Below are 72089 nucleotides of genomic sequence, written 5' to 3' on the forward strand. Positions count from 1 at the left end.
GATCAATCCTGTTGCCTACCGATTGGAGCTCCCGCCAACACTCCGGACCCACCCCGTGTTCCATCGCTCCCTGCTCACCCCGGTAGCACCTCCACACCCCCTCCGTGAACCTGTACCACCGCCTCCCCCGGTCCTGGTGGACGGATAGGAAGAGTACGAGGTAGAACGGCTCGTAGACTCTCGCTGGCACCGGGGCCGTCTGCAGTACCTGGTGGAATGGAAGGGCTATGGACCCGAGGATAGATCATGGGAACCAGCCGAGAACCTCCACGCACCCCGCTTCATCCGCCAATTCCATCGGACCTACCCTAGCAAACCCGGACCTTCGGGTGGAGGGGGCCTTGGGAGGGGGGATGGTGTCATGAGTCAGCCCCAGCCCCGGCTGGCCACCTTACCTATTGCTTCAGAGTCCTCCTCAGAAGATGAGCAGGAAGGGCCAGAAGGGTATTCTCTAGAGCCAGAAGCCCCTGCAGAAGCTATTGGAGAGGAAGAGCAGTCAGAAACCACTGCTGCTGCTCCAGGAGGAATTCAGCAAGAACAGCCTGGAGCTTCTGCAGAGACTGTCAGGGATGAGGAACAGCCAGAAACCTCCACAGAGGCTGTAAGAGACAAAGACTCCCACAGGGCAAAAGCGAAACCTGAGCACCTGGGGCCAGCTGAAAGGAGGAAACATAGAGATAAGTCAGCTCTGTTGGATAGGCGAAGGAGCGCCCGTTTACAGGCGCAACACCGAACTGAATTGTTAGAGAGAGAGGCAACAGCTGTTCCTCATTAGGACAGCATAAAAGGAAGACGCCGAGGAAACCAAGCGTGGAAGCAACTCAGCTCGCCACTCCCTGCTACCAGAGCTCTACGCCTGGACGCTCTTGCCCTGCCTTGTGCCCTGCCCTGCTGTTGGATTGGATTTTGACCCCGGCCTGCTTTCTGACTACTCTTCTGCCTGCTCCTCTCTCTGACTGACATATTGGCTCTGACACCTGACCTGACTCCTGGACTACTGACTTCCTGCCTGTTGTGTTCTGCCCTGCAGTACCAGTGGGCCTCCTGCCTGCTGTGCCCAGCCCTGTGCGCGACATTCCCTATCCTCCTTTGCAAGAGGGGTGGGGGGTGACAGAAGGAGTGAGTGATTCACTCCTTCTCCCCCCTCCCCTCTTCTAAGAGCCTGCAGGAAGCCTTTGCTTCCAGCAGGATTTTGCTAGCCGCTTGCTAAGGCAAACGGCTAGCAAAAACAAAATGGCGATTCTCGAATGCCGAAAGAAAGCCGAAAGAAGCCGAAACGTTTCGGCTTTTTTTCTTTCGGCTAAGCCGAAACGTTTCGGCTTTCTCCGAAACGTTTCGGCTTATCCGAAAGAAGCCGAAACACTTTTGTTTCGGCTTTCTTTCGGCATTCGGAAAGCTGAAACGCACATCCCTACTTAGGACCCTTCAAAGTGTCCATATTAATCAACGATGTAACTGTGGAACTCGACCTGCCTAAGAACTTGAGACATGTGCATCTGGTGTTCCATTTCAGCCTTCTGAAGAAGGACCCTGGATTGGACAAGTGGCATCCAGAACCAGTGACTCTACCACCTATCATGGTTGGGGGGCAACTTCATCATGAGGTCAAACAGATATTGGACTCTAAGTAAAAGAGACACACATTGTTTTTACTGACAGTGGAAACATTTTGACAGAAGTCAAGCTGAATGGGTCAAAGCTACTGATTTTAATGCTTATAGACTAGTGGAAGCATTCCACAAGAAATATCCAAACAAGCTGGGGGGAGGTTGACTTTTGGGGAGGCAGGATGTCAGGGTGGCCCCTGTCATACTTTGGAGGGTTTGGGGGGTTCACTGCCAAGCTGCAGGCCTGATCGCCTGTGCCCTGCTTTAAGAGTGCTTGTCAGGCTCTGGGTGACAGATTACAGCAGACAGATCCCTGGTTAATTGTAACAAGACACTGGTTCTTGGTTAAATGACTTTTATTCAGAAATCAGTTCTTTCCATAATCAGACCCAAAGGTCTACTTATGAGCAAGGTAAGCACCTAAGCAGTTCTAGTAGAAAGTTTTTTTTAAAAAAAAATTTATTGGATGGGTTTACAAACATAAACATAATAATCATTATCATTTTCCACCCCATTGCATTTTCCCCATCCTTCCCCCCCTTTTCTAATGACTCCCAACAGTTTTCCATACCCAACTTAACCTAAAGAATATATAATATAAATTCTTAAAGTCTATAATGATATATAATATATACTAATCCAGTCTATTTAATTGTATTAACTATCTTAATATAATACTTATCTAAATTAAGAGTATAAAAATTATATAAGTATATAATTCCGGGGTTTTAATTATATTTCTTTGTAAAATATCCGACATAACCATTACTATAGCCCCTCAGAACTGTTTTGCCTTATCACAAGACCACCACATATGATAAAATGAACCTTCATGCTGTTTACATTTCCAACATTTATCAGACATCTGACTATTACCATTGACCAACTTCTTCGGTGTTAAATACCATCTATACATCATTTTATAAACGTTTTCACGCACCGTGGTACATGCTGAAATTTTAACTACATTTTTCCATACCTTTTCCCAAGCTTCCATTGAAATTTCCCTATTACATTTTATTGCCCATTTAACCATCTACACTTTAACAACCTCCTACTCTGTGAACCATTTCAATAATATCTTATATATTTTAGAAATCATTTTCTTCCCCCCCTGAAGCAAGCAGTTCTCAATCTCAGAGTTTTGTAGTCTAAAACCATTTTTCCTTTTGTCCTTCTCATACAAATCTTTTATCTGCATGTATTGAAACCATCCATATTGGAATGGCAATTCATCATTGTCTTTAAGCAAATAATTGTTCTGTTTTATCTCAAGAATTTCTTTATATGTCAACCACTCTTCCCCTGCATATTCTGTTCTTGGATTTACTACTTCCGCGGGGATAATGCATATTGGTATAGCCGCTTCCATATATTTCTTGTATTTGGTCCATACAACAAACAAGCTTCTTCTTACATAATGATGTAAAAATATAGAGTCTGCTTTTACTTTGTCATACCATAGATATGCATGCCATCCAAATAGTTTATTATATCCTTCCAATGCTAACAGCTTCAAATGATTGAATGTCAACCATTCCTTTAGCCAGTCCAAACATACCGCTTCATGATATAATTTAAAGTTTGGTAATTGTAAACCTCCTCTTTCTTTTGCATCATACAGTACCTTCATTTTAACTCTGGGTTTCTTTCCAGAGTGCTCTCTGCCACTTTTCAAATTGTTTACTATCTTTAACAATAGGTATTGTCTGTAGTAGAAACATCATTCTTGGAAGAACATTCATCTTAATCACTGCAATACGACTTACCCATGACAAGTTAATTTTATTCCATTTAATCATATCTTTATCTATTTGTTGCCATAGCTTGTCATAATTATTCTTATATAGATCAATATTTTTCGCTGTCACTTCCACTCCTAGATATTTAATTTTGTTCACTACTTCACATTCTACCTTGTCTGTCAACTCCTTTTGTTCTTGTTTAGTCATATTTTTGCACAATATTTTGGACTTCACCTTATTTATAACAAATCCAGCTAAATCTCCAAAGTCTTTCATTTTCTTCATCAATTTTGGCATACACTCTACTGGATCCTCCACTATCACCATTATATCATCGGCAAAAGCTCTAACTTTATATACAAATCCTTTTGTCCTCAGTCCTCTTATTGAATTGTCTTCTCTTATTTGCCTAAGTAAAATCTCCAATACCATTACAAACAGAAGTGGGGAAAGCGGACACCCTTGTCTTGTTCCTTTTCTTATTTCCAGCTTTTTTGTTACATCCAAATTAACAATTATATTTGCAGATTGGTTTTTATATATTGCCTTTATTGCTTGTATAAATTTCTCTCCCAACTGCATCTTCTCCATTGTTGCAAACATAAAATCCCAGTTCAAATTGTCGAAAGCTTTCTCCGCATCCATGAAAAAAACCCCAACCTGCTTCTCTGGGTTTTTATCATAGTACTCAATGGCATTCAGCAATACTCGTAGGTTATTTTTTATTTGCCTTTCCGGTAAAAAACCAGCTTGATCTTCTTCTATAAATTCCACTAACCACACCTTAAGTCTTTCTGCTAATATCTTAGCAAATATTTTATAGTCATTATTAGTTATGTCAGACAGTGGCTTGCTAAAAGTTGTAATCCAGACTACCTCTTGCAATGAGACAAAGATCCATTGATTTCAAAAGATTTACTGAATATAAACAACCATTATAGTCCACTATCCAAGATACTAGGATCTTGGCTGATACACGAAGGTTGTTACAAATGACAGGCAAAGGCTAAGGTACAGAATAGCAAACCCCTGTAGGCCTCATCCTCCCCCACAGTTCTCAAAACAAATGGCCCGAGGCTGAGAAAATGAAAGCTTCCCAAGACTGGAAAGGTTGTAGTCATAACATCCCTCTTCTCTAAGATATCTTCTACTGAACTGCTTGTCACCTGCAAAAGAAGCGCTTAAAACACTGACAGGATTAAAATGGAGTCTCTGTGTTTTGCACATACATGAAACACAGTCAGAACATGACATCCTGCCACCTCTAAAATGTCCCTCCCCCGGGTTTGAGAGGGTACAGGGTGTGAAATGCTTTTAACAATCTAGGAGCATAAACATGAATAGATTCCACCCACTCATCATACCCAGAGTCAAAGTCTTTCCATCTGATAAGGTAAAACAACTTATTGCGTTTGACTTTAGAGTCCAAAATTTGTTGTACTTCGTAATGAACTTGATCATCAATTAAGGTAGATATGGGAGGAGCCATTGCCATTGCCATTGATTTGTTGGGGGGGCTCTTTTCAATAAGCTGACGTGGAAAGTAGGATGAATGTGATGTAGATTCTTTGGTAAATCAAGTGCTACAGTCACTTTGTTGATTACTTTATGGACAGGAAAAGGTCCTAAAAATTTTAACGCCAATTTACGGCTTGTCTGTGCAATTTTCAAATTTTTAGTGGACAAATAGACAAGATCTCCAGGATGTAATTCCCATTCAGCCACATGATGGCGATCAGCGTATTTCTTATAATCCTGCTTAGCTTTGTCAAGATGTTTTTGAATAAGAGTCCATTGCTGCGCTGCCTCCCCCCACCATTCTGAAACATCTCTAGAAGCTGTAGTGGGGGGAAGAGCTTCAAAAGGAAATGGTTTAAAGTCATAGCCATAAACTACTTTGAAAGGTGTTTCTCTGGTAGAAGTATGCACACTGTTGTTGTAGGAAAATTCTGCTAAAGGCAATAAGTCAATCCAATTGTCTTGTTGAAAATTGATGTAGCAGCGGAGAAATTGTTCTAATATTTGATTAGTTTTTTCCAATTGCCCGTCGGTTTGCGGATGGTGAACGGAGCTTAAACCTTGTTCAATGCCCATAAGTTGAAGAAGCTCATGCCAGAAGTTGGCAACAAACTGTCCGCCGCGGTCGGATATCACCTTCGATGGAAAAGAATGGAGTTTTACAATATATTTCAGAAAATGTCTGCTAACTTTTTTGCTGAAGGCATAGTGGTACAAGGAATGAAATGGGCTTGCTTTGAAAATAGATCCACTACAACCAAAATGCAGGTGTGATTTTTGGAGGTGGGGGAGATCTGTGATGAAATCCATAGAAATGATTTCCCACAGTCTATGTGGGGTTTCAAGGGGTTGTAAAAGTCCAGGAGGCTTGCCTTTTTGTGTTTTGGCGCTGAGGCAAATGGGGCAAGAAGCCATGTATTGTGAAACGTCTTTGCAAAAGCCCGGCCACCAAAATTGCCTTTGTACTAAATGGAGCGTTTTTAAATATCCGTAATGGCCAGCGGTTGGGGCATCATGGCAGCGTTGTAACACTTCTTTTCTTAAACTGGCTGGTACATAGAATCGATCACCCCAAAGTCATTCCCCTTCCACAGATTGGATTAGTTTCTCTTTGGGCACATTCTCCCCCTCCTTTTCCACTTCGCTTTTCAGTTTTTGTCTCCACCCCTGATCTGATTGAGGAGGTCGCGTTGCGCGGCTGCGCGTTGTGACCACTCCTCCTAATTGCGTAGGTGAGAAGACCGTGTCCACTGTCTCCTCCCTCCTGCTTTTGAGTTGGGGCATGCGCGATAGGGCGTCTGCAAGGAAATTCGTTTTACCGGGCAGGAATTTGAGGGTGAAATTGAATTTTGAAAAGTATTCCGCCCACCTCAACTGTTTGGCATTTAATCTTCTAGGACTACGTAAAGCTTCTAAATTTTTGCGATCAGTCCAAACTTCAAAAGGATGGCGGGCCCCTTCTAGCCAATGTCTCCAAGTGGAGAACACCGCCTTTACAGCAAAAGCTTCTTTTCCCCAAACATTCCAATTTCTCTCTGATTCAGAAAATTTTCGAGAAAGATAAGCACAAGGTCTAAGAATATTGTCCTCCCCCTGCTGTAGGAGGACACCCCCAATTGCCGCATCACTGGCGTCCACCTGTACTATGAATGGGCGATTTTCATTGGGGTGTTGCAGCACTGGTTCGGATATGAATTGCTGCTTTAAGAGATCAAAAGCTAATTAGCATTGTGGTGTCCACAGTAGTTTGGCGTGTGGCTTTTTTGTTTGTTCCCCTTTGTTTTTTGTTTTTAATAGTTCTGTGAGGGGAAGAGTTATTTGGGCAAAGTTCTGTATAAATTCTCTGTAGAAATTGGCAAACCCCAGAAAGGATTGCAGTTCTTTACGGTTTGTGGGGGTTTGCCATTCTTGGACTGCTTTCACTTTGCCCGGATCCATTTTTAGCCCATCTTTCGAAATGCAGTATCCTAAATAACTGAGTTCAGTTTTGTGGAATTCACACTTAGACAACTTGATGGGCAATTTGTTGCACATTAGAGTAGTTAAGACTTGTACTAAATGTACGTGCTCTTCTGTTTCAGAGTAAATTAAGACATCATCTAGGTAAACAACTACTCCTTTATATAAAAAGTCGTGTAATACTTCATTGATCATGGACATGAAAACCAAAGGGGCCCCAGCCAGGCCAAAAGGCATAACTAAATATTCGTACTGCCCTAAGGGCATATTGAATGCGGTTTTCCATTCATCCCCCTCCCTTATACGAACGTGGAAGTAGGCATCTTTTTGTAAAGATCTTACCTTGTGCCACGATGTTGAGTAGATCTCTGATGAGAGGTATGGGATAGGCGTTTGTGGAGGAGACTGCATTAAGTCCTCTGAAATCGGTGCATAGTCTTAATCCTCCATCTTTCTTTTTTACAAACAGTACTGGAGCGGCATGAGGGCTATTTGCTGATCGGATGAATCCTCTTTGTAGATTAGTGTCAATGAATTTGCGGAGCTCCTCTCTTTCTATTGGGCTCATTGGATATAGTCTGCCTTTGGGCAAGGTGGCTCCAGGAATGATTTCTACTGCACAATCTGTCCTCCTATGTGGAGGTAAAGTGTTAGCCTCCTCTTCTGTGAAAGCTTGCAAATAAGCTTTGTATTTCTTAGGTATTTGATTAATTTCTTCTTGGGTTAAGAGTGCTTGTTCCATAAGGGTAGGATTGTTACCCCAATTTTGGTTCCAACGATGATTTTTGCAGCTATCGTGTTTAAAAATAATGCTTCCAGCTGTCCAGTCTATGTCTGGGTTGTGGTCCCACAATCATCTGCTCCCCAAAATCAAAGGGTAATTGGCTGTAGAGCTAATTACAAATGATCTTGTTTCGCAATGCTGACCCATGCCTGTGATTAAAGGTATTGTTTCAGTGGTGACTGGGTTCATATTAGTACCATCCATTTGTTCAAATATAACTGGAGTTTCGAGTTCTTTCATTGGGAGTACTAATCCATTTACTAAAGCAGGTGCAATAATGTCTCTGGAGCATCCAGAATCAATGAGAGCTTGTACACAAATATGAGTTTTTCTTTCAGGATTAACCAAAGTAATAGGCATGAATAATATGGACCCTCGAGGTCTTTCCACTGTGGGAACCGACTGGGGGTTGATCTGCCGTTTGGGTCCGTCTACGACAGATCCATCTCATTTCTCGAACTGGGGCTCTCGGGTCCTTCTTCGCTGATTAGAGTGGTTGGATCAAGATCCATAATTTCTTCCAGTTCTAATCCTTTCTCGGGAGGATTCCGTCGGGAAGTACCTCACCCTCTGGAAGTCCGTGGAGTTGGCGTTGGGCGGTATGGTGGGGGAGGGGCGGTAGAGGCTGTTCGCCGTGGTGGGAACGGAGTTCTTTGCACAGGCCTGAGTGGACATTGTGCCGCGAAGTGACCCCCTTGGCCACAATGTAGGCACAGTCCTTGTTGCCATCTAGCATCTCTCGCTCCTCTAGCTGCGTATCCTGCTCCCCTTCCCCCTCTTACAATTATTGGAGTCCGCCGGTGCCCTGTCGCTTGCTGTTGCTCTACGAGCCGTACTTCCTGCATACGGTTTTCTACTTCACATGCCAATTGAATCCAACCCAAGAGTGTAGGGGGATTATCTTGCATCAGGGCTCAGTCCAGCAATTTAGGATTCATGCCTTGTTTGAACAAAATTATTTTGGTAGACTCTTCACACCTTGGACATTTGGCAGCTAGTTGTCGGAATTTAGTAACATAGTCTCTGGCCGACATACTGCCTTGTCTAATGGTTTGTAATTCCGTTCGGGCTCTGCTCTCCTCTAAAGAATCCTCATATTGGGCTCAGAGTGCGGCTACCAATCCCTGTAGGGAATCTAATTCTGGGGCCCCCAATTCATACAAAGCTACATACCATTCCGCCGCCTTTCCTTGCAGCCGGGACCCCAGGTGTTCAATTTGACTAGCTTCGTCCTCAAACAGGTGTCCCCAAAGATTGAAGAATTGTAGCGCTTGTACGAGGAAAAATCCCAACTTCGTAGGGTCCCCATCGAACGTAGCTTCTAGCTTTACCCATCCCATCGGTAACTCTTGAGGTCGGTGACTGGTGACGGGAGTGGGTAGTACAGTAAAGGCGCTGGCCCCGGCCTCGGCTGTAGATCAGGTCTGTGCGGGATGGGTTGCATTGGAAGTGGTTGGGGTCTTGGCTGTGGGGGTCTCTGTGGTCTCAGAGGCGGAGGACCCTTTGGCCTTGGCAATGGTCCTTGCGGTCTCGGAGCCGGAGGACATCGTGGAAGTGGAGGAGGGCCTTGCGGACGCAAAGGTGGAGGACCTTGCGGTACTTGCCCTGGTGCTGGACCTTGTGGAAGAGGTTGAAGAGGCGGCTGTTCTTGTGGTTGAAGAGGTTGAAGAGGCTGTGGGAGTCCTGGAGGGAGCTCCCCTGGCTGCAGAGGTTGTTCTCCTGGGAGGATTGGCTGTTCCTGCGGCTGGAGAGGAGTTTGATCTGGCGGACCTCCTCCTCCTTCATCGCCCGGTGGGCCTTCTGGTACCTCTTCTTGGAGATCCTGGGGTTGTTCAGGTGGTGGTATCACTGGTTCTTGCTGATCATCAGCTGGCAAGACCGGTTGCTCTTCCTGAGGGGGAATCGGGTCTGGTGCTGGATGCATTCCGGGTAAAAGTCTTTGAAGAGCTGCCACCCCTCGACTGATCGAAACTCTGGTGTGCTCTTCTTGCGCGGGCTCTTCTCCCGAGCCTTTTACGACCAGCACTGACAACAAATGCACTGCATGTGCTAAACTCTCTTCCATGCTACTGATTCTTTCTTCCAATCTTTGCACGTGTCTTGGAACAGACGTATCCACATCCTCCTCTGGTGAATCCCGGGGCTGTTTGGTTGGAAATTGTGTAGTCTCTATATATTCCGCACAGGAAGCGGCAGCTCGGGGCCACGGCCGAACCTCTCCCATTCCGGTGGCCCCTTCTCCTTCCTCCGATATGCCTGCCAGGATTCCTTTCGCTAGTCCCGTAATTGCTGAAATTCCAGCATCCACAGCTAAAGTTCAGCTTTGTAACTGTTGCCAACTTTGCTCACTCGAGTCGCATTGCCCCGTCACAGGGTGACTTCTGCATAGTCCCAACTCATCAGATCGCGATGGGAGGTTTCCCATACTTGGGTACTTTCAGAACCTCTTAGGTCCCACTGTATTTGGTCGGATTCTCTATTCCAGTAATACCACGGTTGACTACTGGAGACTTCCACTGATGAACCGACCACTTGATTCCCATCCATTTGCGATCTGGAAAACACCGTACTCGCTCTCCTCTCCCTCGTCTCTCTTGGCCTTGAACCCCACTGCCTCGGTGTAGGTAGCGATATCAGGGGTTCCGCCGCCGCCCTTGGTCAGGGCGCGAGGGTATACACCGTTGTACAGCTTGACTCCGTTCCCCCCCGAACGGGTTGATTAGTGGGTTCCAGTCCTTCCGAGTTGGAGGCATAAGGATCAAACAAAGGGTCCCTGTTGGATGCGGCCTTGGTATCCGTCTCCCCCGGTTTAGGCATTGGAACAGATGTGATTCGTAACAAAAGGTCAGACAGTGGCTTGCTAAAAGTTGTAATCCAGACTACCTCTTGCAATGAGACAAAGATCCATTGATTTAAAAAGATTTACTGAATATAAAAACCATTATAGTCCACTATCCAAGATACTAGGATCTTGGCTGATACACGAGTATTGTTACGAATGACAGGCAAAGGCTAAGGTACAGAATAGCAAACCCCTGTAGGCCTCATCCTCCCCCACAGTTCTCAAAACATTACATTGAATAAAAAACTTTTTTTCTTTTTTAAGCACCTCCACACATTCTGGGTCTCCCAAAAAATCCTCATTAATTCTTCATCTCCATTTCTTATTTCTCATTCCAAATCTCCACATCACAGGATTATGATCTGAGCTAATTTTCGGTAAAATATCAATCTCTTTAGTAAATACTACCAGCTCTTTAGACACCCAGATCATATCTATTCTAGAAAAGGATTGATGACTAATTGAGAAGAAAGTATATTGCTTCGATCTAGGGTTGTATTTTCTCCAAATATCCTCTAAATTTTCTTGTTCCTGAATTTCAAAAAATGACTTTGGTAATTTCCCTGCCCTTACTTTACTCGATGATGAGCTTTTATCCAACTGTACATCCACCACTCCATTCATATCTCCAGCTATAATTATATGATCATAAGTCCATTGTTCCATTTGCTCTCTTAAGTCTTTAAAAAATAAATCCTTAGAGCCATTCGGTGCATATACTCCAAGTATCAACATTTTTTTAGCATTACCTAAAAATTCCACAGCCAGGTATCTTCCATTTTTATCAGAGACTATTAATTTGGGTTGCAATTCTTCCTTAATATATATAACAATTCCCCTCTTCTTTTGTTTTGTTGCCGAAACAAATTGTTTCCCTAACTTCATATTAGATAGATATTTAACATCTTGATCTCCAATATGAGTCTCTTGTAGGCAAATCATATTACTTCTTTGTTTGGATAGCCAATGTAACACAGCTTTTCATTTAGAGGGTGAATTGAGTCCATTAATGTTCCATGAAATTAATTTGTACTCCATAACTATAATATACTTGAACTAGGAAAGTCTTTTCCATCCTCCATCAGAAAGACATCCATTGCATATTTTGACTTAATCACTTGTCTCCCTGATTGGAATTCAAAAGTCACTCCTTCCGGCAACTCCCATCTATATCTAATTTCAGCAGCCTTCAGCTTTTGTATCAAATCTCTATATTTTTTCTGATCTTGGAGCACTTTTCGTGGTACTTCTTTCATAATTCGGACCCTTGCCCCAGCAATTTCCAGTGGAGTCTCAAAATGCCTTCTAATAATTTCCTCCTTCGTTCTCCTCATGGTCAATTGGACAATAATATCTCTTGGTAAATTCTTTTGTTCTGCATACTTTGAGTTGACTCTGTAGACAATATCCAAATGTGTCATCATTTCCTCCTCTGTTTGTCCTAAAAATTTTGCCAATATTTCAGCTACTTGTTTCAGAGCAGATCCGCCTATTTTGTCCGGCACCGCCCTCATACGAATTTGTCTATCCATTGCTTTACATTCCATCATCACAATTCTTTCACCCATACTCACAGTCTCTATCTTTATAGCCTCTGTTTTTTTCTCCCCGTCCTGCACCATCTGTTGTGTTTCTTGCACTTTTTGTTGGGTATTCTGTAAATCTGTTTTTATTGCCTCCATCTCCTTTTTAACCTCCGTTATTTCCGTCTTAATCACTTCTTTAATTTCAATCATTAAATTTTGCTGCAGTTGCTGTACCATCTCCCGAATCTCTTTATTTCCCTCCATTATTTTTTTATCCAAATTCTCCATAGCAGCTTGCCAGTCCTTTTCTTTTTTTGAAGCCATCAGGCTTGCTTTGGGCCCCCACGAATCTGCTCTCTTTCTTAACTCTGTCTTCTTTTTAATTCAAGTCTCTGTTCTTGTATACCAAAGTTTTAAATGTCTGCCCTCAGTTAAAATGGCGGTTAAGGCTTCTCTTACCCTTAAAATGTCGAGCAATGTTTTTCTATGGTATAAAATGTCAGGTGATCTTTCTCTATGGTAATGATGTCAATGCAATGATCTTCCCTTACTTTCAATGGAGAGCACTTTACTTCCTCTTCCTCTTCCCTTACATCCAATGGTGGGTGCTCCGCTTCCTCTTCCAACATTGTTTTCCTTCTGGCTCTTCCTGCTCTTCCTGACCTCTTCCTCGCCGCTCTCTCTCCTCTCCATCTATTATAGTCTTCTGTAGCCACTTCCTGCCTCACATCGCTTCTTCCGCTTCCCATGATCCTCCCTCTGCATCGCTATCTCCCCAACCGCAAGTATGCAAAACAATATTCTTTCTTTGCTCTTTTAAGCTCTTCCTCAGTCTCAAACTTTAAATTAAACAACTCAGTTCTTTGGTATGCCTTTTCCGCTTAATATCTCAGTTTTTCATTTTTATAAAATCTTTGTTCAGTAAAACAGTTCGTTGGGGGAGATAGTAATCTTTACTTAACACAAACTTCTTGGGTTGTACTCACTGCTCCAAACATCCAATTCTGTCAAATTCTGTTCCTGAGGCTTGGGGAACAATGAGCCTATGTCAAATTAATGACTCCAGAAGCTGCTGCAGAGATTTTAGCCGCCCTTGTCTGAAGAGGATCTCAAGGCTTGGGAGGAAAGCCCTTAATTTAGAGCCTCCCACCCGCCGAGACTCTTCACTCTTGGGGCTTTGAGCGTTCCAGCCTGATTTCTGACTGAAATCAGGGGGCTGTGGGTGATCGATGCACCCCACCAGCCAAAAACAGCACTTCAGGTGGTCCGGAGCTCCGGATCACAACGGTCTCTCCATAACCCCAAACCGGAAGTCCAGCAGTTCTAGTAGAAAGTTGACCAGAATGACCACATAGGAAAATTACATCCCTCTTCTACCCTCTGTTCCATTCCCCCCTCCCAATCTCCAAACAAGTTTGAACTGTGAGAACAACATGCATGTTTGGGTTATCAAGCTGCACAGAGAATAGACATATCACAAGCAAGGAGAAAGCTTGAAACTGGTAAATACCCAGCCAACTGGGAATGGGTGAGAACTTCTTGGAATGTTAGCAACAAGGATATCTCCAGGCATACAAAATGGAGCTACCCCAACAGAATAAAGTATACACATGATAGCAAAATCATTGGCATGACAGAATGGGTGTCAGGACCTGTTTAACCTGAGTAACGCCATGTTTAATTCTGTAGTGTTTAGTCTGCTTTCCCTCCAGGCAACACCACCTGCACAGAGCTGATTCCATGGGAAAGAGATACTGTCTTATCTATTGTCTCGACCTTGGCCAGCTCAGCACTCCTCTGAGAAGTTTTGCTGTATGAACTCGGGGGGGAGGCTGGGCTCCGGGAGTGTGAAAAGTAACAACCTTCGATCTATGACTCATTCCTAACAATGCTTTGTTCGGCCAGGATCTCTAATCCTGGAATATGTACATTTGGACTTGAATGCTGTCTTTCACAATAAACCTTTTGAAATCAAAAGACCTTCTCTTCTTGCAGAAGGGAGGGAGGCAGACTATCAGGTCTGGAATGCCAGTCAGTCATGACAGTGCTGTTGAGTACTACATGTCAGAGAAGCTGAATGTTATCAGTGGGAATGTTATCAATGTTACCAGGGAGATGTAGACAGTTACTAGGGAGACATGGCCAGTTGGCCAAAGACGACCGGGAGGCCTAGTCAAAACAACAACTTTGTTTACTTTCTCTTTACCTTCTTCAGCTAATTAGAACTTATCTTAGAGAGTAACTTAAGGGGGAGTAGAATGCATTGGGCTTGAAGAGTTTAATGCTTAGCGGGGGGGGACGGTTATTCCTGTCAATGAAATGTCTACTGTACTGAGCTTAATTTTAACTCATACATACTTGGATTTTGGCAGTGAAGTTACATGAGATCTAAGCTGGCAGTCTCTGACAGGGATGTCTAAAAAAAAGGTCTGTGTTGAGTGGCAACAGCTCTCCAGGGTTCTAGAGATCTTTTGCACTCACTACTACCGGATCCTCCTAATTAGAGATGCTGTGGATTAAATTTTGAAAGTTCTACATGCAAAGCATATGCTTGGCCACTGAGCTATGGCCAGTCCTCTACAAAGACCAAGCTACTGCATACACTTGGTCTATCTAGTTTGTAAGAATAAGGGAGGGGGATGAATGGAAAACTGCATTCAATATGCCCTTAGAACAATATGAATACCTAGTGATGTCTTTTGGGCTGAAAGGCACCCCATCTGTTTACATGACAGTCATAAATGAAGTTCTTCATGAATATTTATATAAAGGGGTCATGGTTTATCTTGATGATGTTTTTTTTAACTATTTATTTTTCATTTTACAATTTACAATATTCATAAATACATATAACAATAACACAAGAAACAAACCTTGGAACGGTCAATAACAATAACAAAGCCAATGTAATAGACTACAAAAACAGTGCAAGGGGGAACAGTGAGGAGATATTCTCATAATATAGCTAAGAAGCTAAAAGTATTGATGTCAGCATTAGGCAGTTGATTAGTATTGTGTAAGTAATTCAAAAAGGGCAACCATTGCGTAAAGAATGATGACTGATACTGTGGCTTATTGATAGAATGAAGGTGGTCTGCTATTTTTTCCATAGTAAAAATATCCCATACTTTCCGAACCCATTGTTGTAGCTTCGGAAGCTTGTCTGATTTCCAGTGTGCTGCTAGAAGCATTTTTGCAGCAGCAAGTAACATAAATATTAAATTTTTCCGCATCTTTGGTATGACAGGGTCTTCCCAAAGACCCAGCAAAATTGATTCTGGAGTCATGAGCAGTTCATAATCTGTAATCTCCTTAATTTTCCTTGAAATTAAGTCCCAGAATGATTGGATCTTGGGGCAAGACCACCACAAATGGATATAGTCACCAATTTGACCACACTTTTTCCAACAGAGCGGTGTTAAATTGGGATTAATTTGGTGTAGTAATTGAGGAGTCATGTACCATCTCGACAACAATTTAAAAGAAGACATTTTGATATTGATTGCATTCGAATTTAGGGGCTTGCCAGACCATATTGTGGACCATTGCTCCTCTGTTAAGGGGGTACTGCAGTCCGTATTCCATTTCAATTGGTACCTTAATGAGGATTGATCATTCTGTGAGTTTAAATTAGAATAGATCCTAGCTATGAGGCCTTTACGATGAGGTTCTATTTTTTTTAATAAACGTTCAAAATCTGTTAACTCCCGTTTCCAGGAGTCGACAAATAATTGGCTGCCTATAAGGTGAGATAATTGTAAGTATTGATACCAAGGGACCACAACCTCTGTATCCCCTTCTATTTGCTCCTTAGTTAGGATGGCCCCATGTTTGGTGATGTCAATGATCCTAGATTTCTTAATTACCTTCCATTGCTGAAATGAAATTAAATCCTGACCTGGTGGAAACCACGATTGGTCCAGGAAGGATGATAGTGGTGACGGTGTAGGAGCTAGATAGTTTCTTACCCTGTCCCATACAGATATAGTAGATTTCAAAAATGGATTGGCAAGAGTTTGGGTAGGCCTGTGTTTAGGGCCTGTCCAAATTATATCCTTTATATCATGGGGAAGAAGATGTGCAGTTTCAGCATATGTCCAGTCTGAACTATCTGAGGAATGCAAAAGAAGCACTATGTTTGCTAGCTGTGCTGCCATATAATAACATTTTAGGTCTGGAATAGCCAAGCCACCCTTTTTGGTTGAACGTTTCATGGTTGAAAAATTAAGTCTAGGACGTTTATTAGCCCAAATAAATTTATTTATAAGAGTTTGCCACTTTCGGATATCTTGATCAGTGAGATTAATAGGCAGCATACGAAAATTAAATAAGAAAAGTGGTAAAATCATGGTTTTGACCAGTTGTATTCTTTCAGCCCAGGATAAAGTCAACTTGCTCCATTCTTTAAATTCACCTATAACTTTGAGTTCTAGGGTTTTAAAATTAGATTCCTTTAAATTTGCTAGGTTGACAGGGATCGTGATTCCTAAATAGACCCAGTTCTTGCTGATCCATTGGTATTCATAATTGGAGGCTATCTGAGCTTGTGTGTCTGGGGATAAATTAATAGGATAAATTTCAGATTTAGATTTATTAATTTTAAGACCTGATAGTTGACCAAAGGTATGTAACTTGTCTTCCAAGGGAGGTAATGAAGCAGAAGGGTGAGAGATATACAGAACCATATCATCAGCAAAGAGAGAAACTTTATATTCATGACTTTTTATTCTAATGCCTTTGATCTCAGCTGATTGTCTTATGGATTCCGCCAGAGGTTCTATAGCAAGGGCGAACAGTAGTGGTGACAAGGGGCAGCCCTGCCTGGTCCCTCTTGTAAGTTTAATATCCTTTGAATTTATACCATTTATTTTTAACCGGGCCGTAGGGTTGGCATAAAGTAAGCTGATTGAGCGTATAAAAGTTTGGCCAAAACCCATTTTTGACAGGAGTCTCAGAAGGTAATTAGTTTCCAAGCTGTCAAACGCTTTTTCTGCATCAAATGACAACAAGAGAGCCTCCATTTGATAGGTAATGCAATGATTGATTATATTAATAGATTTACGCACATTGTCTGCCATGTTTCTGTGTGGAATGAAGCCGGTTTGGTCAGGGTGAACGTAATGATTAATGATTTTGTTTAATCTGTTGGCCAATATAGCTGTAAAGATTTTAGCATCCTGATTCAGCAAAGAAATCGGATGATAGGATGATGGGAGGGTAATATCTTTACCTTTTTTGGGGATCACAATGACCGAGGCTTCATTCCATGACTGAGGGAAGATGCCCTGGGTAAGAATTGCATTGCAAGTCAGCCTGAGTGGTTCTGCTAAGCTATGTGTGAAGCTTTTATAAAATTCAGCAGGAAAACCGTCCCTGCCGGGAGTTTTGTTAAGTTTAAGCTTCTTGATAATCTCTGTGATTTCTTGGAGAGAAATGGGCGACTCCAAGAATTCCCTATGCGCTGGCGTAAGACTTTTTAGGGAGGTGCAGGATGCTAAGAAGTTGTCAATATCAGATATAAATGGGTTTGTGGTTCTATAGAGCTTAGAGTAGAAGTTGTAAAATACTTCCAACATTTCCCTGTTATTGGAAGTATAATCCTTATTGCCTTTTTTAATCAGATTAATTTGGTGGGCTGAGATCTTTTTTTTCACTTTCCAAGCAAGCAAGCGAAGTGTTCCAGGACCTCTGTGCCAAAATTTCTGTTTTAAGAAAAGTAAGTTCTTGATTTTAGAGGACTCTAGAGATTCCAACTTCTTTCTTTCAAGCAGAAGTTGTTTGTAAACTTTTTTATTATTAAATTTTTATGCTTAATTTCTAGTGCTTGGATTTTGCTTAAAATGTCCAATCTGAATTTCTCTCTTTCTTTCTTGTAGAAGGAGGCTACTGAGATGATTTTCCCTCTGACCACTGCCTTCATAGCATCCCAAATTGTTGCCTGGGAGACCTCCCCTGCAACGTTCTCTTTAAAATAATTTTCAAGTACTTTCTCTATTTCTTTATGTATAGATGGGTTTAATAAAAGAGATTTATTTAATAGCCAATGAGTTTCTTGTTTTATTTTATCATCTAAATTCAAGTGACTTTCCACCCAGGCATGATCTGATCAGATTTTACTCCCAATATTAGAAGAAATTAAATTTTGATAAAGTTTACTGGAGGCCAGAATAAAATCGATTCTGGTATGAACTTGATGCCAGGCTGAAAAATAAGTGAAATCTTTCTCTACTCCATGGTGAGCTCGCCAGACATCCTTAAAAGCAAATTTATCGAACAACATTTGTAGTTTCAGTTGACGTGGTATTTTCTTGCAACGTCTCCCAGCCCTCTGGGACCGATCCAGATTTAAATCAGCTATACAATTAAAGTCCCCCCCCCAATCAGAATCTCACCTTCAGCAAACATACATAGGTTGGAAAAGGTTTCATGCAAAAAATCAAGTTGCTTATCATTAGGCGCATAAATCGAAGCTAGGGTTACCCTTGTCCCCTCCAGGTTCCCTTTGATAAATATGAACCTTCCTCTAGGGTCCACTTCAGAGTCTACCCATTGAAATTTGATATTTTTCGAAAATACAATTGCAACCCCCCTTGCGTTTGAGGAGCCAGGAGCTTGGAACTGCAAATTAAAATGATGTTTTGATTTATTCAGAAGATAAAGCTTCTCATGTGGAACTAGTCTGGAAAGTGTTGAAAGCATTAATGCAGAACAAATTGCCAATCAAATTGTCCAAATGTGAATTTCACAAGCAAGAATTGGACTACTTAGGCTATCATATATCTGGCCAGGGATTAAAAATGGACCCAGCTAAAATCCAAGCGGTCAATGACTGGAGGGCTCCTTCAACCCGAAAACAGTTACAATCCTTCTTAGGGTACACTAACTTCTACCGGCCCTTCATAGAAAACTTTGCTCAAATAGCCCTGCCCTTAATGGACTTGCTAAAAACCAAAGGGAAGGGATACCAGGCAATGAAGCCGCAGGCAAAGTTAAATTGGACCCCGGATTGTCAGCAAGCCTTTGATGGCTTAAAAAGCAAATTCACCTCTGAGCCAGTGTTAGAACACCCTGATGAAAGCAAGGAATTTGTTGTGCAGGTGGATGCCAGTGACACGGCCATAGGAGGGGTGCTAATGCAACAAGGCGAGGGTAAAAAACTGTGTCCGTGTGCCTATCTATCACGAAAATTCACAAACGCAGAGAGAAATTGGAATGTGTGGGGAAAGGAAGCCTTTGCTATAAAGTTAGCTCTTTCCACTTGTGGGGAGAAAGCAACCAAAAATGAACTCACCAAAACGGAGGCGGGAGAATGGTTCAAAGGCTCTAAACTGTATATCCCCTGTAGCTTAAGAAAAGAAGTGCTACAGCATTGCCACGAAGCAAAACTTGCAGACCATTTCAGCTATCTAAAAACCCTCCACTTAGTGCAAAGACAATTCTGGTGGCCAAATATGAGGAGAGACATCTCCCAATATGTATCCTCATGTCCTACTTGTATAATGGCCAAAATGAGAAGGGGAAAGCCCCCAGGTTTACTACAACCACTAGAAACCCCATCCAGACTGTGGGAGGTGATTTCTATGGACTTTATAACAGATTTACCCCCCTCCAAAGGATGCACGTGTCCTAGTTGTGGTAGATCTATTTTCCACACAAGCTCACTTCATCCCATGTGCCGCCATCCCCTCAGCAAAGAAGTTGGCCAGCTCGTTCATGAAAAACATAGTAAGATTTCATTCTTTTCCCACCAAGATGATATCTGACAGGGGTGTGCAATTCGTTGCCAACTTCTAGCGGGAGCTTCTGCAAGTAGCAGGCATCGAACAAGGAATAGGCTCTGTGCATCATCCAGAGACCAACGGACAAACAGAAAGGGTAAATCAAGTACTAGAACAATTCCTCAGGTGTTATATCAATTACCAACAGGACAATTGGACAAATTATCTTCCTTATGCCGAATATGCGTACAATAATTCGATCCACAGTTCTACAGAGTCCCCTTTTAAAATTGTACACGGATATGAAGGGCAAGCCATCCCCTTCGAAATCAGCATAGAATCTAAAAAACCAGGAGACTTGGGAGAATGGTGGACCTCTCTAGCACATCAATGGACTGTTATACAACAAACTTTGAACAAAGCCAAAGAGGATTACAAAAAATATGCTGATCACCATCATGTGGAGCAATGGAAATTGCAACCAGGAGATAGAGTGTACGTTTCCACCATACATTTTAGAAATGAACAACCGAGCAAAAAACTGGGACTAAAATACGTGGGACCTTTTCCAGTCAAACAAGTAATAAATGATGTGACGGTAGAATTGGAATTACCAAAGAATCTACACCAAATGCACTCCACGTTCCACTTCAGCCTCCTCAAAAAGGCACCCCCACCAGATGAGTAGCATCCTGAAAAAGCGGTGCACCACCCTACCTTTATAGATGGACAAATACATTATGAGGTAGAGGAGATATTGGACTCCAAGAAGAGACACAACAAAATATTTTATCTTGTCAAGTGGAAGGATTTTGATGATAGCTTTAGAGAGTGGATAGAGGCGTCCCATGTAAATGCTCCCAAGCTTTTAGCCAAATTTCACCGTAAATACCCAGAAAAGGTAGGGGCAGAAGGGTGAGGGGGGCCTTAAGGGAGGCAGAATGTCAGGCCTGCTATCCACAGTAATGCCATATTGTTTTCTGGTGCTTTCTCATTCTGTAGTTTTCCAGTGTTATTTGCCTACAGGTTCACAGAGAGCCAGCTGTGTTCCCAGGAAGGCCTTATCTACCAGGACTAGACATCAACCTTGGAGGAGCATCCCTCGCCTTCTCAGGCATATACTGTAGCCGGGCAATGGGTGGGGGGAGAATAGAAGGAGGTTTGATATATTGTACTTTGTAACTAACACATCATTCTCAACAAAGCTGCATGGTCAGCCAGAAGCTTTCATGCCTTTGGATTAATTATGGACACCTGTACCTTGAATATAATTTCTCAATAAAGAACCTTTTGACTCAAGAGACCTTGGATTTCTTGCAGCAAGGGGTGGGCCCAGTGATTTTCAATATTTTTATAAATGATCTGGATGAGGGTTTGAGGGGATTTCTCATTAAATTTGCAGATGACACCAAACTGGGAGTAGCAGCAAAAAACCTAGAAAACAGATAGAATTCAACAAGAGCTGAACACACAGGGAAAGTGGGCAAATTTGAATAAGATATGATTTAACAAGGATAAGTGACACGTTCTGCACTTGAGTAATAAACATGCATACTTGATGAGGGATACATTTCTGGGTAGCAGTATGTATGAACAAAATCTTGGGATACGGGTGGATGGGAAGCTAAATATGAACAGTCAACGTGATGCAGCAGCAAAAAAGATGAATGCAATCTTGGGGTGTATTAACAAAGGCACAACATCCACATCACAGGAAGTTATTGTCCCACTGTGTTGGTCAGGCCCAACCTGGAATATTGTAGGCAGTTCTAGAGGCCTCACTTCAAAAAGGATGTGGACAAACTGGAACGGGTATAGAGGAGAGCAACAAGGATGATCAGGGGCCCACAGACCAAGCCCTACGGAGAAAGACTAAGTGACCTGGGAATGTTCAGTTCATAAAAGAGGAGGTTGAGGGGAGACATGATTGCTCTCTTTAACTATTTAAAAGGCTGTCACTTAAAGGAGGGAAGGGAGCTGTTTCTGTTGGCAACAGAGGTTAAGACTCGAAGCAATGGGTTTCACAATGGATTTGGGGAGGCGTGTGTTCGAATCCTAAGGCACACGTACACAGAGCATGTGATGGGGAAGCCAAGTTATAGGGCAAAATATTCCCTGAGGCAATGCTGACGTCTTGCTCCCAAAGACAATAACTTAATGGCTTGTCTGGAGGTAGGACAATAAATTGGGAGAAGTTTGATATGACTATCTGGGATAGACTACCCTGTGGAACAGCCTGCCAAGGAGGTCAGGAGAACCCCCCCCCCCACTCTCCTGGGTTTCCACAAACAATGCAAAACCAAATTATTCAAAAAGGCTTTTGTATTATAAAGAGGGGCTCTCAGATGCTTCACTAATGAGTTAAAGACTATAGAATTCACCACTGTGTTGCCTTACGTACTATCTGTTGTCTTAAATACGTGCTCCTATGAGCTCCTTGTGCTTCTAATGTCAGCCCTAGAATTGCTTATATTCTGTTTCAGCATTTCTTCAACTCTGTATTGCTATATCTTTGTAAAATCGTGTTTATTTACCTTTTGACATTAGTTTTGGAAATGTCTTCGAAATTGACTGTACTAATCTCATACTGTGTAATCTGCCTTGTGTCTCAGAGAGAAAGGCAGACTATAAATGACATAAATAAATAAATGAACAAACAAACCAGCTAATCTTGCAACCAGTTCTTGCAATAAAGTGGCTGTGATGTGGCCCTGTGTCAGACTGTGGCTTACTAAAAGTTGCAATCCAGCCTATCTCTTGCAATTAGACATGAGTCCATTAGTTCCAAAAGACTTTACTGAATATAAACAACCATTGTAGTCCACTGACCAAGATGCAATATCTTGGCTGGTACACGAGTATTGTTACGAATGACAGGCAACGGTTAAGATACAGAATAGCATAGCTTAGCAAGTCCCATCCTCCCCCCATAGTTCTCAAAACAAACGGCTTGAAGCTGAGAGAGTGAAACTTTCCCAAGGCTGGAAAGGTTGTAGTCATAACATTCCTCTTCTTGAAGATAACTGTTACTGGACTGCTTGTCACCTGCAAAAGAAGAGCTTAAAACACTGACAGGATTAAAATGGAGTCTCTTTGGTTAGATCACATGAGAAACATAGTCAGACCTGACATTTCTGCCCCCTCTAAAATGTCCTTCCCCCTGGTTTGAGAGGGTAGAGATTGTGAAAAGATTTTACCAATCTAGGGGCATGAACATGAATAGCCTCCACCCACTCATCAAACCCAGAATCAAATTCCTTCCATCTTATGTGGTAAAACAGCTTATTACATTTGATTTTAGAGTCTAATATTTGCTGTACTTCATAATGAATTTGGTCATCAATCAAGGTTGGTATGGGAGGAGCACGGGTATGCCATTGATCTGCTGGGGGAACTCTTTTCAACAAGCTGATGTGGAAAGTCGGATGGACGTGACGGAGGTTCTTTGGTAAATCAAGTGCTACAGTCACTTTGTTGATGATCTTACGGACTGGAAAAGGTCCTAAATATTTTAGTGCTAATTTACAGCTGGTTTGAGCAACTTTCAAATTTTTTGTAGACAAATAAACAAGGTCTCCTGGCTGCAATTCCCAGTCGGCCGCATGATGGCGATTAGCGTATTTCTTATAGTCCTGTTTAGCTTTGTTAAGATGTTGTTGAATGAGAGTCCATTGTTGCGCTGCCTCCCCCCACCATTCTGAAATGTCATGGGAGGCTGTTGTGGGGGGAAGAGCATCAAAAGGAAATGGTTTAAAGTGATAGCCATACACTACTTTGAATGGTGTTTCTCCAGTAGAGGCATGCACACTGTTGTTGTAAGAAAACTCTGCTAAAGGCAATAAATCAATCCAGTTGTCCTGCTGGAAATTGATGTAGCAATGGAGAAACTGTTCTAATAATTGATTAGTTTTTTCTGACGGTCTGTCAGTTTGCGGATGGTGGGCGGAGCTTAAACCTTGTTCAATTCCCATAAGTTGCATAAGCTCCCGCCAGAAGTTGGCAACGAATTGTCCGCCTCGGTCGGATATTACCTTTGATGGAAAAGAATGGAGTTTTACAATACATTTCAGAAAAATATCCGCCAACCTGTTTGCCGAGGGCATGGTAGTGCAGGGAATGAAGTGGGCTTGTTTTGAAAATAAATCCACTACAACCCAAATGCAGGTGTGATTTTTGGAGGGGGGAAGATCTGTGATGAAATCCATAGAAATAATTTCCCACGGTGTACTTGGAGTTTCAAGGGGCTGTAAAAGTCCAGGAGGTTTGCCTTTTCGTGTTTTGGCGCTGAGGCAAATGGGACACGAAGCCACATATTGTGAAATGTCTTTGCGCATGCCTGGCCACCAAAATTGTCTTTGGACTAGATGAAGGGTTTTTAAATATCTGTAATGGCCAGCTGTTGGGGCATCATGACAGCGTTGCAGTACCTCCTTTGTTAAACTATTTGGTACATAAAATCGATCACCCCAAAGCCATTCCCCTTGTTCAGATTGGATCAATTTCTCTTTGGGCACATTCTCCCCCTCCTTTTCGACTTCGCTTTTCAGTTTCAGTCTCCACCCCTGGTCTGATTGAGGAGGTTGTGTTGTGCGGCTGTGCGTAGTAACCACACCTCCCAGTTGGGTGGGCGAAAATACTGTGTCTATTGTCTCCTCCCTCTTTCTTTTGAGTTGGGGCATGCGCAAGAGGGCATCCGCTAAGAAATTAGTTTTGCCAGGCAAGAATTTGAGGGTGAAATTGAATTTCGAAAAGTATTCCGCCCATCTTAATTGTTTGGCGTTGAGTCGCCGAGGACTGCGTAACGCTTCTAAATTTTTGTGATCTGTCCAAACCTCAAAAGGATGGCGGGCCCCTTCCAGCCAATGTCTCCAAGAGGAGAGCGCTGCTTTTACAGCAAAAGCTTCCTTTTCCCAAACATTCCAATTTCTTTCCGCTTCAGAAAATTTACGTGAAAGGTAGGCACAAGGTCTGAGAATATTGTCTGTTCCCCGTTGCAGGAGGATGCCCCCAATCGCGGTATTGCTGGCGTCCACCTGTACTATGAATGGGCGATTTTCATCGGGGTGTTGCAACACCGGTTCGGTTATGAATTGCTGCATTAACCGATCAAAGGCTAATTGGCATTGCGGTGTCCATAATAATTTCGCTTTTGGCTTTTTAGCTTGCTCCCCTTTGTCTTTGGTTTTTAAAAGTTCTCTGAGGGGAAGGGTTATTTGGGCAAAGTTTTGTATAAATTCTCTATAGAAATTGGCAAACCCCAGAAAGGATTGCAGTTCTTTACGATTTGTGGGAGTTTGCCAGTCTTGAACTGCTTTTACTTTGCCTGGATCCATTTTTAACCCATCTTTTGAGATGCAATATCCCAAGTAACTAACTTCAGTTTTGTGAAATTCACATTTGGACAATTTGATGGGCAATTTATTGCACATGAGAGTAGTTAAGACTTGTTGTACTAAGTGTACATGTTCTTCTTCAGTTTCTGAGTAAATTAACACATCATCCAGGTAAACAACTACTCCTTTATATAAAAATTCATGCAATACTTCATTGATCATGGACATGAAAACCGAAGGTGCCCCAGCCAGGCCAAAAGGCATAACTAAATATTCATACTGCCCTAAGGGCATATTGAACGCGGTTTTCCACTCATCCCCCTCTCGTATACGAACGTGGAAATAAGCATCTTTTAAATCCAATTTTGTGAAAATCTTACCTTGGGCCACGATGTTGAGTAGATCTCTGATGAGAGGTATGGGATAGGCGTTTGTGGAGGAGACTGCATTAAGTCCTCTAAAGTCAGTGCACAGTCTTAACCCTCCATCTTTCTTTTTAACAAATAATACTGGTGCAGCATGAGGGCTGTTCGCTGGTCGGATGAATCCCCTTTGGAGATTAGTGTCAATGAATTTTCGGAGCTCCTGTCTTTCGTTTGGGCTCATTGGATAAAGTCTACCTTTGGGCAATGTGGCTCCAGGGATGATTTCCACTGCACAATCTGTCCTCCTATGGCGAGGTAAGGCTTTGGCCTCTTCTTCAGTGAAGGCTTGCAAATAGGCTCTATACTGTTTAGGTATTTGATTAATTTCCTCCTGGGTTAGGAGTGCTTGTTCTATGAGGGTAGGATTGTTACCCCAATTCTGGTTCCAATGATGATTTCTACAGCTATCGTTTTTGAAAGTGATGCTTCCGGCTGTCCAATTTATGTCTGGGTTGTGGTCCCACAACCATCTGCTCCCCAAAATCAAAGGGTACTTCGCTGTCGAGCTAATTACAAACAATCTTGTCTCCCAATGTTGTCCCATGCCTGTGATGACAGGCACTGTTTCAGTGGTGACTGGATTCATATTAGTGCCATCCATTTGTTCAAAAATGACTGGAATTTCAAGTTCTTTTACTGGTAGTACTAATCCGTTTACTAGAGCTGGTGCAATAATATCTCTGGAGCATCCAGAATCAATGAGCACTTGCACCCGAATATGAGTCTTCCTTTCAGGAACGTAACAGGCATAAACAGTATGGACCCTTGAGGTCTATCCACTATGGGAACGGACTGAGTTTTGATCTGCCATTTGGGTCCATTTACGACAGATCCATATCGTTTCCCGAATTAGGGCTTTCGGGTGCTTCTTCACCGAATAGAGTGGTTGAATCAAAGTCCATAACTTCTTCTAGCTCTAATCCTTTCTCGGGAGGATTTCTTCTGAACGTCCCTCTCCCTCTCGTAGTTCGCGGAGCGGGCGTTGGGCGGGACGGCTGGGGAAGAGTGGCGGGGGCTGGACGCCTTGGTGGGAACGGAGTTCTCTGCACAGGCCGGAGTGGACATTGAGCTCCGGCCTGCAAAGTGACTGCTTTGGCCACAATGTAGACATAATCCTTGTTGCCATCTAGCATCTCTCGCTCCTCTAGCTGCATATCCTGCTCCCCTGCCCCCTCTTACAATTATGGAGGTTCACCGGTGCCTCGCCGTTTGCTGTTGCTCTACCAGACGCACTTCTTGCATGCGGTTTTCTACTTCACAGGCTAATTGAATCCAACCCAAGAGTGTGGGGGAATTATCTTGCATAAGGGCCCGATCCAACAGTCGAGGGTTCATGCCTTGTTTGAACAAAATTGTTTTGGTGGATTCCTCACACCTTGGACATTTGGCGGCTAGCTGTCGGAACTTTGTAACATAGTCTCTAGCCAACATGCTACCTTGTCTAATTGATTGTAATTTTGTTCGGGCTCTGCTCTCCTCTAATGGGTCTTCATATTGCGCTTGGAACGCGTCTACCAAACCCTGTAGGGAATCCAATTCTGGGGCCCCCAACTCGTACAAGGCTACATACCATTCTGCTGCCTTTCCTTGTAACCGGGACCCCAAATGTTCAATTTGACTGGCCTCATCTTCGAATAAATGTGTCATGGCCCAGTCTGAGAGTGAGGTCTCCTCTGGAGGAGAGGAGCCTCGTGTAGCCAGCCAGGACTCCTCAGGAGAAGAGGAGCCCTGTGTAGCCAGCCCTAGCCCTGATTCAGCAGAAGCCAGCAATCAGGAGCAACAGCTGCTGGCTGATCAGAGCTTGCAGCCAGCAGCTGAGACACCAGCACCCTCTAGCCCCTACACCACAGGGGAAGCTCAGCCAGGGACTTCTACAGGTGCAGCGCAGCCAAGAGCCTCCACCCCCCCCCAGGCTCACCCACGCCCAAGGAACGCCGCAGGCAGCGCCAGAGACTGGAACTGCAGGAGAGACGGCGCAGTGCTCGCCTCTCGAGCCAACGCCAGCTGCTGGAGAGTGATGATGAGTAGTGTCAGGATGGAGCCCCAGCAGCTGGCTGAAAACCACGCCTGGCTATAAGAGCCAGTCTGGAGGAACTGCCGGGCGTGGAAGCAACGTGTCTATTGCCTGCAACCACTCCGTGTTCTGTGAACCTTGCCCGTGCCTGTGCCTGTGCCTGCTTTTGGACCTGACACTACCGGTAAATGACCTTGGATTGCACCTGACCTTGCTCTTGGACTCTGGACTCACTCCTGGCGTTATCTTGTGCTCTGACCACCGGTTTGACCTGGCTTTTGCTCTTGGAACTCCCCTCAGACTCTGCCATTAAGGTTTGGACTTGAACCACCCTGCTTGGGCTGGCCCAGCCCGTGACAGATTGCTTCCACCCAAACTTCCCGGCATGGATGCGGCAACGCCCACCCCGGGGAGCCTGGCACTGCTGCAGGACCAGGTACTGCAACTAACTCAAGCACTGGTGACTCTGCAGCAGCAGATTGCTGCACCTGCTGCACCTCTGCCTGTAAAGTGCCCAGTGAAGCCTCCTGACAGCTTTGAGGGTGATGTGGAGGAATTCCCAGCATTTCTCGCCCAATGCCAGCTATAAATTGAACTCCGGGCCAGAGACTTCCCCACGGATAAAGTCAAAGTCTGCTTCATCCTCAGTCTGTTAAAGGGGCAGGCAGCAAGATGGGCCACACCCTTGTTACTGGCCAAATCCCCTCTGCTAGGGGATTTTCCAAGCTTTGTGGCTCACATCACTGCTGCCTTTGCTAACCCCCTGAAAGCCATCAAAGCTAACCAGAGGATCCGTGCCCTCACCCAGGGGGATGGGACTGTAGCCCAATATACCACCGAATTTCAGTTACTGGCACAGGACTTGGACTGGAATGAAGCGGCCCTGGTTGACCAGTACCTGGAAGGGCTGTCTGATGAAGTGTTGGATGAAGTGGCCCGATCCGAACGGCCAGGAGGACTGCAAGCGCTCATTCTTCTATGTCTCCACATAGATGGACGGCTGGAGAGCCGGAGACAAGCGCGTGCGCTAAGGCATCCACCCCCACCCTGGTCCTTGCCTGAAAAGCCAGCTGAGCCCATGCCAGTGGGGGTACCTTGTAACCGCTTGCCCCCAGAGGAAAAGGAGAGGCGCCGAAACCACAACCTCTGCTGGTATTGTGGTGGGGTGGGCCATTATGCTGATGGCTGCCCTGCCAAAAGAAGGACCCTAGCCATAAGCCTGGAGTCGGCGCACCCTAAACCACTTGTGGGAACAGCCAGTGCCTCCGGTGACCCCCCAGAACCATTCCTCGTGCCAGTCAAGTTGTGCCTGCCTGATGGACGTTGGCTATTCGTGTATGCCATGATAGACTCGGGGGCCTCCCGCTGCTTCATGGACGCCAAGTTCGCTGCACAACACCAGATTCCCTTGCGGGCAAAGAAGAATCCCACTGTTGTTGAGGCCATCGATGGGCGGCCCCTGCGTTCTGGGCCAGTGGTTGAGGAAACCCAGGACCTCCTGTTGCAGATCCAGCGGCACCAGGAGCGGCTCTGTTTTGATGTGGTGGGCATTCCCCAGTTTCCGCTGGTCTTGGGACTTTCCTGGCTCTGCCGCCATGATCCGATTGTTCGGTGGGGCCAGTTAGACCTTCGTTTCCGGGAACCATGCCCACATGAAAATCCGTGCCCAAGGCCTATGGTGGCCGCTGCACCGGAGGTTTCGGCACTGCCAGAGGAATACGTGGATCTGAGAGATGTGTTCGAGGAAAAAGGAGCAGACCAACTCCCCCCTCATCGGCCATATGACTGCACCATTGACTTGATTCCCGGCGCCCCTCTGCCGGTGGGACGCCTGTACTCGTTGTCTGAGCCAGAGTTGGCAGCACTCCGGGACTTTCTCACCACCAACCTGCGGCGAGGGTTCATCCGCCCCTCTACCTCACCTACCTCTGCCCCAGTCCTCTTCGTTAAAAAGAAAAACGGGGAACTCCGGCTGTGTAATGATTACCGGGCCCTGAACAAAATCTCCATCCGAGACCGGTATCCGCTGCCTCTGATCCCTGACCTCTTGGAGCAAGTCAAAGGAGCCCAGATCTACACCAAGCTGGATCTCAGGGGAGCCTACAACCTAGTGCGCATCCGGGAAGGTGATGAATGGAAAACCGCCTTCAGTACCAGATATGGGCAATACGAGTATCTGGTAATGCCCTTTGGCCTGACTAATGCACCAGCTGTGTTCCAGAGACTGATGAACGACATCTTTCGAGATATCCTGGATCAGTTCGTCATCGTTTATCTGGATGACATATTAATTTATTCACGTGACGCGTCGCAACATACTCGGCATGTGCACACGGTGCTGCAAAGACTCCGGCAGCATGGCCTGTTCGCCAAATTGGAAAAGTGTGCATTCCACCGGCCTACTGTGGAATTCCTTGGCCATGTATTATCACCCCACGGAATCCGAATGGACCCAGCTAAAGTCGAGGCTGTACAGACTTGGCAAGCCCCCCGTTCTCGGAAGGATGTACAGCGGTTTCTGAGGTTTGCCAATTACTACCTGCAATTCATCCCCCAGTTTGCATCCATAGCCGTCCCTCTCACTCGACTTCTCCGGCCTCGAGAACCTTTCCGTTGGACCCCGGAAGCCAGCGAGGCATTCCTGACCCTAAAGACTCGCTTCACCACGCAACCAGTCCTGCGATACCCGGATCCCCAGCTACCCTTTCTAGTCGAAGCAGATGCCTCCAGCACCGCCATCGGAGCAGTGCTCTCCCAACGGGCAACCCCCTCCAGCACTCCACAGCCTTGCGCTTACTACTCTCGCCAGCTGACCCCTGCCGAAAGGAACTACACCATCTGGGAGCGGGAGCTGCTGGCAATAAAGGCAGCCTTCGAGGTTTGGCGGCATCATCTGGAGGGGGCTCAGTACCCAGTCCAAGTGCTCACTGACCACCGGAACCTTGAACATCTCCAAACTGCCCGCCGCCTCAACCAGAGACAGATTCGCTGGTCGTTGTTCTTCTCCCGTTTTGATTTCAGGATCACCTACGTTCCCAGCTCCCAGAATAAGAAGGCCGATGCTCTGTCCCGGAAGCCGGAGTACAACACATCCCCCGACCTGGAACCACCTCCGATGACCATCCTGGCTCCAGAAACTTTCGCTGCCACGCAACCCCCTCCGGGGCTGGTGGAGGAGATACAGACTCAACAGTTACTGGACCCAGTTGCCCAGAAATATCTCCAGAACGTCCGGGGGTCTCCCCAGCCCCAGGCAGATGAATTTGCAGAGGAAGAGGGGCTACTGACCCACCGAGGCCGGATTTATGTACCCCCAGGCTCATTACGAACAAAGGTACTGCAGCTGGTCCACGATTCTAGACCTGCCGGGCACTTCGGCCGCCACAAGACAACCCACCTCTTGACCCGTGACTTCTGGTGGCCCCGGGTGCAATCGGATGTGGCCCGGTATGTGGCAGCCTGTGAAACATGTAGACGGGCCAAAGACGTCCCCGGCAAACCTTCTGGTCTCTTGCATCCACTCCCCACACCCACTGGCCCATGGAGGACTATTTCCATGGATTTCATTACAGACCTGCCCTGCTCCAAAGGCCACACCTGCATCCTAGTGGTGGTGGACTTGTTCACAAAGATGGCTCATTTCATTCCCTGTTCTGGACCCCCCACTGCTCAGGAAACAGCACACCTGTACCTTCAGCATGTCTTTCAACTCCACGGACGTCCAGATCATATAATTTCTGATCGGGGAGTTCAATTCACCTCTCGGTTCTGGCGGGCCCTGCACTCCCTCCTTGGCACCCAAGTTCACCTATCCTCAGCACACCACCCCCAATCTGACGGGCAGACAGAGCGCACCAATGCGACCCTGGAGCAGTATCTGAGATGCTACACAAACCATCAACAGGATGACTGGCTAGCTCTACTGCCTTTGGCCGAGTTTGCATATAATAATGCAGTGCATTCCTCCACCCAGCAGACCCCCTTCATGGCAAACTATGGTCACCACCCTCGTTTCTTCCCTACCGCAGCAACCTTGTCGGGAATCCCAGCCGCTGATGATCACCTCCAAGAACTCCAATCCATGCATGAGCTGTTACGGGAGCAACTCCAGCTTGCCAAGGAAAGCTACAAGGAGGCCGCGGATCGGAAACGGCAACCTGGTGTTCCCCTGTCCGTGGGCGATCAGGTCTGGTTATCCACCCGCCATATCCGCAGCCAACGGCCCTCCAAAAAGCTGAATGCCCGGTTCCTCGGACCCTTCGTAATCACAGACCAGGTGAATCCTGTGGCCTATCGCCTGCAACTACCACCAACCCTCCCAATCCATCCTGTGTTTCACCGGTCCCTTCTAGTCCCAGCTTCACCGCCAGACCTGCACCATCCCGGGCCACTGCCCCCTCCGCCTCCAATTACCATCAAGGGGCACGAAGAATATGAGGTTGCCTAGATTCTAGACTCCCGTCGCCGGCGGGGGCAAGTACAGTACTTGGTGGACTGGAAGGGGTATGGGCCGGAGGACCGCTCTTGGGAGCCTGCTGTGAACATCCATGCCCCCCGCCTAGTCCGACAATTCCATCAGGCCTATCCGCAGAAACCGGGGCTGCCTGGACCACAGAGGAGGGAGGGCCTTGGGAGGGGGGATGGTGTCATGGCCCAGTCTGAGAGTGAGGTCTCCTCTGGAGGAGAGGAGCCTCGTGTAGCCAGCCAGGACTCCTCAGGAGAAGAGGAGCCCTGTGTAGCCAGCCCTAGCCCTGATTCAGCAGAAGCCAGCAATCAGGAGCAACAGCTGCTGGCTGATCAGAGCTTGCAGCCAGCAGCTGAGACACCAGCACCCTCTAGCCCCTACACCACAGGGGAAGCTCAGCCAGGGACTTCTACAGGTGCAGCGCAGCCAAGAGCCTCCACCCCCCCCAGGCTCACCCACGCCCAAGGAACGCCGCAGGCAGCGCCAGAGACTGGAACTGCAGGAGAGACGGCGCAGTGCTCGCCTCTTGAGCCAACGCCAGCTGCTGGAGAGTGATGATGAGTAGTGTCAGGATGGAGCCCCAGCAGCTGGCTGAAAACCACGCCTGGCTATAAGAGCCAGTCTGGAGGAACTGCCGGGCGTGGAAGCAACGTGTCTATTGCCTGCAACCACTCCGTGTTCTGTGAACCTTGCCCGTGCCTGTGCCTGTGCCTGCTTTTGGACCTGACACTACCGGTAAATGACCTTGGATTGCACCTGACCTTGCTCTTGGACTCTGGACTCACTCCTGGCGTTATCTTGTGCTCTGACCACCGGTTTGACCTGGCTTTTGCTCTTGGAACTCCCCTCAGACTCTGCCATTAAGGTTTGGACTTGAACCACCCTGCTTGGGCTGGCCCAGCCTGTGACAAAATGTCCCCAACGACTGAAGAATTGCAGTGCTTGTACTAAAAAAAATCCCAACTTTGAAGGGTCTCCGTTGAAAGTAGCTTCCAATTTTACCCATCCCATCGGTAAATCTTGAGGTCTGGCTATCGGTGCTGGAAGTGGGTAGTAAGGCACAGGCACCAGTTCCTGCCTTGGCTGCCAGTCAGGTTGGTGCAGGGGCGGTTGTATCGGCGGGTACTGGGGCCTCAGCTGCGGAATCCCTTGGAGCCTCGGTATTGGGAGACCTTGCGGCCTCAGTTGCGGTCTCAGCGGTCGCGGAGCTGGAGGGCCTTGCGGAGGTGGACCTCTTGGACTTAGCGGTGGAGGTAACCTAGGCGCTGGAAGTCGTGGGAGAAGCAGTGGCCCTTGAGGTGGCAGTGTCAGCGGGAGTACCGGAGCCTCCTCCTGCGGCTGTAGAGGTGGTTCTCCTGGGAGGACCGGGAGCTCCAGCGGCTGTTCTTGTGGCTGCTCCTGCGGTTGTTCTTGTGGCTGCTCTTGCGGTGCCTCTTCCTCTCCTCCTGGAAGCCCTGCCGGCACATCAGGGGGTAATTCCTCCGGTCTCTCATCTGCTGGCTCCTGAGGCTGTTCCGGTGGCTGCACCGGTCATTGCAGATCGTCTATTAGTACGAGCGGTTGCTCCCTTGGGAAGTTATGTGGTCCCGGGACAATAGCCTGCAGGGTCACCAGTCCTTGGCCAACAACTCGGCTGCTGGTGCCCTCTCCCTGTGAGGGACCTTCATCTGATCCTCTGACAATGAGTACAGAGAGCAGGTGAACAGCATGTGCTAAGCTCTCCTCCATACTACAAAGTCTCTCCTCGAACATTTGTACATGTCCTGGGGCTGCCGTGGCACCCACCGCTTCCGAATACTCCTGAGGAGGTTCATTGGGAACTTGGATAGTTTCCATATATTCTGCATAGGAAGCCGTCGCCCGAGGCCTAGTATCTGGTGCGAGGGTATACAGCGCAGTACATCTGGACTCCATTCCTCCCTGAACGGGTCGTGGAGGTTCCAATCCTTCCAAACCAGGGGAGGTATAAGGATCAAACAAATGGTCCCTGCTGGACGCAGCCTTGGTATCCGTCTGCCCCAGTTTAGGCATTGGAACAGATGTGATTCATAACAAAATGTCAGACTGTGGCTTACTAAAAGTTGCAATCCAGCCTATCTCTTGCAATTAGACATGAGTCCATTGGTTCCAAAAGACTTTACTGAATATAAACAACCATTGTAGTCCACTGACCAAGATGCAATATCTTGGCTGGTACACGAGTATTGTTACGAATGACAGGCAATGGTTAAGATACAGAATAGCATAGCTTAGCAAGTCCCATCCTCCCCCCATAGTTCTCAAAACAAACGGCTTGAAGCTGAGAGAGTGAAACTTTCCCAAGGCTGGAAAGGTTGTAGTCATAACATTCCTCTTCTTGAAGATAACTGTTACTGGACTGCTTGTCACCTGCAAAAGAAGAGCTTAAAACACTGACAGGATTAAAATGGAGTCTCTTTGGTTAGATCACATGAGAAACATAGTCAGACCTGACAGCCCTGTAGTAAATCTCTTGTGCAAAGTGCTATGCTGATGATAAATTTCATTGGGGAACATTTAGTTGTTATTATTAAAAAGAAAGAATGCCAGAAAATATATTAAAAAAAGAAAGAAAGAAAGAAAAAAGAAAGAAAAAATAAAACGAGCTCTAGAAAACTGATCAGCGGGCCCCCGCCCGATTGCAAGCAGGTGCTTTGCAGTGTCCCCAAGGCCAGAGTGGGAGGGCAATGAAGGGAAGTGTGGGGAGGAGTGCTTAGGCCATCGATTTGGTGGGCCCCTTCCCAGGGGCAAGTGGGTGCTTTGCAGCAGCATCAAGGCCAGAGGAATCAGCAATGTGCCTGCATGAGGATTAAAAGTGAGTTGTCACCAATACGACTTGCCTTTTATATAGTAGGATTATAATTATTAGTAATTGAGGCATTTTTGAGCAAGGTAAGTTCAGCAGGATGTTCATATAAGCATTCTTCATTAGAGTCACATGTTGGAGGCCAATGGGAGCACATTTGTTTGAAAAGGAATGGAGCAAGGATATCTGAACCAAGGTAGAGAAAGAACACATATCTGAGTTCCACCTTTGGAACTCTAAAATAAAAGATTTTACATTTTATTCGACAAGACACCAGTCATTTTCAAGAACTGATATGATTTGGGCAACAAAGGACTTAAATTTGCTTACATAGAAAATAGAAATAACGCCAAGGGTGAGTTCGGATCATAATCCAATGATGTGGACAATCGCGACAGGAGTCAGGAAATTTAGATGGAGATTAAATGAAGATCTTTTGCAGAGTCAAGAGAACATTGAAATAGTTCAAAAAGAGACAAAGGACTTTTTTCAACTGATTGCTGGTCAGGAAGTCCCAAGACATATGGTGTGGGACGCCTATAAAGCTGTGATGAGAGGGATCCTGATCACATTGAACAGCAGGGAAAAGAAAAGAAAAGCTAAGCAACTCCAGGAGATACAAGAGAAAATTTCCAAAAAAGAGAAAGATCTACAGAAAAGACCAGGGAAGAAATCAATAATCCAGGAAATAACGATACTACAAGAACAATCAAGAATTTTTGCAAATAAAGAGTTAGATTTTTTTTATTGGATTAGAAATTATGTAAATATTCAATACAGTCATTTCCCTTTAAATACTTTCAATTCCAACCCCCTCCCTTTCCCCCCCTTTTGTTGACTTCCAACAGTTTTCCAACCCCTTATCTATCTTTTTTCTTACTCACAACAAACTTACTTTATACTATTAAACCTACACTTTCATTCTCTTCTAAGCTTATATATTATATTATAACACAATGCTACCTTTATTCCCTTCCCCTTTTACCTTATAAGACTAGCTATTACATTCCTAGCATATATTCTTTAGTAATATAACATTTTATCCATTTACTATTCTCTTACTTACTCGCCCTATTCTCATCAATATGGGTCAACCAATTTGACCCGTACTCCACATACTTCTAAATGCTTCTATGACACTGTATACATTCAATATAAATCAATCAATTTAACTTGTATTCTATATGTTACTATATACTTCTTTCCCTTTTCCACATTTCTTATATTAAATCTATTTAGAATATAATTTATCTATTATACAGTTATCTGCCAGAAATATATTTAGTTAACTTATATTCTTATAATTCTTATAATAATACCTCTATTATTTAATACTATATTTGGTAATCAAGTAAAATAATTGCTTAGAACTTCTTGTTTAAATTCCCTCCCCCCGGTAAAGTTACTTCTCTCCTCTTTTATTGTATTTCAGTAATTTTCAAACTGCCACAGTTCTCCTCCCACCTCCCATTTTTTCCCCAGATATTGTTTCAGCTTCTCCCTATCCATGTTAAACTGTCCTGGATCGAGATCTCTCAATTTCCTTGTCATTTTGTCCATTTCTGCCATGTACAGCAATTTGTAAATCCAGTCCTCAATAGTTGGCACTTCTTGTACTTTCCATTTTTGCGCATATAAAAGTCTGGCCGCTGTTGTCATATAAAATAACAATGTCCTATATTGTGCTGGAATATCTTCCATTCCCAAGTTCAGTAGCAGCAGTTCTGGGTTCTTATTAACTTGAAATTGTAGAATCTCACTTATTACTTCTATTATTTTTCCCCAGTACTGCTTAGCTACCTCACAAGTCCACCACATGTGATACAAAGATCCTTCATGCTTTTTACATTTCCAGCATTTATTAGACATATTCGCATTCCCTAGCGCAATTTTCTTTGGTGTCAAATACCAGCTATAAATCATTTTGTAGACATTCTCTTTAATATTGGTGCATGTTGTAATCTTCAACGTATTTTTCCACAGGTATTCCCACGCCTCCATTGTTATCTCTTTATTAAAATGTATTGCCCACTTCACCATTTGAACTTTAACTGTCTCATCTTCTGTAAACCATTTTAACAACACTTTGTAAGTCTTAGAGATTTCCTTTTTATCCTCTTGCAAAATTACCTCCTCTAATTCCGAATTCTCCATTCTTATCCCTCCCTTCACACAGTCCGAGTTATAAAGATCTCTAATCTGTCCATATTGAAACCAGTCATAACTTGGAGACAACTCCTCCTGCATCTTAATTCTTAGTTTAGAGAATTCTGTTCATGTTATCTCCTTATACGTTAAACACTTGTTCGTTATCGACAGTTCTCGGATCTAATACTTCATATGGAACCACCCAGGAAGGGATTCCATCCGGTAGGTAATTTTTATACTTCTTCCAAATTGTAAAGAGGCTTCTCCGAATATAATGGTGTAAAAACATAGAGTCTGCTTTTACTTTGTCATACCACAAATATGCGAGCCATCCAAATATTTTTTGTATCCCTCTAAGGCCATTTGTTTGCGGTTTTTCAACTTCATCCAGTCTTTCAACCACACTAAACAAATTGCATCATGGTAAAGTCTTAAGTTGGGCAGCTGCATTCCACCTCTCTCCTTTGAATCCTGCAATACTTTCATTTTCACTCGAGGTTTCTTGCCTGCCCAAACAAAATCTGATATTTTCCTCTGCCATTTTTCAAATTGCTTAGAATCCCGAATAATTGGTATTGTTTGTAACAGAAACATCACACTTGGTAACACATTCATCTTAACTACTGCAATCCTTCCCAACCATGACAAATTCAGTCTATTCCATTTAATCAAATCTCGCTCTATTTGAGTCCACAGTTTCTCATAGTTATTCTTGAATAAGTCTATGTTCTTTGCAGTCAATTCAATTCCCAGATATTTCACCTTATTTGTTACTTCACAGTCTGTTATCTCTGTTAATTGCTGTTGTTTTTATTTAGTCATATTTTTACATAGTATCTTTGACTTCTTTTTATTTACATAGAATCCTGCCAAATCTCCAAACTCCTTAATTTTCTCTATTACCTTTGGCACATTCTCAATTGGATCTTCCACAATTAACATTATGTCATCCACAAATGCTCTGACCTTATAGGAACACTCTTTTATTTTTATTCCATGGATTGCATCTTCTTCTCGAATCTGTATCATCAATATCTCCAGAACCAAAATAAACAACAGTGGAGACAATGGGCAACCTTGTCTTGTTCCTTTGCCTATAATCAATTTCTTAGTCACCTCATCATTCACCACAATTGCTGCACTCTGGTCCCTGTAAATTTCTTTCACTGCTCTTATGAATCTTTCCCCCATTTGTAGCTGTTCCATGGTGGCAAACATAAAGTCCCAGTTCAAATTATCAAATAAAGAGTTAGAATGGCATTTAAAATCTCTGCAGCAAAAATCCTTTGAGGGATCCAACAAGCCAGGGAAATATTTAGCCTGGCAATTGAAAAAGAAAAGGGAAAAAAGAGTTGTAGGGAAGATATTAGAAGAAGGAACAGAAATAATGGACCACTAAGGGATAAAAAGAGCTTTTTATAAATATTATGCAAAACTATTCCAAAAGGAAATGATAGATTTAGACAAAATAGAAGCATATTTGGAAAGAGCAAAATTACCAAAGATTCCAAGGACAATGAGAGAGGCCTTGAATGTTCCAGTAACAGAAGGAGAAATTTTAGATGCTATAGAATCAACTAAAATAGGGAAAGCACCGGGTCCGGATGGAATTTCAGCAAAATTTTATAAAGTAATGAAAAAAGACTTGGTGCAGCCTCTACAAAAGTTGTTGAATGAAATTATGACGAAGAAAAATCTCCTGAAGACTTGGAATGAAGCAAATATCTCACTGATTCCAAAAGAGTCACAAGATTTATTAAATGTTAAAAGTTACAGGCCGATATCTCTATTAAACAATGACTACAAAATTTTTGCAAGAATTATAGCGGAAAGGCTTAAGAAATTTCTAATGCAATTTGTAGGGGAGGAACAGGCCGGATTTTTACCGAATAGACAAATGAGGGATAATCTGAGAGTGGTGTTGGATGCCATTGAATATTATGATAAGCATCCAGAAAAAGAAGTAGGCTTGTTCTTTGCTGATGCTGAGAAAGCCTTTGACAATTTGAATTGGGAGTTTATGTTCTTGACGATGGAAAAGATGGATATGGGACAAGATTTTATTAATGCAGTGAAAGCTATATATTCTGAACAAAATGCGTCATTAGTGGTAAATGGTGACTTGACAGAAAAATTTGAGGTAAGAAAAGGTACAAGACAAGGATGTCCATTTTCACCATTATTATTTATTATGGTGTTGGAAATACTTTTGAGGCAAATAAGAGATGATGACAATATTAAGGGTATAAAATTCAAAGGGTTTTCTTATAAGTTCAGAGCGTTTGCAGACGATGTAATGTTTATAGTAGAAGATCCAATCCAGACATTATCAATATTGTTAGATAAAGTTAACGAGTTTGGAGATCTGGCAGGATTTACTATTAATAGATCAAAGTCGAAATTGCTCTGTAAAAATATGACAAAAAAGAAACAAGAACAATTAATGAATGTTTCAAAGTGTGAAGTGGTTCAGAAAACGAAATACCTGGGGATAGAAGTATCAGCTAAGAATATAGATCTATTTAAAAATAATTATGAAAAATTGTGGTCACAAATAGAGAGAGATCTGTTGAAATGGAACAAATTGAATCTGTCATTGTTAGGACGTATCTCAGTTGTTAAAATAAATGTATTACTGAGATTGAAGTTTCTGCTCCAAACGATTCCAATTGTTAAAGAAATGAAGCATTTTGACAGATGGCAAAGAAGAATTTCAGACTTTATCTGGGCTGGGAGAAAACCGAGAATTAAGATGAAGGTACTGTGTGACGCAAAAGAGAGGGGAGGCCTGCAGTTACCAAATTTGAGACTGTACTATGAAGCAATTTGTTTGGTCTGGCTGAAAGAATGGGTTAAATTATTTAATCTAAAATTATTAGCTTTAGAAGGGTTCAATAACTTGTTTGGTTGGCATGCGTATCTATGGTATGAGAAATACAAAATGGATGGTATGTTTCAGCATCATTTTGTGAGAAGGGATATCTTTATGATTTGGCAAAAATATAAGAAGTTTTTGCGTGAAAAAAGACCTATGTGGATTGTACCGGCGGAAGTGGTGAACCCAAATACGTATTATAGAGGGGAAGATTGATTAACTTACAAGGAATTATTGAGTGGAGAGAAAGACACCCTCAAGATAAAAGGTAAAAATGAGTTACCATTTGAGTATGGTTGGTTACAATATAGGCAAATTAAGGATATATTTGAAACTGACAAAAGAAACGTAGGTTTTAGAATAAAGATACAGAACTAGAAGAGATTCTGTTTGATGAAGAAGCGAAAATGATTTCTAAACTGTATAAAATTCTGCTGACAAGGTATACACAGGATGAGGCAGTTAAAACACAAATGGTGAAATGGGCAATAAATTTTAATAAAGATGTTACAATGCAAAGCTGGGAATTTTTGTGGAGAAATACTTTGAAGATATCCACATGTAACAATTTGAAAGAAAATGGATATAAGATGATTTATAGGTGGTATTTAACACTGAAAAAATTAGCAAATGCAGATAGTGAAATATCAAATAAATGTTGGAAATGTAGAAAACATGAGGGCTCTTTTTATCATATGTGGTGGACCTGTGAAAAGGCCAAAACGTTTTGGTCTAAGATTTATGGAGAAATACTGCTAATTATGAAATGTAATTTACCGAAGAGTCCGGAGATGTTGCTGTTAGGACTGAATATGCAAGAAGTTAGCATAAGGGATAGAACTCTGTTATACTATATGACCGTTGCAGCAAGAATTTTGTATGCACAATACTGGAAACAAGAAGATATACCAGAAGTTGAGGAGTGGATCGAAAAGCTGTTGTACATGGCAGAAATGGACAAATTGACAAGGAAACTGAGGGCCAAGCTACACATGACAAATGACACTTGAATGGCAAGTGGATTGAGTGGAGGGCAAGTGAACAGGGAGAAATACACTTGCCATTCAAGTGTCATTCGTCATGTGTAGCTTGGCCCTGAGAGAGCAGAATCCAAACGAATTTTTAACTGACTGGAAGAAGCTTAAGGACTATGTGGAAAATAAATGGGATGTGAGAGGACAACTGTGGACTTTAAATAACTACTAAGTGAGATGAGCTATGAGAAAGAACATCGACTTTACCTATGATAAATAGGGACTATAGAGTAACTAGAGATAAGGACAAGAAATTAAGGGGTTTTAGTGCTGTTGGAAGTCAAAAAGGGAAAAGGGGAGGGGGAAGGGATGGGGGGCATATACTTTAATTATAATGGTAAATGACTATGTATTGTGTATTGTGTTGTATGTTAACCCATTCAATAAAATCTTTAAAAAGAGAGAGAGAAAGAACACATATCTTGAAGGTCAATTTTTCATGCCTTTAATTTTCAAAGACTGTTACAGAAGGGAAAATGCATTAATTTATGAAAATGGTGCCTCTGCCTGTAGGGCCACAGCCATTTATTTATTTATTTATTTATTTATTTATTTCAGATTTCTATTCCACCCCCCTCCCCCCGCAAGCAGGCTCAGAGTGGATAACAACATATTTAAAATGCAATTAACAATTCATGTACATTAAAAACAACACATTTAAAACAGGATGGTGGACAGCCTTGTTAGTGGGATCAGTAAATTGACCGACTGCTCTGGGCTTCCCTGGTGGGCTTCCAGGAAATCAACACTTCCTCAGTAAGTCCAGACAGCTGGAGGCATTTCTGTCTATGAATGGTTAGCATTGGCAACATTTAAACAGCCTGGTGTAGAAGGACCCAGTTTGAATCCTCCATCTGCCTTGGAAATGTGCTGGGTGCCCATGGCCCAATTGTTTAGTTTAGTTTATTTGGTGTTTAACCCGCCCTCCCAACAAGTGGGCTCAGGACAGGGTATGATAGTCATAAAATACAATTGCATAGCAAATTGCACAATAAAATACAGCAATTAAAATTATATATATACAAAAACCTGATATAGTTAGCGAGGAGGGTGGAATAAAAATATGATAAAATAAAAATAAATAAAATAAAATACACATTCCTGCCCCCAGCATACAAAGAGACGACACACGAGCTATACTCGAATACCAGAGACCTGTGGGAGGCTCAATGATGGTCCTGGCGCTGGCCTCAACCATAAGCCTGGTGGAACATCTCTGTCTTGCAGGCCCGCCAAAATGATACAAGATCCTGGCAGGCCCAAGTGTCCTCAGACAGAGAGTTCCACCAGGTTGGGGCCAGGACCAAAAAAGGCCCTGGCCCTGGTTGAGGCCAAACAAACCTCCCTAGGGCTAGGGATCACCAGTTAGTTCTTACCTGCTGAACGAAGCACTCTCCGGGGCACTACTGGGAGAGATGGTCCCTCAGGTATGCTGGTCCCAATCCATTTAGGGCTTTAAAGGTTAAAACCAACATCTTGAAATGGATCCGAAATTCCACGGGGAGCCAGTGAATCTGCTGTAGGATTGGTGTAATATGTGTCCTGTATGGAACACCCATCAGGACATGAGCAGCAGCGTTCTGGACCCATTGTAGTTTCCGGATCAGACCCAAGGGAAGCCCTGTGTAGACTGCTCTTACCTCACAGGGTTGTTGTGAGGATAAAAAGGAAAGGGGAGAATGATGTAAGTCACTTTGGACTTATACCCCATTGGAAAGAAAACTGTGTATAAATATCTAAATGAATACACACTTTTTAAAAATCAGGTTTTTTGTACAGTATAATTTATTTCTTATATATTGATGCTGGTTGTAAGATATACCCCAGCATATCTGCCATGGTTGTCTTTCTGCATAATGTTCTGATCTTCTTAGAGTATACAAAGGTTCTCTCTCTGAGCTGGGAGACAATGCTTAATTGCTTGGGTAACCGCACAAACCTGAGAACTGAGGGTGGCTAGTGCGGTTACCGCCACCACTCAGACACCTAACCTGAGCAGGCACTACTCACTACTGAGAGCCTTTCCTGCTTTTGTGGAACAGCTCCTGAGCCTTTCCTGCTTTTGCTGAACAGCTTTTGTGGAACAGCTGTTGCACAATTGGCCAAAGGAGGCTGCCACCAGCATCACCCATCTCCCTGCCTTTGCAGAAGGGAAGGGATGGACGGGACAGGAGAGGTTGCTTGGATGGGTCAGAGTGGTTCCAGAGAGGGAGAGAAAGAAACGGGGCAGCAGCAGCAGCAGCTGACATCGGCCACCTTCCTGCCTTTGCAGAAAGGACATGAGTCGAGGGACCTTATTCCCCCTTGCTCAGAGGGCACAGTGTTTGCAATGGATAGGGGCATCGTGCGGCTCAACTACATGGGCAACAGCCTCTGAGCTGTTGCACAAGTGCCCAAAGGAGGCTGCCACCAGAAATACCCACTTTCTTATCTTTGCAGAAAGGAGGTGTCATGATGATCTGGCTGTGCCAGGAAGGCCTAGCAAGGCCTCAGAAGCCTGTTAGCAATGGGAGTAGGCCTGGCTAAACCTGACCCAAATGTGCCAGCCCTCATTCAAGATACCCGCCGGACTCGCTTTCTGGTCTGGTCTCCAAGAGGATGGCCCCTGCAAAGAAAGGTGGTGAAAAGAAGAAAGGGCGATCCGCCATCAACGAGGTGGTCACTCGGGACTCGGGAGTATACTATCAACATTCATAAACGGATCGATGGCATGGGTTTCAAGAAGCGAGCTCCATGGGCTCCCAAGGAAATCCGAAAATTTGCAATGAAGGAGATGGGGACACCTAATGTACGCATTGATACCCACTTGAACAAAGCTGTCTGGGCAAAAGGAATAAGGAATGTTCCTTACCGCATCCGTGTGCGTTTATCCAGAAAACGCAATGAGGATGAAGATTCACCCAATAAATTGTACACTCTGGTTACTTATATGCCAGTTACTACTTTCAAAAGTCTACAGACGGTCAATGTGGATGAAAACTAATCTTTCATTACAATAAAGTTGTAAAAAGTTTTTTTTTAAAAAAAGATATCTACCGGACTTGATGGGCAAGGGTGCGTGGCGACAGCATGGAGAACCAAGGGGCAAAATGTTTTAGTAGCCTGCAGAAGCCCACTCACTCCACAATGGATAGAGGCAAGCCATGTAGGGCAATCGTGTCTGCCAAGACGCGAAGTCCTGCCTCCTGAGCCCGCAATGTCGCCGTTCTAAGCTGCGCTGTCCCAGACCCTGAGGGAACAATCCCTGCAGCCTGCCTGAGGGCTCCGCTCTCACCAGCGTCATCTTCAGGGCAAGGATTCTTGCTTGGGGTGGATTCCGGTGACCCTCCCACTGATCCCCGCTCAGAAGAGCTGGTCACCCCCTTTCTCCCCCCAAAGGATGTTTCGCTGGGTGAGGATGGAGACCAGAGGCTCGGGTGGTGCGTTTTCAGGTGCCTAGTAAGGGCCGTCGATGACAGGTGCTTCAGGTTTTTGCCCCTGTGCACCAGGACATTACAGGCGTGGCACTGCACCACACGGGGGTAATTAGGAAGGGCCCAAAAGTGCCTCCATACAGAGGCGTTGAAACATGGACCACCAACTGTCCCAGGGGAAGGAGGACGAACAGTTACAGGCTGCACTACGGAGCTGGCCACAGACAACGGAGTGAGGGGTGGACTGCAGGCAGGGACACCACCAAGAGTTTGGGATGGGGACGGGAGGGATGTTTCATAAAACACAAACCATTCCTCCAGGGATCCGTCACCCTCCTCCTCCTCAAAATGTTGAGAGAGATCCTCTCCCCCCAGCGGAAAGACCTCTTTGGCCTCTTCCACAGCCCCCACATGTGAATCTGGGGGAGTGGGAGTACTCTCTGCTGCCCCCAAGCCACACCCAGCACTGCTTTCCACAAGTAAACCAGGAGGACTGCCTTTGCGCTTCATCCCATGACCATCCATAGCCACCACAACATGAAGACTCATTGTGCCACCAAACTAGAATTAAGGAGGACAGAAAAGGAGAGAACACTGTGAGCCCTCAGCCAAGGTGCCCACAGAGCTTGGACCCAGAGCCTGGCAGCAGCCCTGGAATTGGAGGCTGAGGCTAGAGCCCTAGCCCAGCACTCTCAGATACCTGACAAGATCAGGCACTAATAATAATGTGAGCCCTCAGCCGAGGTGCCCATTGAGCTTGGCCCCAGGGCCTGGCAGTAGCCCTGGAACCAGAGGGGATAGCTCCTTATTCCACCCACCACACACAGAAAAAAGTCCAGCTTCAATGCACTCTCCCTCTCTCTCTCCCAAAAGCTAGCAACAGCTCTGTCCCACTCCACTGCTTGCTGAAAGTGAAAACCAGAACTGGGAGCTCAGTGCCATTTTATAAGCAGAGGTCTCATTGAGAAACACAGGAGATCTGTGGTTGGCAGTCAGAACTGCCTAACAGGGTTTGCAGGGATGAGATTGGAGTTCCCATGGCCACAGAACACCCCCTCTTCCCTCCCTCCCCCCTGGTGTCTGCTCCACGATTGTAACCAATTTGTAGCTCCATGCTTGGAAGGAAGACCTGCCCATCAAGCTAAGTTGGTCTTTGATTTGGGTGTCCGGGGCAACAGAGGGAGTGCAGACAGAGTTCAGGCAGTCCCTCCCTCCATTGCCGAGGCAATTGATTGAAGGCACCTGAGTGTCTAGCTTCCCAAATGGTGGCCGAGCGCAATGAACAGGGCTTGCGCTAACCATCTGTTCGACTGGATGGCACCTCATGAACAGCCCGTTCACGAGCAGCCGAGTGGCCTGTTCGTTGGTTTTTTCCATTTGTAATGCTGTTCGTGCCCATGTCTAGTCATGAGCAGAGCTTGGACTGCAGTACTGTGGCTGACCACTCTGCGCCACGGGGCTCCATACCACATACCACCTATAATACATTTTATACAAATTTTCTTTGAACGAAACTGTCTTTGTTATTTTAATGTTATCTTCCATATCTGTAACCATTGTTCTAGATCTATATCATACCCCAGATTTTGTGCCCACTTTGTCCTGTTGTCTTTTATTACTTCATCTTCCCTTTTCAACTGCGTTAGATATAAGTCGAATTTCTTAATTATTTTTTCTTTTGTCCCCAATAGCAATTTATCAAAGGGAGACTGTTCCATACAAAATCCTTGTGGTTTATCTTTGGCAAATCTGGATTCGATTTGTGCTCTTAGCCACCAGTCCATATGTATATCCTGCTGTTTCAATTCCTCTATTGAGTTTAGCTTTCCATCTTTTCCTAACAGTTGCTCATATCTATATATCAATTCAAAATTACATGATTGCACATCAGTGAGACACAGGCCATTTTAAAATAAATATTTAAAAGGTACACATTTCAACAAATTACCACCTTTAGAAATTTACTTAATAAACCAATCTTTAAATGAAATAAAATAGATCAGTCCTAAAAGCATAATTATTTGGCAACAATATAAACTTAAAATATCCAGGCAATCATTAAAATTGTAGCTTACTATAATTTACATAATATAAATACCTAAAATTCAAATTACCTTATATTATCCAATTATAACAATACTTATCTAGGATTCTGCACACTAAGCCAGGATTTCCTCCTATTAATGACCATCCAGCCATATTTTGCCACTTGGAGCGTCATTTCCCTATTCCTGTCTGCTAACATAATTGTAATATAGTTTTTTCTCTCTTTCCCCGGAAGACCATCAATTATAGGTTTGATATATATTTCCTTAATATGATCATATATTTTACACTCAAAGAAGACATGTAATAGGGACTCGACACTCCCATCTCCACATGGGCACAAACATTTTTCATAAGGTGTCTTCTTATATTTGCCTTCCAGGACAGCAGAGGGTAAGACATCGTATCTTAATAGGGTAAAAGCTCTTCTATAATCAGGATTCTCCAAGCTATTTATATAGGGCATTGGTGCAACCCTATTCATAATACTTCTTTCCAATAAATAGTTCTCAACTCTGGTCAGGTCATGTTGCCTTTCCACATCTAGGATTCTCTGTTTAATCAGGACCCTCGCCTGTGCCATATTCATAGACAATAGATATTGTTGGGAGAAACGATAATGACCTAATTTGCTCCTCAGCAATCTCAACCAGGGAGGAACAAAGTTATCCCTCAAAACTAAATGTGCCAGGCCATTTACGTTAGAAGCCAATTTTAGCCAGTATAATATAACTGCTATCCATAATCGAGCTTCCACCGTTACCATGCCAACTTCCAGTCTTACAGCTGCATTTGACACATTCTTAGGTGTTTGAAGTACTGCTCTTAGGAATTTGGACTGTGTTCTTTCCATCAATGTCCTCTTTGCTGTAATACTTAGTGGAGTGCCATATGACATCTGCGTGAGGGACTTGCACGAAAATAATCTAATGGCTGCTTCCACATTGCAACCCCCTCTGGACCAATAAAAATTTTGTATCGCCCCAGCACTCTTTTGTGCCTTAGAGGAAACATATTTTATATGTGTATTTTTCCTCCCATTCTCCTGTATAATCATACCTAAATATTTATAACAGTGCACCTGTTCTATGCAGGTCTCATTTAGATACCATGAATATCTCCTAGGTCTCTCTGCAAAGGCCATTATTTTGGTTTTATCATAATTAATCTTCAGCTGATTTTGTTGACAATAGTTAGTAAGTGTACACAGTGCTCTCTTTAGTCCAAATGGTGTCCTCGAGAGGAGCACTGCATCATCTGCATAAAGTAATATGGAAATAATATGGAAATATGCTTATTTGCCAATTTAGGACAGTCATATCTATATATTTTCTCACAGTTTAGTAAATTTGGGTGGGTAAATGCTTCCACTGATGACACCCATTTTGGAATTCTTTTGTAAATCTGCAGTTTTAATTTCTCCCACACTGACATTAAAGACTTTCTTATTACATGATCTTTGAAGTACTTATGTATCTCAGCTTTTTGATACCAGAGGAATGCATGCCACCTCAATTTAAGATCATGCCCTTCTAACTTTAAAAGCCTTATATTCTGAATTAAAATCCATTCTTTAATCCATACCAGTACACAGGCTTTGTAATATGTTTCCCAATATGGCAAGTCACATCCCGCTTTCTCTTTTAATTCCTGTAGCACTTTAAGTCTTATTCTAGGTTTTTTGCCTTGTTTTTGTTTTTAGTTGGATTTGTAGTATAATAGCATAGTACCCGAGCTTCACAAAAGTGTTGAATAAAGCAAAGCATGTTGATGCCTAAAACTGATGAAGTGAATTTCGAAATGTAACATTTATCGAAGAGATTTTTAAAAAGAAAAGATTGTAGCGCAGTAAATAAAGTGAAAAGCTTGTGGGCTTGGAAGCCAGGAGGTTTGAGCTTGTTGAGGAACACCACAGGGTAGTGGACCGCATCATCCATTTGCACCACAGATCTGTACTCCATTTCTGCCCCTTGGAGGGAGTTAAGTCATGTTTCGTTAATGATGGCAGCCTTGTCATTCTTGGGGGTCAGAATGGAACACTTGCATAGCCCGTCCATGGACTTCTTCATGATAGTGATGATATCAGGGTACATTGTGGCTGTTATGTCTGCTAGGGTTGTCGCTACTGTGCCCAGGCCTGCAGGGATGGTCACCTTTCCCTTGGACTCAGGACTTTCTGGTACTTGCCCACTGCTGCTCAGTGCACTGCAGGAGTACGATGTGCATATTTCTTTGCTGCATCTCTAAGTTGCTTTTACCATTGGTATATCTTGCACAACGTCTGCCAGGAGGCTTCTTGGGGGCAGTAAGAGGTGATGGCTGCAAAAGGTGTGAGGTGGAGTTGGACAGAGGGAGGGGTGGTATGGTGGGCCCTTCGGCAGGTTCATGTGAGAGGTTTGCATTGAAATGACCCCTAGAAAGGTTGTGCACCATCCTCACAGGAACATTTAAAAACTCAGCTTCCATACTGACTTTTATATAAAATCCCTTTTCAGGAGTCTTTAATTGTCTTTCTTCAACTGTCTGCAGTTTCCTTGACCTAATTTTGACCTCAGAACACAGTTCCACAGCTGACCCATCAGCCTGCCAGCCACACAGGAAAGCCAGACTCCACAGGGAGATTGGCAAACCTAGAGCGGTATTTTTACCTCAGGACACGTTCAATGACTGGGAGTCATTGAATGTGTCATGAGTACTGCATGTGTCCTGCATACTGTTTAGAATGTTGGGATGATGACCAATCAAGGCTGCATATGCAAATGACCTCAGGGCAAAGTGGCTGAGTGCCCTGGCTCAGGGCAGTTGGTGGGGGGAGGGGGATGAGCAGCCTCTCTGCCACACAGGGAAGCTGTATCCCTATGGGAAAATGTATTTTACCCCTTTTTACCCCCTTAGGGGGTGCATTTCTTAAAATCCCTTCTTAGTGAGCCTCTACACCACAAAATGAATGTTCTCCCCAAATTTCACACTTCTAGGTCCAGGGGTTTGGGCTGGGCATTGATGAGCCAGTCAGGACACTTGTCTTTAAACAGAGAGATTGAAAGATCAGTGAGATGTTCACAGCCAACCAATGAAGAATGGTGTCACAAGGCACACAGAGATACCAAAGTAGTAAGCTTCTGCTTAAAAATTGCTTTTTCTTAATCTGCATGCCCACCTGGAGGTAGCTGCAGTAGATATTGGGGGCAGGAAGAGGTGGAAGCTGTGAAAAAATCATTTGTGATCATACAGGTAAACATGTGACCCAAATGGCTTCCTGCATTTATTCTCTGACTCCAAGAGTTATCCCTCTGAAAACATCAAGAGTGCAAACTGGAACCACTAGGGCACATACCAGAATCTTTACAGGGTCCAAGATTTAGGGAGACTACTTTAGGGAGTAAAGGCAAGGAAACAGGATTTAACTGAAACTGATGGAAATAATTTATTTACAGAGCAATGAGATAAATTTAATTTAATTTAATTTATTATATTTATATTTATATTATATATATTTATAATATATATATTATATTATATTATATTATATTATATTATATATTATATTATATATATATATAATATATATATTATAATATAAATATATTATATATATTTATAAATGCAATGACACAAGCACACACATATGCTCTCCATACTGCAGTGCATCCTAATCCATGAGAAGGGAAGAGAAGGGTGGCCCTGGAGGAACTTGCAACCCAGCAGGTCAGGTTCTGTGCTCCCCCCCCCGACCCATGCTTGACCCATCAGCTACTGGCTACTTGTTTAGGAGTCTCTCATCAGGGATTGTGCCACATCTACCATTTGCTTGTTGCCTATTTGCTTGTTGCCTATACTCTGAAGGCAGGTCCGATCTAGACTCCTCTGGAGTAGGACATCACACTTGGACAGTGAGGCCTGAGAGGCTCCCCTGGAGAGCTAAATCACAGGGCTTGTGCCTAGTTGACCAACTGACCCTGCAATGCAGGCTTCCTAAACCTCAGTTAAAATCAGCTGGGAGTTGAGCTAGATCAGCTGCACCTGCTGGCAGGTGCGGAGGCTCCTGGGCCTGTGCTGTGTATTGGCCAGAATCCTGCAAAGAAGTCCTGCTTGTTGGTCTGACATTCAGTCACTATGGGGCTACTGTGTTTACCCAGCGTGCTCATTTGCATTGACCTGCAAGGAAACCTGGCACAGAGCCAATAGCCTTATCTGTCTCAAAGCCTGGGAAAATAAGATGTGTCTATTGGTTAATAGATCAGGTGACTTCCTCTCTAAGGGTCAAGAAGAAGCAGAATCTCCATTTTGTCAGGTCCAGTGTATATCTAAACTGTACTGACTCCATTTTCTAATGCTTTTAGTGTTTGAGTGTTTTCTTCCCAGGTGCACCAGTTCCCAGGCAGCATTCCCACCGGAGGAGACTGTTTAGTCTAACACCGTTCCACCAAGCATTGGCCTTGAAGGAGAGCAGCTTCCCAGGACTGAGAGATGTTGTTTTGAGAACTGTGGGGGGAGGCTGATCCGAATGGGTATTGTTACTCTGTACCTTATGCTTGCTCTTCATTGGTAACAATGATCATGTACCATCCTGATTCTCCTATTCAGGACAGTGGACTATAATGGACCTTTTCTGCAGTAAAGTTTCCTTTTCCAAACAATGGACTTGTGTTTGCTTCTAAAGGGAACCCTGTAGTGAGTGCCTTATTTAGCCACAGTCTGACACATTTTACTCATGTGGTCTTTGTAGGGCAAAGATGTAGGAAATAGGGTTCTTTGTTTTGTAGGAATCCCTTGTACCTTTTTTCCTTTAGAATAAATGTTTTCTTAAAAGTAAACAAGCATCTGACTCTCTATTGATCAAGATCCATTGCAATTCTGATTTTAAAACTATTTTAACCCGCTTTCCCCCAACACTGCTCAGAGCCCTGTTCTGGAGCCAGGCTGGCACCTTGCCTCTTTTGCAGTGCCTCAGCCCAGGCAGCTCTTGTGACACGGGGCCAGGTTCCCAGGTGCGACAGGCCCAGGGTGCCCTTCCTGTCTGGTCGAGGCTTGGTGGCTCTCTCGGAGGCACGTGGCAACGCCTCTCTGGCAGGGGGGCCTCTGCAGTATTGCCCCCCCCCGATCCCGCGGGTCCTCCTGGTTCTCTGGCCTTGGCTCCTCAGGCTCTTCCTCGGAGCGTTCTGTTGGAGCTACTGGACTGATCGGAGGAGGTCTTGGCCACTTTTAATCAGAAGTTCTTCTATTTAAAAAAACCCCAAAGCTGTTACTCTTTAAAATGTCCCCACAGTAAAAATCCGCTCCCGAGGACAAAGAGCCATCCTGGCTACAGCCCTTCCTGTGGACCAGTTCAAAACAAAACCTCTCCATACTCATATTTACTTGCTAAATCTAGGAGAGCTGGATCATATTTGTTTGCTGGAAAGGGGGAGCCAAGTACAGGGGGCTAGTAGCACAGCCCGCTGTGCCCAGACAGTTCCTCTGGACTAGCAAATTGATTCATCGAATATAGGGGGGGGGCTCTTGTTATTAACTTGGGGATGCAGCTTGTTGTTGACAGACTTCTCTCCCCCCCCCATGCAGCATCCTCTTCACTAGTCAGCATCTTTGCTTAGAGCGTGAGCATCCATGTCTTTCACTCCATATTATTGATTTACAATTTGTTACTGCCGCTGCTGCTGAGTAACTATTTGTGTTGCTTACTACACAGTTCCTGGTTCATTGTCTGCAGGGTTTGCATTTTGGAGGCTTGATGAGCTGAAGTATCAGGGAATGGCTCTCCTGGGAGATGTGGAAGCAGACAGAGAAGGGAGCCTTTTAAATACCATCAGTTATTGTCAAATAAAGGAGCAAGAGAGACACCAGATTTGTTTAATTAAGCTTGCACTATATTCTGCTTTTACAAGTCTCTCTGGCTTCTTCCGAATGGTTTAACCATCCACGTATACCATGGATCCCAAAAGAGGTTTGCTTGAGATCGTCATTAGGTAAGGTTCTTTTCTGAAATGGGGGGAGGGGAGAGCTTTGTATCAGAAGCATTTCAAGGTCTGTGGCAGGGGTGGGACATATAGGGGGCCAATGCAAACCTTATTCCCATCCTTGATATTCGGCTTCATTTTTGAACTACATAGAAATGTGAGATGTATCTCTTTTGGCTGCTTTTCTTATTCTTCTGCAGAAGTTGGAGCAGTGTCACCCCTTGATTTATAATCTGTAGGTCCTCCACTTCCTGCATTTTTCCTTAAAGTTCATGCTAAGGCTTTCCTCGTTCCATTTACTGTTGAGACATGCCACACTCCCACTTGGGATGAAGCTGTGAGCACCATTAAACATACTGGAAGAGCATAACTTGCTAGATTAGAAGAGAGGTTTGCACATTTCTAGCACAGCATTTCTGGTAATGGACAGATGGGTGGGGGGGAAAACCCTGGACCAATGCCATTATGAAACACCAGCCTTTGAGAATGGACGATACACTATTTCTGAATATGGAAGCTCCGTTTAAAACGCTACTGTCCAATTGTTCTTGCTAGTTCTAGCTTCCATGAATTGGATTGACCCTTCCCTTAAAGCCAAGTTAGTAATCATTATAAATGTATTATGTCAATGTATTTCTATCGTCTTGGCTATTTCTATAAATCTGATGCATAGGGAGTGTGTTCATATATGAAAATATTTTTTAACTTTTTAATGTATTATTTTCCTTTAAAGGGATGTGCAATAACTGGAGCTTTGCTGTTATCTTGCTCTTCCACTAGCATATTGGGTTCTTACTTCTGAGACTTTTTAAAGAATAATACTGGAAAACAGCCCGGAAAACCCACAACAGCCAATACTGGAATATTAGGTTGTTTATGAAATAGCTGGCTGTGTTTTCTGTAGGAATCTTCTGCATTATCATAAGCATTTCCACAAAACCTGAATGGATTTTATTTAGTCTTTATAAATTACCTTTTCAATAAAGCACCACAAATGAGGGAACACTAAGCTACAACCACCAATTTACTAGTTCCTACCTGTGTGTGTGTGGGGGGGGGTGGATTTTAATTCAGATTGCCCTAAAACTGAGCTGTTCCTTTAAATTGTTCCCTATGCAGTTTGGTCATGTGTTAAGATTCTTAAACCTTAATGAGGAGTCCTTGGTGAACTCAAGGTTCTCAGAGGGTCTGTTGTATTTCCCTCAAAATGGAAAGCAGGTATAGGAAAAGAGGAGGGAATTGAAAGTGGAGAGTCTTCTATGTGGTTGAAACTGTATTTCTGATGAATAACACACCTGTTTAATGATTTGTCGTAGGAGTGAAAGAACTGTGATTTTGCCACATAGAGTCATAGGGTTGGAAGGGACCTCTAGGGTCATCTAATCCAACCTCGTGCACAATGCAGGAAATACACAGAGAGAGAGAGAGAGAGAGTGGCCAGAAGAGGGCAAAAAAGCCTGGGGAAAATTGCCCACATACACTCCATTAGTTCCCTAGGAAAAAAATGTTCACATACTAACAATGCAGTTAATTTGTGTCACGTACAGCGCAGCACCTAATTTTATAAAAAGAAAATCCATCTGAGTACAGCCTGCCCAGTCTGCGCTGACAATTCTATTTCTCAGCCCCCACAGAGATCCTGGAACTGAAGACGGCGGGGCTTTGTGCATACAAGGACTGTGCCCTACCAATGTGCCACAGCCCTTTTCCATTCCTCAAATAGGACTGCAACAATGCTCTACTATTTACTTTGAAATGCACAGATGCAGTATGGGAGTTTCACTGTACATGCTCAGAAGTCCTCTTTGCCAACCAGCCTGCAAAACCCAAACAGCAGTTTCCTTGGCCCCATCCTGTACACAGACTTTCATAATTCATGAAAAAAGTGTTTTATTTTTGAAAAGACAAAAATAGACCATGATAAAGGAGTTCACCCTAAGCCAAACCCTGGCAAAGCAGATTTATCTCCCACCTACAAAAAAAATTGAGTTGCATGCCAGCTCAGAGATAAAAGTCCACTCAGTGGGTGATGCAGCAATGTCTTGTTTCAAGCCCTAATGCTGGATTGGAAAATGGGTTGGCTTACACCAGTTTGATGTAGTGATTAAGAGTGCAGGACTCTAATCTGGAGAGCCGGGTTTGATTCCCCACTCCTCCACTTGAAGCCAGCTGGGTGACCTTGGGTCAGTCACAGCTTCTCAGAGCTCTCTCAGCCCCACCCACCTCACAGGGTGATTATTATTGTGGGGATAATAGTAACACTTTGTAAACCACTGTGAGTGGGTGTTGTTGTCCTGAAGGGCAGTAGTTGAATGTTGAATTGAATGTTGCTGTTGGGTTAGGGAGATTGATGGAGAACAGGTCCATCCATGGCTACCAGCCATGGTGAGTAAAGGGAATCACCATATTCAGAGGCAGGAAACCACTGACACCTGGTAACAGGGGGCGACATCAGGGAAAAGGTCTCTGTGCTTCTATGTCCTGTGTTGGCCTTCTAGGGCAAGTGGTTGCCACGGCATAAGACAGAAAGCTGGGCCACTGGTCTGATCCAACCGGGCCCTTCTTGTGTTCTTATATCTTCAGAGGCCTCTTCAACTAAATCTGGATTCAAGAAGGATGTTTCCTAGCTCCTTAACAGAGCACCTGTTTTGTTTCTATCCCAGTAAAAGTATTTGAGTGCAGAAAAACCTTTTATTGACATCACAGCAGAGCTGTTGCCACTCAAAGCAGACCATACTGGACCAATGGCTTAACAATACAGTAACACTTCTATAAAGTAGTTTCATTATATTATTGTTTGTATCTAAAAATGTCAGGGAGGAGGGCTGGCTGGTAGCTTCATAAGTTGATCAGTCCAATTGGAAGTCAATAGTTTGACTGAAAGTAATATGGAACTGCCACTGGTGGGACAGACATCCTTCAAATACAGAGGGAGTTGGGGGTAGATTAGCTATTTATTTTACTGGGAACAATCCTGGTGGGCATCTGGTCCCACAGGCTCTGTCTGCCCCCCATGGTGGAGTTGGCAGTGTCTGGCTTTGTCCTGCCAGCCCAGGCACAGTAGAACTGACAAGGAGGAGCATAACAGTGTGTCAGGTGTTTAGCATCGCCTATCATACCCAGCAACACCCTGCTGTTATGATTGTAGTCTAAAGCTTTATGTTATGGCTATGCAGGGCTTTTTTTCAGCGGGAACGCAGTGGAATGGAGTTCCAGAACCTCTTGAAAATGGCCACATGGCTGGTGCCCCCCCCCCCGATCTCCAGACTGAGGGGAGTTTAGATTGCCCTCCGCGCCACGGCAGAGGGCAATCTAAACTCCCCTCTGTCTGGAGATCAGGGGGCAGGGCCACCAGCCATGTGACCATTTTCTCCGAGGGCAAACCACTGAGTTCCACCACCTCTTTTCCCAGAAAAAAAGCCCTGTGGTTATGGCTAAATGCTGAGGCTATTCTTTGACTAGACTGCAAATGTTATTCGCCTTGTCTTTCGGACCCGTGATGTGAAACTAGGCAAGGGAGGCATTTGTTCCTGTTGTTATCTCTATGAAGCTCTGATCTGCACCAGGGCCTCTTTCCTTAGTCTGAGAAGAGGCACCTGCATAGACACCCCGACCTTGAAAATCCCATGCATCATTTCTGCTGTTTTCCCGCTTAGATGCTTTCCCATTAAGCTTAGCTGACCATTAGCCTGGGGTGGCGGGCGGGGAGGATTTTAGAATTTGCCCACACTTTGGAAGCCTATATATGTTTGATGCTTGCATGTGAACATTATTCTCGGCAAGGATGGAGTAAGTTCATGATACTAGCAGCTTTTCAATAAAGTTCTTTAACTGCCTGAAGTGAAGTCTTTTGAGAGTTGCTTGGCAGATCCTTACACAGTGCCTCCTCTCTCCTCAGCTGGCTCTTCATCCCTTCATCTGGGCCAAATCCACACTTCCTTTTTGTTTCCGTGCCTTTTTCGCGACCGCGGCGCTGTTCAAGCAGATACTCACACGCTTTCCCATTCCGCGTGTTCCCCGCCATCACTGTGGCACAATTGCGCCTCCTTTCCATACCACGTGATAATGGCGGAAATCTGTTTTTGCCCGCATTTATAGCGCATTTGCACAATAAAGAAAGGTCGGTATACTGCAAAACCTACTTTAGGGTTTTTTTTGTTTTTTTTAATAAAAATTTTATTGAATGGTTTAAACATACATCTCATTAAAATCTACCATTTCATTACCCTTTAAATCCATGTACATGCCCCCCATCCCTTTCCCCCTCCCCCTTTTCCCCTTTTGACTTCCAACAGCACTAAAACCCCTTTATTTCATATCATTACCTCTATTCACACTATAATCCCTATTACCAAAGGTAAAGTTCATACTCATTCTCCACAACTCTCAATAGTTCTCTAAAATCCACAGTTGTCCTTTCACGTCCCATTTATTTTCCAAATAATTTTTAAATTTTCTCCAGTCACTTAGAAATTCGTTTGGATTCTGCTCTCTTAGTTTCCTTGTCATTTTGTCCATCTCTGCCATATATAACAGCTTTTGAATCCATTCCTCCACTTCTGGTATGTCTTCTTGCTTCCAGTATCATGCATACAATATTCTTGCTGCAACAGTCATATAATATAACAGTGTCCTGTCCCCCATATTTACTTCTTGCATGTTTAATCCTAGCAATAACATTTCAAGGCTCTTCACCAGTTTACACTTCAAAATTGACAGCATCTCCGCTTAAATCTTAGACCAAAATATTTTGGCCTTGTCACAAGTCCACCACATATGGTAAAAAGAGCCCTCATTTTTTTACATTTCCAACATTTGTTTGACATTTCACTGTTTACATTTGCTAATTTTTTCAGCGTTAAATACCATCTATACATCATCTTATAACCATTTTCTTTCAAATTATTACATGTAGAAGTCTTCAAAGTGTTCTTCCATATTCCCAACTTTCCATTGTAATTTCTTTATTGACGTTTATTGCCCATTTCACCATTTGAGTTTTAACAACCTCATCCTGTGTATACCATTTCAATAAAATTTTATACATTTTGGAAATCATTTTTACTTCTTCACCAAACAAAATTTCTTCTATTTCTGTATTTTTAATCTAAAACCCACATTTCTTTTATCAGCTTCAAATACATTTTTAATTTGTCTATATTGCAACCAACCATAATCAAATGGTAATTCCTCTTTACTTTTTATTTTGAGGTTGTCTCTATCACCCCACAATAGCTCTTTGTAAGTCAACCAATCTTCCCCCTTATAATACATATTTGGGTTCACCACTTCTCCTGGTACAATCCACATAGGTCTTTTTTCTCCCATAAATTTCTTATATTTTTGCCAAATCATGAAGACATTCCTCCTCACAAAATGATGCTGGAACATACCGTCCATTTTATGTTTTTCATACCATAGATACACATGCCAACCAAACAAGTTATTATGCCCTTCTAAAGCTAACAGTTTGAAATTAGATAATTTTACCCATTCCTTCAACCAAGTTAAACAAATCGCTTCATGGTACAGTCTCAGACTTGGTAAATGAAGGCCTCCCCTTCCCTTTGCGTCGCACAGCACTTCCATCTTGATTCTTGGTTTTTTCCCTGCCCAAACAAATTCTGATATCCTCTTTTGCCATTTATCAAAATGCTTCTTATCTTTAACAATTGGAATCGTTTGAAACAGAAACATCATTCTAGGTAGTACATTCATTTTTACAACTGAAATACATCCCAACAGTGACAAGTTCATTTTATTCCATTTCAGCAAATCTCTCTCTATCTGTAACCACAATTTTTTTGTAGTTGTTTTTAAATAAGTCTATATTCTTAGCTGATAGTTCTATTCCCAGGTATTTTGTTTTCTGAACCACTTTTGAAACGTTCATTAATTCCTCCTGTTTCTTTTTTGTCATATTTTTACAGAGCAATTTCGACTTTGTTATGTTAATACTAAACCCAGCCAGATCTCCAAATTCTTTAATTTTATCTAACAGTGCTCGTAATGTCTGGACTGGATCTTCCACTATAAACATCGCATTGTCTGCAAAAGCTCTAAACTTGTAAGAAAACCCTTTGAGTTTTATACCTTTGATACTATCATCTTCCCTTATTTGCCTCAAAAGTATTTCTAGCACCATAACAAACAGTAAAGGTGAAAGTGGACATCCTTGTCTTGTACCTTTTCTTACCTCAAAATTTTCTGTCAAGTCACTGTTTATCACTAACGATGCATTTTGTTCAGTATATATAGCTTTCACTGCTTTTATAAATTCTTGTCCCATTTCCATTTTTTCCATTGTCAAAAACATAAAATCCCAGTTTAAATTGTCAAAGGCTTTCTCTGCATCTGTGAAGAACAGGCCTACCTCTTTTTCAGGATGCTTGTCATAGTATTCAATGGTGTCCAACACAACTCTCGAGTTATCTCTAATTTGTCTATTTGGTAAGAATCCGGCTTGCTCTTCCCCTACAAATTCCATTAAAAATCTTTTAAGCCTTTCCGCTATAATTCTTGCAAAAATTTTATAGTCATTATTCAACAGAGATATAGGCCTATAACTCTTAACATTCGTTAAATCTTGTGACTCTTTTGAGATCAGTGAAATATTTGCTTCATTCCAAGTCTTTGGGAGATCTTTTTTCTTCATTATTTCATTCATTACCTTTAGTAGGGGCTGCACCAGGTCTTTCTTCATTACTTTGTAAAATTTAGCTGAAATTCCATCTGGACCCGGTGCTTTCCCTATCTTAGTTGAATCTACTGCATCTAAGATTTCTCCCTCTGTAATTGGAACATTCAAGGCCTCTCTCATTGTCATTGAAATCTTTGGTAATTTTGCTTTTTCTAAGTATGCTTCTATTTTTTCTAAATCTATCATCTTTTTTTGAAACAATTTGGCATAATACTTATAGAAGGCCCTTTTTATCCCTTGGTGTTCCATTATTTCTGTTCCTTCTGTCAGACTGTGGCTAAATAATGATCTTCCTACAGATTCCCCTTTACAAGCAAACAAGAGTCCATTGTTTGAATAAGGAAACTTTACTGCAGAAAAAGTCCATTATAGTCCACGATCCTGAATAGTGGACTCAGGATGGTATACGATCATTGTTACCAATGAAGGGCAAAGCATGAGGTACAAAGTAACAGTTCCCAGCTGCACCAGCCTCCCCCCATAGTTCTCAAAACAACATCTTTCAGTCTTGGGAAGTTGCTCCCTCTCAAGGCCAATCCTTGGTGGAACGGTGTTAGACAAAACAATCTCATCCGGTGAGAAATCTGCTTGGGAACTGGTGCACCTGTGGGGAAAGCACTTAAACACTAGAAGCATTAGAAAATGGAGTCAGTACAGTTTATATATACACTGGACCTGACATTTCTGCCCCCCTTAAAATAAATCCCCCCCTGGTTTATATGGGTAGCGAGTATGGAAAGCTTTGGTTAATCTAGGAGCATGAACATGCACAGAGTTCACCCACTCATCATAACCAGAATCAAAGTCCTTCCACCTGATGAGGTAAAACAGCTGATTACGTTTGAATTTAGAGTCCAGAATTTGTTGCACTTCATAGTGTACTTGGTCGTCTATCAACGTTGGAATGGGTGGAGCTTTGACATGCCACTTGTCGTCGGTTGGAGCTCTTTTCAAGAGGCTGACATGGAATGTGTCATGAACATGGCGCAAATTCTTGGGTAAATTTACAGCAACAGTCACTTTATTGATTACTTTGCGTACAGGAAAAGGTCCAAGGAATTTTAACGCTAATTTGCGGCTGGTCTGGGCTAGTTTCAGATTTTTGGTAGATATGTAAACATGATCTCCAGGTTGTAAATCCCAATCGGCCGCACGATGGCGATCTGCATACTTTTTGTAATCCCGTTTGGCTTTTTCGAGATGTTGTTTTATAAGAGTCCATTGTTGAGCGGCCTCCCCCCACCATGAAGACACATCTGGCGAACTAGAGGGATGGAGAGGGGGAGCGTCCAACGGGAAAGGGTTAAAGTGAGCTCCATATACAACTTTGAAAGGAGCCTCTCCAGTGGAAGCATGCACACTGTTGTTGTATGAAAATTCAGCTAGCGGGAGAAGGTCCACCCAATTATCTTGTTGGAAGTTAATGTAGCAACGAAGGAACTGTTCTAAGATCTGATTAGTTTTTTCGGATTGTCTGTCGGTTTGTGGGTGGTGGCTTGAGCTCCGCCATCTTTTTTTCTTCACGAAGAAGACCGGAGCCGCATGGGGACTATTGGCTGGGCGGATGAACCCCCGTTGGAGATTGGTGTCGATGAATTTCCGGAGCTCTTCTCGTTCATGGAGATTCATAGGATAAAGTCGGCCTTTGGGTAGTGAGGCTCCGGGTAAGATCTCTACTGCGCAGTCGGTTCTTCTGTGCGGGGGCAGAGTATCAGCTTCCTCTTCGGAGAAAGCATTTAAAAAAGGCCAATAATATTTGGGTATTTGATTAATGTCTTCCTGGGTGAGAAGAGCTTTTTCAGTGTGGGTGGGATCACTACCCCAATTTTGATTCCATCGATGGGTTTTACAGTTGGCGTGGTTAAAGGTGACGCATCCTTCTGCCCAATTTATGTGGGGGTTGTGATCACATAGCCACTTGCTACCTAGAATTAACGGGTATTTGGCTGTGGAGCTGATGACGAAAGATCTTTTCTCCCAGTGTTGGCCCATGCCCGTGACCACTGGAATTGTTTCAGTGGTAACAGGGTTCATGTTGGTGCCGTCCATTTGTTCAAAAATAACTGGGTTTCGCAATTCCCGGACTGGTAGGACCAGTCCGTTGACTAGGGCTGGGGCAATGATGTCTCTTGAACAGCCTGAGTCAATGAGTGCTTGCACACGGATGTGCATCTTCCTCTCCGGGTTCAGCAAAATCACTGGTATGAATAATATGGACCCATGCGGCCGTGTTGTGACGGGCTTGGGGTGGATCTGTCGGTTGGGCCCTTTTACGACAGATCCATTTCGTTTCCCGACTGAGGACTTTCTGGATTCCCCTCTACATTTGGGGTAGCGGGGTCGTATTCCATGACTTCTTCCACCTCTAACCCCCTGTCTGAGGTAGGTCGCTGGGGAGTGCCACGACCCCTGCCCGCTCTGGTAGCTGGTGTTGGGCGTTGAAATGTAGGAAATGGAGTAGGGGTTGGACGCCGTAGTTGGAGTGGAGGTCTTTGCACAGGCCTGTAGGGGCATTGTGCTGCAAAGTGACCGGCTTGTCCGCATTGCAAACACAACCCTTGCTGCCATCTAGCATCTCTCGCTCCGCGGGTGGCGTATCCAGTACCCCGTCCTCCCTTCTGTAAAGTTAAGGCTCGTCTCTGTCCCGTTTGTTGTTGTTGTTCAACCAAACGGACTTCCAAAATGCGATTTTCGACTTCGCATGCAAGTTGAATCCAGCCCAACAGAGTAGGAGGGTTGTCCTGCATAAGGGCTCTATCCAGAAGCCTCGGGTTCAGCCCTTGTTTGAACAGAATTATTTTGGTGGATTCCTCACACCTAGGGCATTTGGCAGCTAGTTGTCGGAATTTCGTAACATGGTCTCTTGCCGACATGCTGCCTTGTCTAATGGCTTGCAACTCTGTTCGGGCTCTAGTTTCTTCCAAGGGGTCTTCGTATTGTGCTCGGATAGCATCCACCAACCCCTGTAAAGTATTGAGTTCTGGGGCCCCAATATTGTATAATCCTACATACCAGTCTGCTGCTTTGCCTTGTAAACGAGAACCGAGATGCTCAATTTGGCTGGCCTCGCTACCAAAGAGATGTCCCCACCGGTTGAAGAACTGTACTACCTGCACTAGGAAAAATCCCAGTTTGGAGGGATCCCCGTCAAAAGTAGCTTCCAGTTTCACCCAGCCCATGGGAAGGTCTTGTCTCGGGGCTGGTGCCGGGTAAAAATCCATCGGAACCATCAAGGGTGCTTGCACGGGAAGAGGTTGTTGGGGCCATGGTTGTGGCAGCGGTACTGGCTGTGCTGGCGGCGGTAGCACCGGCTGGGCTGGCGGCAGCGGCACTGGCTGGGCTGGCGGCAGTGGCCTTGGTTGGGTCGGTGGTGGTAGCACCGGCTGGGCTGGCGGCGGTGGCCTCGGTTGGGTTGGTGGCGGTAGTAACGGCTGGGCTGGAGGCGGCAACCACGGCCGGGCTGGCGGTGGCAACACCGGAGGTGCTGGCCGTAGCGGTTGAGTGGAGGTGGCCGAATAGGTTGGGCCATGATCGGCTGCTGCGGGGCGGGTCGGCGGGGTCGTAGTGGTATAGGCCCCACTGGTTGATTAGGAGGTGGTAATATTGGTTGGTCTGGAGGCAAACGTACCGGTTGCTGTAGAGGTATTAGTTGCGGTCGAAGCGGGAGGGGCCGCAGCGGCGAAGGCCTGATGGGTGCTGGGCCGCGCGGGCTTGCCCCTCCCGGCGTCGTTAATCTGGGAATCAGAGGCTGTTCCCGTGGCACTGGTGGACCTTCCCCTGGGATTTGCTGAATGGGAATAATTACTGGCGGTTGATGTGGCGATCCCTCCCTTGGAGGAGCTGGAGGCTCTTCTAACTGATCTGGCCGGATCGTTATTGGGGAAGCTGGAGGGGGTATCACCGGCGACGTTGTCGGACGGGTTGGCCCTTCTCTAGGCACCTCAACTGGAGTATCCCCGGAAGGCGGGACTTCGTCCGGTCTAGGGGGTTCCGCGGGAGTTTCTCCCGGTTCTCCAGGACGGGTTTCCTCCTCTCCTTCCAATATGGGAGGGTCGATAGGGTCCTCGCCAGTGGGGCAGGATCCCTCTTCACCCTCAGCAGGGTAACTTGAGTGCGGCGGCTGCCACGGGACGAAATCCCTCAGATGGGGAATAACGCTTTGTAGTGTAGCTATTTGTACGGCCATCTCTTCAGGTGATGGTCTCTCTCCTGCCACCATCACCGAGAGCAGATGTATGGCATGAGCTAGGCTTTCCTCCATGTCGATCAATCTAGCTTCCAGCTGTTGGATTCGACCTGGACCCGGTTGTCCCATCGTAGAACCCCCTGCGGCTGCGGCTACAGGGGAAAACGGCCCCCAGGGTGGAGGGTCTCCCTGATCGTCTTGCGATCTCGCTGCTAGAATTCCTTTGGCTAGGCCCGTCACTGCCGAAATGCCGGAATCTACAGCAAGGGTGCGATTTTGCATCTGCACCCAACTTGATTCAGGAACCTCCGGTGGCTCCTTCCACTGGGCAAGTTCCGAATAATCCCAACTTAGGACGCCGCGGCGGGACGTGTCCCATTCCGTGTGCTCGGTCGTCCTATTCCAAAACAGCCACGGTTGGCTGCTGTCAAATTCAGGGACTGTCTCTAGGCTCCGGCGCCCGTCCATGGATAATTGTTGGTGCACCCCACTGGCCCTGCGCTCCCTCGTTTCTCGGGGTCTGGGTCCCCACTCCGAAGGTGTGGGTAACGAGAACAAGGGGAGGGCGGTGGCCGTCGGCCTTTCCCCTCCACTGCCGAGATCGATGAGAGGCGGGGTAGTAGTCGAAGCTCCGTTCCCTGTTGGTACAGGTTCCTGAGGTTCTTGGGGTTGCACTGGTTGATCGTCGGGAGACGCATATGGATCAAACAAAGGATCCCTGTCCGGGACTGCCTTGGATTCCGCTGGGCCCAACTCAGGCATGATTGGTAACAAAATGTCAGACTGTGGCTAAATAATGATCTTCCTACAGATTCCCCTTTACAAGCAAACAAGAGTCCATTGTTTGAATAAGGAAACTTTACTGCAGAAAAAGTCCATTATAGTCCACGATCCTGAATAGAGGACTCAGGATGGTACACGATCATTGTTACCAATGAAGGGCAAAGCATGAGGTACAAAGTAACAGTTCCCAGCTGCACCAGCCTCCCCCCATAGTTCTCAAAACAACATCTTTCAGTCTTGGGAAGTTGCTCCCTCTCAAGGCCAATCCTTGGTGGAACGGTGTTAGACAAAACAATCTCATCCGGTGAGAAATCTGCTTGGGAACTGGTGCACCTGTGGGGAAAGCACTTAAACACTAGAAGCATTAGAAAATGGAGTCAGTACAGTTTATATATACACTGGACCTGACACCTTCTTCCATTATCTTCCCAATAGCTCTTTTTTCCTTTTTCTTTTTTAATTGCCAGGCTAAATATTTTCCTGACTTATTGGCCCCTTCAAAAGATTTTTGCTGCAGAGACTTTAAATGCCATTCTAACTCTTTATTTGCAAAAGCCCTTAGCTGCTCTTGTAGTATCTTTATTTCTTGAATTATTGTTTTCTTCCCCAGTCTTTTCTGTAAATCTTTCTCCTTCTTGGAAATTTTCTCCTGTATCTCTTGAATTTTACTTTGCTTTTTTTCCTTTTCTCTGCTGTTCAATGTAATCAGGATCCCTCTCATCACCTCTTTATATGCATCCCACACCTTGTGTGTTGGCACTTCCTGGCCATCATTCTGTTGAAAATAACATTTTGTCTCTCTCTGGATAACTTCAATATTTTCTTGACTCTGTAGAAGATCATTTAGTCTCCATCTAAATTTCCTAAGTCCTATCGAGACTTTCCATATCATTGGGTTATGATCTGAGCTCACCCTCGGCAATATTTCTATTTTCTTTGTGAACAAATTCAATTCCTTTGTTGCCCAAATCATATCAATTCTGGAAAAAGACTGATTTCTTACGGAATAGAATGTAAAATCTTTTGTTTTAGGATTCCAATTTCTCCAAATGTCCTCCCAATTTTCTTGTCCAACCAATTCAAAAAATGATCTTGGTAACTTCCCAGCCTTTTTATACAGTAGTTTTGACTTCTTATCTAATTGTAAGTTGACAACACCATTGAAATCCCCAGCCATTATAATTTGCTCATATGAATATTGGTACATTTTCTGAATTAGTTCCTTATAAAAATCATCTTTAGCTCCATTTGGTGCATATACTCCTAAAACCAATGTTTTCTTAAAATTCAAAATAATTTCTACTGCCAAATATCTTCCCTCTTTGTCTTTAAAAATTAATTTAGGGTCCAATTCTTGCTTTACATATATCACAAGCCCTCTTTTCTTTTGCTTAGCAGATCCCCAAAAAAGATGTCCTAATTGTCTATTTTTTAAAAATTTAAAATCTTGTTCTTTAATATGAGTCTCTTGTAGACATATTATATTACAATTTTGCTTCTTAACCCAATGAAAAATTGTTTTACGTTTTTGAGGTGAGTTCAATCCGTTAACATTCCAAGATATTAATTTGTACTCCATGTTACTATTTTTTAAACACTCCTGGAAAGTCTTTTTCATTGTTAATCAGAAACACCGTCATCTCATGTTTGGACTTGATAGTCACTCTTTCTGATTGAAAACTAAAACTCAAACCCTCAGGTATTTCCCACCTACACCTGATATTTTTCTCTCTCAATTTTCCAGTTAAGTCTTGGTATTTCTTCCACTCTCGCAAAAAAAAAAATTTGGAAGCTCTTTCATAATTCTGACTCTGCCCCCTTCCAATTCCAGTGGGTTTTGAAAGTGTCTTCTTAGTATCTCCTCTTTCATTCTTTTAGTTGTCTGTTGTGCAATTATATCTCTAGGTAGGTTCTTCTGCTGTGCATAAGTGGAGTTTACTCTATAGACCAAATCCAAATTAACTTCAATTTCTTCTGGCTGTTTTCCTAGGAATTCTGCCAATATTGCAACCATTTGCTCTTGTGCATTTTGTGTCATAGACTCCGGCACTCCTCGAAATCTTAACTGATTTTCCGTAATTTTACATTCCATCACCGCCACACGCTCCTGTAGTACTCGGTTTTCCGGTTGTAAACTACAGGTCTTCTGTTCCACCTCCTGCACTGTTTGATTTGTTGTCTGAAGTTCCATTTTTACATCTTCTATGCTCTATCACCTCTATGCTTCTATGCTCGATCACCTCTGCTTTTATTAAATCTTTTATATTTTTTAACAAATTTTCCTCCATACGTTGTATGGTTTGGCCCAGCTCTTTGTTACCATCCAGCACTTTTTCCCCTAACGCTTCTATGGCAGTTTGCCATATTCTTTCTCACCTTTCTTCATCGTGCCTGGGCTAGCTTTTGCGCCACCCCACGTGTCCGCTCTCTTTCTTAACTCCGTTTTTAATATCAGCTTCTAATTCCTTTATTTTATGGTCTTGTTTTAAAATTTACACTTTAAATTCAAAATCGTCTTTTTGACCTTACCAAGATGTCGGGCGCAATTTCTCTATGGTATAATGTCCTGTTTACTCCCTTTTCCCTTCTTAAAATGGCTAACTTCCACTTCCTGCTGGTCTTTCAGTTTCAGCTTCTCGCGTTGTTTTCTTTATTTTGCTTCCGTGGTCTTTTCCACTCTCTGCTCCTCCCACTTCCTCCAAGTTAACTCCTCTCTAGGCAAAAAGTTCTCTGCTCTCAGTATCCTTTATATTCTCGCGATGCTCAAGCTGATTCTTCCCACGTTTCCTCCCCTTTCTCGCTGTCGTTATCTCTTGCAAAACCACACGTATGTATAAAAAAACCTTATTTTTGTCTTTTAGCACTATATAGCTCCATCCAAATTTGCCAATTTTCTCAAGGTTGCTTTACTCCTTTACTCAGCTAACAGCCTTGTCTTTTTGTTTTTCTTCTTTTGTCTTTTTCTTCCTCTATTAAATCCAGAAAAAATGATAGCAATCTTTACCTTTTCTCGTTGCTCCTGCGTTGTTCATGCTGTTTCTTCCGCTTATAGATGGTCAGATTCAGTACAGAAGCTTGGGTTCTGGTGATCTTATGCTGTAATTTGACTCCAAAGAGCTCTGGAGAGATCTTAGCTTGCCCTTCTCAGAGGGGACCTCAAGGCGATGGGGGAAATCCTTTATTCAGAACCCCACCACCACCAAGATCACACACTCTCAGGGTCGTGTAGTGTTCTGGACCCTCCCCTGCCTGGAGAGGGGTGGCAGCAGGCTATCTAAGCACCTTGCCTGCCAAAACAGATGCTCTTGCTTGCCCAGCTCCCCAGGGCAACTTCAGTTCACCATCAGCCCAAACCAGAAGTCCGCAAAACCTACTTTAGTGAGCAGCAGTTTGCACGGGAAAAGAAACAGATGATGGTCCTTTATCTTACCATCAGTTACTTTCTGCTCTCGGCTTTGAATGGAACCTGGTTCCCCCCCATAAATACTCTGGCTTTTCCCTGGCTCTGCCTACATAAGAGTTGGAATATCGGTATAGCACAAAATTAACTTTTTTTGAAAAAAAAAGGGAAGTGACGTGTGCCATCAATGCTGATGACAGAGGAGGGAACTGCCCACTATAACACTTTACTCAGTGGCATGGGGAGAACTGATTGTGCCATGAAGATGCACTGGGAGGGTGAATGTGATGATGCACAGCATAGTAGCAGAATGAACCCAACTGCCATGACTGCGCAAGATAAGCGGATGGTAAGTGCGTGTGGATTTGGCCCTGGTGAGAGACCCTGATGGTGGGAGATCAGTGGCCCTTTCCAGAGCCATTTTGTCCTCCTGGTTGGGGAGGGGGGTCTATAAATAGGGTTGCAAGTTACCCTCTAGTGGTGGGCAATTGCCATAAGAGGCAGCCAGTTCCTTTGTAGCTAGCTGACAGAGCCAATGCATCAGGCTTCAGGACCAGTTCCAGATATTTTGTTTATGAAGCAATGAATATCCATTGCCTCCTCCTATGGCACTATCAGCCCAGTCAGCTTGGCTTGAACAGAACTGCGGGAGGAGTAGGGACAGGGAGTCAATGCAGCTCACTTCTCTACCACTGTGGTGTATTACCACCCTTGTCATTATGCCACCCCAAACAATCATTTGTCCAGTTCAGCCTTCTGAGCAGCTGCACTCTTTTTTGAGGTGGCTATTTAATTCCTGCCACAGCCACCCAAGGGTGCCCAGCACAAAAGCTTTCAGATTCTCCACAATATGCCTGTTTATTCATGCCAGTTAATTAATTCCATTGGATTAACTGGCTATGGTTTCTTTAATTTGATTACTGTCAGGATGCTGATAATAGTCTAAAACAAATAAGGCAAAAGAGGGTAGTGTTGTATCCTCCGGGAGCGGAAAGAAACAGTAGAAGATAATGTGGACTTGGGAGTTTTTCCTAAAGCTTGTTAACAGATGTCTGACCGGGATTTAATGACCCCAGTTTAATCTTAAAAAGGTGTAGATAATTGGTGTGACAATGGGAAATCATACACTAGTCAACAGTTGCCCTGTTATTCCTTCCAGCAATTCCTTACAGAAGCAATCCTGCTCCAGTTGATGGTCATTTTTCTCAAGAATGATAATGGGAAGTTCTGTAGAGGGGATTTGTTTTTGTTCTCAAGAGAGACAAGGGAAACATTTTTAGAACTAAATTTCAGATTCCTTTTCCCAGGGCCTGAGTTCAGTTTCAGTTTCAATTTATTGTTACAATCTGAGATTAGAAATCAAAGTCAAAGTCATTGACAGACATACATTAAATTCAGGTCATAGATATAAAAATATACTGTGGTTATTTAAATATGATTCTTAAATAAAATTACTAAGACAAAGCCATATTCTTCTGCCTAAGTAAGCATGCCAGGGCATAAAATCTAGCTACTTTGAAAGATATTTCATTATAATGGTCACCAAGCAAGAGTGAAATATAAATTTGGTTTGATCTATCAGAGTAATTGTGCAAAAGTGGGGTAATATATACATTCTGAATGTTGTGGTAAAACTGACAGTATAAGAAGATATGCTCTATTATTTCTACCATGCCAGAGTGGCATGAACAGTGACATTTCTCGTATGGAATGTAAGCGTATCTGCAGAAGGACAGATGGGAGGGCATTATATCAAGCAAGGGTAAAAGCTCTATGATGTTTAGAGAATTCCAATGTATGGAGGTCTGGGGGCAAAACAAAGTTTTGGTTGTAACTCCCCACTGATGGGACAAGATGAGCTCAAGAGCAATCCAATTGGAGGGAAAAGTTGGAGTTTGTCCTCTATTGCTCCCATCCACTTTGATTGTGGCCAAACCAGTGAGCCTGGTGCTGGGCCCTGGCTTTCCTCTTGAAGTGTGAAGGTAACAAGCAGGGCAATATCACAGCTTCTCCAAGGCAGCTGCTGCTGCCTAGCCCTGAGGGCCTTCAGTAAAACCAGCCTCTGAGGAGCTCGGCCAAGAGGGCTTGAGATGAGCTCTGCTCAGGCCAAGCATGAGGCGCAACTGAAGGCAATGGGGGCGGACAAGCCAGCTAAAACTACAGACTCCGCCCCCAATGCTAAGCCCTGGATGCCAGTGTGTGCCTTCTGCTTTCCTCCTTCCAAGGAGGCAAAGAGCGGCCACCAGCCTGAGTGGCTGTTGCCACTGGCTGGGATGGCTGAATTATCCTTCCAGATGGATATGATTTCATGTTTAAATCCCAGGAATTTCCTGTGGTTGTTTTTAATCTTGGGTAGCAAGCTTGGGAATTCATCTGAATGTAGTTCTACAAATTCAATTCTGAAAATGTAGGTGAACTTATCCAGACTTGTAATATTTTCTAAGAATTTTTTACTCAATGAGCAATCACATTGTGAAATTCAGTGTCAGTGGTCATAGTAATGGCTACAAGAATCCATATTTAGAGACAGTCAAATCCCAACTAGCAGTGCTAGGAGGCAACACTGAGGAAACCCCAAATAATCGTTCCTCTCCAAATTGCCCAGGTCAAGAAATTAAACTGGAGACTTTAGGTTGGAGCCAGTGAAGATCTTCCACTTGCACTAGAAACAAAGGAAAAAAGCTACAGAAGGCATGTGCGCTAAGTCATATTTATTGTATCCCCCCCCCCCTCACTTGCTGTTTCTGCTTGAGCATGATCTTCTGCAGGCGATTTCTGGGCACTGCATCATACAGGGAGGAAAGCACCAGGAGCTGCACAGGATCTTGCAGAAATAGAACTGTGCCAAGTGCATTATGTTCTCACTTGTGTATCACTGGATCCAAGCCATATTCTGTTTCTTCGTTTAAGGAGACATGCATTATGATTGTACAAATTGCAACAAGTATCACATACACATAGAATGTATATAAAAATGCATATTGTATCAACATCCATGTAAACACAGAATGTCACAGTGGATAATCAGAAAGATGGGAAATAGAATGTTTGAATCACAGCAGAGCTGCAGAACACAAGATGTGATATTCATCCAACTCTCCTTTAAGCAGGATTTCACTGGGTTTACTTATAAGGATCACAGACATAATTTGGTGCAATTCTGTTGGTGGGATATATTTCTGAGTAAACATGCACAAGATTGCACTGCAAAAGAGTTCAATTCATCCCAAGTTTAAATATCTAGGAAAAGATGCTTTGTGTGTATAAAGTGCCATCAAGTCACAGCTGACATATGGCAACCCCATAGGGCTTTTAAGGCAAGAGACTTTCAGAGGCAGTTTGTCATTGCCTGCCACTGTGTGGTGACCTTAGGCCTTCTTGGTGGTCTCCCATCCAAGTACTAACCAGGACCAACCTTGCTTAGCTTCCAAGATCTGATAAGATCAGGCTAGCCTGGGCCATATAGGATAGGGCACTTTATTGGTGATAAATACATCAAGTAGTTAGCCCAGACTGCTCTATGGGTTCTCTGTGGGAGGTAGCAAGTTGAACATGGAGGAGTTCTTACTGGATCTGGTGCAGTTTTTATCTGGGTATGATGTTTGAACAATGTGGCATTTCACTGCAGATGGGGACTGGTAGATATGGGGGTGAGTAGCCACAAAGATGGCCAACATTATGCAGGAATGCTAAATGTTTATGTAATGTCCATAGTATCACCAGGAGATCCTGATTCATGAGTCCCTATTTCCTCTGCTTCCTCCTGTCAGTCTATGGAAGACAGGATACGTTGAAGTTGACTCCCAGCCCTTGCAGCAAGAAATCTAGGCTCTCTTGAGTAAATGGGTCTTTATTGAGATATCATAGGCTTCACCATACATATGTCCATAGGTTACACAGAAGCCATTAAAGGTGTCTGGCTGTACACAGGTCTCTTGTTAAGAAAGATGCATTGAGTACAGGATTCATTATATCTACCCTTCTCCATGTCCCCCACCCCTACAGTTCTCCCAGCTGAACATAATCAGTCGTGGAACAGGAAGGAGCTGTCCCAAGGCCGCTGCAGCGAGCCATCCAAGATAAGGGCTAGCCCGTCCTGGAATCTGGAAGGCAACAAGGGAAGCAGGTACAAGAGGCTATTGCAACATATCCTAAGCTGAATAAAAATATGGAGGGACAGTGGACAATAGACCTGACATTTCTGCCCCCCCCAAAGGCCCCCTCACCCCCCAGGTCCTGGCTTGACTGGGTATCTTTTGTGGACGTTGGCGGTGAGTCAGGGGGCGTTGATATGGGAGTGTTCAACCCACTCCCTGAATGCTTCGTCAAAGTCTCGCCACCTGATTAAGTAATTCAGTATTTTGTTTTTTAATTTGGAGTCCAGTATTTCTTCTACTTCGTAGTGGACTTGCCCGTCTACTAGGGTAGGATGTGGAATTCCTTTTTCTGAATGCCATTCATCCAGGGCAGGGGCTTTCTTCAGGAGGCTGAAGTGGAACTTTGGGTGGATTTGGCGTAGGTTTTTTGGGAGTTCCAGTTCTACAGTAACCTCGTTCATTACCCTTTTGACGGGGAAGGGGCCAAGGTATTTGAGTCTGTTTTTTGCATGGCTGGTCGCTTTTAAAGTTCTTGGTGGAGACATACACCCGGTCCCCAGGCAGTAGTTTCCATTGCTCAGTGTGGTGCCGGTCAGCAAACTTCTTGTACTCCTCCTTGGCCTTTTTCAGGATCTCCTGTATCACTTCCCATTGGGATGTTAACGCAGGCCACCATTCCCCTAGATCCCCGGC

The 72089-nt window shown here is 44.0% G+C and overlaps 1 pseudogene; it reads left to right on the top strand.

The window, feature by feature from the left end:
* Positions 1 to 43406: 43406 nt before the first annotated feature.
* LOC129344824 (60S ribosomal protein L31-like) lies at positions 43407 to 43829 on the top strand (annotated as a pseudogene).
* Positions 43830 to 72089: the final 28260 nt, after the last annotated feature.

Source organism: Eublepharis macularius, chromosome 17, assembly GCF_028583425.1.
Source record: "Eublepharis macularius isolate TG4126 chromosome 17, MPM_Emac_v1.0, whole genome shotgun sequence".
Classification (NCBI taxonomy): Eukaryota; Metazoa; Chordata; class Lepidosauria; order Squamata; family Eublepharidae; genus Eublepharis; species Eublepharis macularius.